General features: G+C 42.0%; 2 protein-coding genes across 4 annotated transcripts; both read left to right on the top strand.

Annotated features, from left to right (window-relative positions):
* The first annotated feature begins 20429 nt into the window (after window positions 1-20429).
* On the top strand, window positions 20430-21050 carry LOC148014829 (pentatricopeptide repeat-containing protein At4g18520, chloroplastic-like). The gene has a single exon (XM_087666063.1). The coding sequence runs from the start codon at window positions 20430-20432 to the stop codon at window positions 21048-21050; it is 621 nt and encodes a 206-aa protein (XP_087522189.1).
* A 27747-nt stretch (window positions 21051-48797) lies between these two features.
* LOC148014828 (wall-associated receptor kinase-like 6) lies at window positions 48798-52824 on the top strand. Of its 3 annotated transcripts, XM_087665519.1 has the most exons (4): window positions 48799-49612; window positions 49706-50008; window positions 50127-50327; window positions 50537-52821. In XM_087665519.1, exons 1-4 carry the CDS (start codon window positions 49024-49026, stop codon window positions 51658-51660), a joined length of 2217 nt encoding a protein of 738 aa, XP_087521645.1. In that variant the 5' UTR covers window positions 48799-49023; the 3' UTR covers window positions 51661-52821. The 3 variants fall into 3 exon arrangements, with proteins under 3 accessions (XP_087521646.1, XP_087521645.1, XP_087521644.1); XM_087665518.1 differs by having other exon boundaries at window positions 48800-50008; window positions 50537-52819; XM_087665520.1 differs by lacking the exon at window positions 50127-50327 and having other exon boundaries at window positions 48798-50008; window positions 50537-52824.
* The last annotated feature ends 19265 nt before the right edge of the window (window positions 52825-72089 follow it).

Below are 72089 nucleotides of genomic sequence, written 5' to 3'. Positions count from 1 at the left end.
ACAATAAAAGATCTAGGCTTGCAACAAGCCTACGCTAGCAATGGCTTATCCAACTGGCAAACCAAACCAGAATTAAGCCTTTGGGCATTTTCCGATATGTCAAGACAACCCTCATAGAAAGAGATTATTGGCTGACATATCTAGTAGTAAAACTGAATTCTTACACGACCTCATACCCGCCGCTACTGCTAGGAAGCCCTTGGCTTTTTGGAGCAAGATCAAGGACGGATTGGTTCAAAGGAACCCTAACCCTAGGCACAGGACCTAACAAAGTGGTGTTGAAGTTGTATTATGGATCGCAAAAAGGCAATGGATCCACATCCATCAAAGCGTTAACATACTCCTCCAACAAAGTAACAGATGGTACATCAGGAGACAAAGAAGTTGTCAAACAAATCTTTTCCAAGAAAATAGAGGCACAGTCTCTGATAGTGAGCACTGTAAGCCAACTCCCAAAAGAAGCAAAGACTTTGTCAATGGGTGAATACCTCCTATCTGAACTCAAATTGACTTCTAAAGTCACCTCTGACAGCGAGATAGAAGCATGGATATATTGTTTTCCCTATTACATGGCCGTAGCAGAAACAGAGATAGAGATAGACACAGAAGCAGAAGAAAAAGACATAACATTTAGTTTGTTCTTCTCTTACAGTGCCCCCACAAAGGTGAAAACAGAGTCTGAAGGGGACGAAGATAATAGTGTAGAAGAAGATCATGAAAGTGAGCTAGAAGATTCTATCCTATGCGCAGAAGGCAGAGATGAGGAAGAAGTTCCAGAAGCCTCAGAAGCAGAAAATCCCATGATGTTGGACAGAATGACTCTCGTACCCTTTGGACTCATTAATGAGTCACATAATAAGCAAAACCTCTATAAGAAATGGATTAAGAAGAATAATCGTTCCTTCAGTAGTGGCTCTTGTTGCCCTAATCCACCCCCTCTCACAATAAGATGATGATGATGTACCTTGCTAACAACCACCAGTTCGGCAGCTTAAACAGAACTTAGAAGGTTCCTGTCATGTGACGTTTTTGGATACATCCTCGAAAGAGGAGTTCTCAAGCCAAGAAGTAACTAATCCCCAAACCAAATTTGAAACCCCTCTAATACCCTTTCAGCTTCCAAGGAGCGAGCTAAGTCTCCACTGAAAGAAGAAGTTGGTTCGAGTGAATCATTAGAAGAGGAGACCGCTCCCTTGAAGGAGTCTGATCTCTACCCAGAAGCATTCCGTGGAACATTCATCCGCAAAGTGGAAGGAGAAAAGAAATTAACATTTGTGGATGTTGAAGGTACTGAACATCACCTGAAGGTGGGTATAAATTTTCCAAAAGAAGAACTATCTGTCTTGCATGATCTACAGAAGGAGAACTTGGACATGTTTGCTTGGTCCTACAAAGACCTGAAGGGGATTGATCCCACAATATACCAACACCACATCAACCTAGAGCTTGACGCTAAGCCTATCAGGAAAATACAAAGATGCATGAATCCAAATTACTCTACCCTAGTGAAAGCCAACTATTGAATCTCCTTGAAGCTGAGTTTATCTATCTAGTGGCCAATAGTGAATGGGTTTCGCCCATTGTGGTATTACCCAAGAAGAATGAAAAGCTGCAGATATGTGTGGACTTCCGAAAGTTGAATTCCAAGAGAAAAAAGGATCATTCCCCTATTCCTTTCACTGACCAACTATTGGACACAGTGATAGGCCATGAGCTCTATTCTCTCTTGGATGGATTCAATGGGTACAATCAAGTCTAGATTGTAAAAGAAGATCAATCCAAAATGACCTTCACAACCAAATGGGGAACCTATGCTTACAGACTAATGCCATTTGGGCTCTATAAAGCCCTTACTACCTTCCGATGAGTAATGATGGCCGCATTCCAAAACCATCTGCATAACTTCATTGAGATGTACCTAGATGACTTCTGTGTCTATAGCCTAATCCGTGAGCATTGGGGACACCTAGAGTCATGGGAGGTTCACTCATAGTAAAGAAGGCATGTCACCTGCATGCAAGGACTTCTAAAAAAACCCTATTTATGAAGCTTGTAAGACTAATATATCCCCTATTTAAGCTTATAAGATATATACGTGTATGACTTTTTATGTATCCCCTTTCTTAAATGTAAGTCTTCATAGAACATATACTAACTTTCTTTTTAAAAGTTAAAATTATCCTAAGCAATTAAAAGTATCAAAATGGTCATATCACAAAGTGATTTATGTAGTGGCACTATCCCCACCTTAAATTTAAGTTCAATATAAGAAATTAAGAGGCGTATATCTCTAATCTATACGTTTAAGTGTCCCCTTCCAAAAAACCCCCTCCCTCACTCACGTGATACCATACAACATCTATAGTGAACCCCCCGGGCCTAGAGTAGTGCTTTGACAGATGTTGAGAGTATGGAATTTCTCTCAATCCCGACAAATGCGTCTTTGGCATCTCATCAGGAGTTCTTTTAGGCCACATTGTCTCTGCATAAGGGATAGCAATAGATCCTGTAAAGATTGAGAAGATTGCAGTCTTAACAATGCCAACCAACCTCAAACAATTGAGGGGATTCCTTGGCTATGTGGGCTATTACAGAAGGTTCATTGCGCACTTTGCAACAAAGGTAGCCCCTTTGCATAAACTCCTTAGAAAAGATGCAGAGTTCATGTGGACCACTAACTGTGACGAGGCGTTGATCAACATCCTGAAGCAGTGTCTAATTGAAACACCCATTTTGCAACCTCCTGCTTGGACGAAGGAGTTTCATGTGCACAGTGATACATCGGTTAAAGCCCTAGGTGCAGTCTTATGCCAAAAGGGCCCCTTAAAGTTAGATCAATCTATTTATTATGCAAGTTGAAAAGTAATCGAAAGAGAATGAAACTACATAGTGACGGAGCTTAAGTGCCTAGCAATGGTGTTTTCCTTGGAGAAGTTTTGACACTACTTGTTGTTGATGCACTTAAAAGTCTAGGTGGACCATGAAGCCCTATCCTTCCTGATGAAAAAGGACAATGTGAAGGGAAGAATGATGAGATGGCTCCTTCTGTTTTAGGAGTTCAACTTTGAAGTGGTCACTGCTTGTTGTCGATGCACTTCAAATTCTAGGTGGACCATGAAGCCCTATCCTCCCTTATGAAAAAGGACGATGTGAAGGGAAGAATGATGAGATGGCTCCTTCTATTTTAGGAGTTCAACTTTGAAGTGGACACTACTTGTTGTCGATGCACTTCAAATTCTAGGTGGACCATGAAGCCCTATCCTTCCTGATGAAAAAGGACGATGTGAAGGGAAGAATGATGAGATGGCTCCTTCTGTTTTAGGAGTTCAACTTTGAAGTGGTCACCAAACCTGGTCGCTCCCATGTCCTGGCTGATCATCTGTCGTGAATCCCTCAGAGTGATAAAGAAGATCATGATGATCCATACCTTCTTGATGCTGCCTTGTTTCTAGTCGAAATTGTTACCCCATGGTATGCAAACATTGCCAACCTCTTAGCAACCCAATAATATCCCCCTGGTATCTCCAACCATGAGAAGAAGAATCTTCTGTTCAAATCAGTCCCCTACACCTTGTTAGGTGGTGCTCTATACAAGAATGGCAAGGACGAAGTATTGTGAAAATGTGTTGCAAGAGAAGAGATTGGAATAGTGTTGAAAGCATGCCATGACAAGCCTTGTGGCAGACACTTTGCAAGAGAAGCGACGGCCAAAAAGACCTTGCTTGCAGGATATTGGTGGCCGACCCTCCACAAGGATGCTAATGTCTATTTCAAACGTTGTGATGCTTGTCAGAGAATGGGAAAGCCAACCAAATCTAGCACCTTGCCACTGCAACAACCAATCCTTGCCCTAAAGCCATGTTGGGAATCAACTTCCTGGGCCCTATTGATCTGCCAACCAAACAGAAGTAGAACAGATACGTCGTGGTTTGTATGGACTATGTGACAAAGTGGTCTGAAGCCAAAACCTCTAGCAATAGTGTGGCCCCATTCTTGTGCGAGAACATCATCACCCGTTTTGACAAAGATACTCACTTTCTTAACAAGATTATGGAAGAATTGACAAAGCTATACTAGATCTAAGTCTACACCCTATTACCCCAAAGCCAACGGCCAAGTTAAAGTTACCAATCGTATCTTTTGTTCAATTCTAATAAGAATGATTGATGCACATCATAATGATTGGGATGATCAACTTACAGAGGCTCTCTGGGCGTACAAAACCTCCTATAAAGCTGCTACAGGACAAACCTCTTTCCAGTTGATGTATGGTATAGAAGCCCTCTTTCTTGTTGAACTCAAGCTACCCTATTTGCACGTGGCTATCAAAGAACGCTTGGGAGATGACGAGTCCATGCAACGCCATCTCTTGCACCTGGAATTTCTAGACGAGACTCACAAGATGGCCTTACAGTGCATGGAAGCCACGCAAGCTCGTAGAAAGGCCTATCATGACAGCTTCATCAAGTAGAAGAAGTTCAAGGAAGGTGACTTAGTCCTAGCCTATGATTCGCAATTTGGCAAGTTTTCAGGCAAGCTTCAATAACAATGGATGGGTCCCTATAAGGTACTTGCCATAAATCCTAATGGCTCTATCCAATCCAAACAGTCAATGCTTCGGATGATCCCTTCATGATTAATGGCTATCGCCTCAAGATGTATTACCCTCCCTAGGGATCTTGACAATCAAATAGCTCCCTCATTCCTTGCATGACGATCAATATGGATTTACCTAATGCTCTTGATAATCCTCTTGCTAATCCTGATGATATGGCTTTGTTCAGTTAGCCCCTCATAGCCACCTTCCACCCCAACATGGCTTCCTTTTTGTTTGATGCATTAGAGGTGGTGAGAATGGTCCTGATACATGGCGTTCCTGCCATTCTCCTTTTTCAAAAGGAAAAAAAAAACATATGTCGGTCATGGGAGAAAAGGAATTCGCTCCCTATCATGCCGACCTATTCTGTGAGAAAAGGTGGAACACCCTCGGGAGTAGGGAATTTTTAAAAAAAACAAAACAAAACAAAACTGTTATGGGAGAAAAGGAAGAAATTCCCTATCATAATAGGTCTCATTCCAAGAAAAGGTGGCACACACCCATGGACAAGAAGTTGGATATGGAAAAGGTGGTAACACCCCGCAGTCCAGGACAGCTGATATATGAACACATGCAGCCGAGTTCCAAAGCCACCTCCCTTGGTTCCCTAATCATGTAACCCCATTAGTGCTTCTGACTCCTCCAACATACGATATTTCCAATATGCAATCTAAGTACCAGACTTGTTGGCTACCTCCCTAGGTACGCCTCTTCATCAAACCAATCCATATTGACATCATCAATCAGACAAAGCCTATCTTCATCGACAAACCTAGAGTGATATGAGCTTTCATCCTAACCGGATAGGGATGTGAGTATGGGCTGCCCTTTGTATTCATCAACAAAGTGTGAGATAGAGGGTGGGGTGAGTGACCAGTCCTTGCCCTTTATATCCAATAGAGAGGTGCGATGTGTGAATGGAGCATTGTACGCATAGGATGGGCCTCTCAATGCACAAAGCACAAAATTGTTTCTATGCATGGCACTATAAGGCTCCCTGGCCTTCCTTTTTGCACCGTATGCCGGCACAAGGTAGGATGCACAATTGCACCATCAATTGTGCACAAGGCATACAACCTTCACACAATGGGATGTGAGGAACTTAGCTGCCCTCCTATTATCATTAACAGAGTGTGAGATGGAGGGGGGACTGAGCGTGATTGATTAACCTTTCATCAACTGCGAGGTAAGGATTGAGGGACGTTCGACATTTGGAGACAAGTACGTTCTTGTTTCCTTATGTACACATGCGACAAGCCTCCTCTGCCATCACTCTACACCTCATTCTCTTTGGTGCATTGCACAATAAGGCTCCCTGGACTTCCTTCTTGCACCTACGCTAAATGGGTTGGGACACACTGATGCACAATCAACTATGCACATTAGCATACTCCCTCTGAACCATTCCCTTTGTCGATTTCTAAACTCAATATGAGCTACGAGTTTCAATCATTATTCTTTGAGTGACGTATGCCATGGGGTGAGCGACTGATCTATCATTTCAATATGAGTGACCGTCGAGATTAAGTGTTGTATACCTCACCATCGACAACCTCACCAATCTTTCAATAATAAAGCTACCTCCCTTGGTACTGCTATGTGGTCCTTGCCATGTTGGATGAGTGTGACATGGTGATCTGTGGTATCTCTTGCCACGGATAATCACCACTCTTCACGAGTCAGCGCGATCGTTTCCCTCGATCATCTGCAAATCGGGCCAAGTTTTTCTAACCCTACCCCTTTTGATTTCACGAGTCAGTCATATTTTAAGTGTAGGGATGTACATGTATGGGTTATGATCCCGTGTTAGGACCCTATTGCATCGATAATCTAATTTATTAAGGTCTTAAGTGTGAGGACGCGTCCCTGCGCGTCCGCTTTGCATATCCTCATGGACACATCCCTCTCGGATGATTTCAGCCTACCAAGTCTTGGTCCTACCCCCTTCCCCACCCACCCATTCTCTTTTCAACCCAACTTGGGGTTGTTCCTTGTCCATTTGTCTTTTTTTTTCTTTGTTTTTGTTGCTTTTTCATGTGAATGTATTCTACATTCACCAAATTTAAAATATGACCTTATAACCCTTTTTGTTCCTTCAAACTAGCTACTTTTTCTTTTTACAGCCCCCTGTTCCAAGCCACGGACCATGAGTTATTAATTTTTAAAGAATTTTCTGTACATTTAATGTGTTTTCATGTGAACGTGCCTTTTTTGCTTCGAAATAGCGCTTTGATGTGATAGCCCTAACCTACCTCTTCCTCAAGACATTTTTTCTTTTTACTATCCATCATTCCGATGTATGGTTTGTTCGTTTTTAATGTTTCCGTCTTTTTGAGAATTTTCATGTACATTTTTTACCGTTTTTTCATATAAACATGCCTTATCCACCTTGGAATTTAATTTTGATTAAATAACCTTGTCTGGCTTGGTCCCTTGCACGACTTTTCTTTTTCCCCCATCCTTATCTAGTCTACTCATTTTATTTTATTAATTTTTTCATGTGCTTTCGTGCTCCTTTTTCTTCTTTTTTCCATGTGAACGCCCCTTAACGCCATCGAAACTGTGTTTTGACCCTGACAAACATGTCCCACAAGCTTCCCTTGCCATTTTTTATTTTTGTTGCCCTCTGTTCCGATGCATGGATTTTTCCGTATTAATTTTTGACTCTGTTTTCATTGGTATTTTTACCATTTTTTCCATGTGAACATGCTGTAGCGTCCCCAGAACTGCATTCGACCTCAACTATCCTGTCTCACATCTTCCTAGGACATTTTTTGTGTTCACCTTGCCAGGTTCCAACTACTAGATTTCTTTGTATTAATTTTTATTTTTAATTTTGGGGTTTTTTTTTGTTTTTTCCATGTGACGTCCTATCCCTCTCAAAACTGTGTTCTCATCTAATAGGCTTATCCGGCACGTCATTCTGCACACTTTTACCTTTTTCTACATTTCATTTCAGTGCTCAAATTTTTTCAGAATTAATTTTTTTTTTGAATTTATGTTCTGATATTACGCGTGTTTGTGCACGCACATTCCTGAATCCGGCTTCTCAGGCACGTTGACGCGTTTGCCCCGCTGTTGATGCCAGGAGGCATATTTCACGGTGGATTCCGTGCCACGGTGGATTCCGTGAGGTTTTATGGTGAACTCTGTAAACTTTGTTGACGGGGCTCATACACAAAGTGGATTCTTTGTGCGAGAAGTTGATGGGGACACCTATCCTTTTCGGGCGTTTCATTAATTTAGTGTGTACATGGGTGATTCCATAGCGGGTGATTCCGCAAAATACATATTAAATTAATAAACGTTTATGAGTTTAGAGTGCGCACTCGTGATAAATTAAGGTTAGGATTGATTTCTAACAAGTTGATTTATTTATGTAGCTGAAGACTGCTACGTATTCACTTTTGTCGGTTTAATTATATTATTTTAATAATGATTGTGAATACTTCAGTTGATGTGTAGAGATAGTAGCAGTGGTGGAGGAAAGCATTAGAGGATAGCGTGTATTCGAGTTATCACTTATATTTTGATGGGCGCATACTTTAGGCATGGCGCCTATATTTTGTCGCGCCTATTTATTAAGGCGTTGGATATTTATTTATTATTTTGTATGCGCATGGGCGCACGATTATGATATTTGTATTTGGACATTGTATTGGGTATGCCTGACTCTTTGGGCACCCGCCCAAGGCACCCGCCCATTAGCTTTATTTCTATTTTGTGCTAAAGCAAACTCAAAAGCCAAAAGCATGCTATTTTGTAATTTGGGCTATTATTTGAGCTTGAAGATGATTAATACATAAAATACATGCTTTGTGGAGCGCTCATACAAGGCATGGGGGGAGATTGCACCCTTCTACCTTGAGTTTTGTGCAAAAAGTAGAGTTCTTTTGTTCTTGGGGACCTTCCGGCACTCACTACGCGAGCATATAGCATCCGATCTGTGCACCAGTGGTATTAGAGCGAAGTTGAGATCGAGAGCTTCCAATCGCTACCCATCTTGCGCGAAGGCGGAGCTCCGGGAACAATCGAGCTCTACAGTCAGTCTCATCGCGAACGGTCGATACGGGTGGATTCATGGCGGTCAAGAACCTCTGTCTACAGCCTCTGATCGTGAAGGACCGGCCTGAGGAAGCGGAGGACCACTCCTACATCTCTTCTATCAAGTCGTTTTTTTTTTTCCACAGTTTACAGATAAGCTTCCATAATCATCAAGGTTTAAGCTTAAGTTAAAAGCTTAAGTAAGCTTAAAAGGCTTACTTAAGCCTATAAATTCAACAATTTTTGAAGGCGGCAACATCCCGAATTTTACGGCGCTGAAAAACACCCCCCCCCTAAAATTCGTCGTTTGTAATTACCACTATTCTTATGATGCCTAAGAGTCTGGAGGGGAAGGCTCTTTCTTTGCCATATCATTGGGAGTCCTTCCCTACTTCCCATCAACTATTCTCCAACAATGATATTTTAACGATATTACAGAAGCAGACTCCCGATGTTTTGGATCCAAAGAAGGTTATTACCACGTCAAGGGTCAGTGTCTCTATGATTTCCAATTCCCTATGGAAACAGTTGTGCCAAATTCTTCAAGATAGGTTTATGAGTGCCAAAACCTTGTCTCATTACCTCTCCAAGGAGTTGTTCATAGCTTCTCATATGGTCCTGAAGAAAGGTATTACCATTGATTGGAGTACATATCTCCTGGCAAAGATGGATCAACATTTCATTAGAGCTACTAGAGAAAATGTGACTAATGTCACATTTGGATTGTACCTTTATGTATTCCTAATGCATGTTGCCCTTGCAAAGGAAGTCCCTTTCCTCCTCCTCATGAAGATGATGATGTGATCATTAAGGATGATAATTCTCCCCAACCTCTAGTCATTCAGAGAAAGAACTTGAAACGAGATGTTGAATCAGTTCCAGTTCCTACTCCTCCAGTTTCAGTTATAATTCTTGCTCAATCTTGCAGCACACTGCCTGTCTTTCTTCAAATGCCAAATCTTTTTAGGCCCATAGTGATGGCATGATGGACATTTCTATTCCTTATGTGCAATGCTTGGTAACAGGAGATGCCATTCCTTTTTTTGTGCAAGGCCCATCCAAAGTTCAATTGAACTTTCAATTTACTGCATGTATCCAAAAGCTTTCTTCTTCTTTTTATGAAGAAGTTCAGTAGTATAAGGAGGATCTATATAAAGCTAATACTGAGTTAGCTTCTACTTAAGAGAAATTTTTTACCTCTATATACAAATGGAGTAGCAAACTAAGGTCATGGATACACAGAAAGATGAAATCTCTACTTTGACAACTCAGTTGACCGAAACTTAGTCCCAAGTTGTTACTGTAACAGAGGAGAGGGATAGATTACAGAAGGAGGTTGAAGAGATGAAGGTTGTGATAGCTGCCCAAACCGAGAAGATAAAATCAACTACAGCTGTCCTAGGCCAGAGCAATGCTCAGATTCAGCAACTTAAGGATCAATTGGCTCAGTCTCGCTCTTCTTCACAGAGTCTTGTGTAGCCAGTTCCTTCTTTGTCCCCTGCATACTTAGCAATTCTTCAAAGACAAGCTACATTATGCCCTTTGTTCCAGGCTAAGCTGGAAAGACTTCAGTCTCAAATGGATTTGATGTGATCTTCATTTGAGCAATTTTAGGAATATGTTCCTCAAGATCACTCCTTTTTCATGCATTATCAGCAATAAAAGTTGGCCTTCTACATTAAGCTTTCAATGATGGATTTACCTCTCCTAGAGGATGGATGGAGTGGGGCTTGGTCTTCTGACTTGTTGACTAAAGTAGTCCGATGTCGTATTGCTGCACATTCGAGGTGTGAAAACCACCCAAAAGTTGTGTGTGTGGGATTTGATACTTTGTACGTATTTAGTTATTGTGATTATACTTTTGTTCTACGTGGAAGAGGGTTTGGAGCAAGAGGAATTAATCAATAATGCTCTGGTTGACATGTATGTCAAATGCGGAAGTTTAAAACGAAGTGCATAAAGTCTTCAAGGGCTTGCTGGAAAGAAATTAAGTATCATGGAATGCTTTAATGACAGGATATATTCAAAATGGAGGTTCAGGTTGAATGGTTTCTGCAATGAGGTGGAATTGGTGAACTGCTTCCTGAGAATGAGCAAGCTTCTTGCAATCTCATGAGAGATAAGGGACTGATAGACTTGATCTCCCATGGATTTGTACTGTGACATGAGAAGATCGAGTTCCTTGGTTTCCCCGTGAGAGCTTTCTAAATGATTATCAAGTAATGATCAGAGATTGGGCACATAAGAGGGGAATTGCAATCCTGAGCCTTGCCTTCCGAGCCAAGGTGATGATACTGGCAGACATCAAACGTGTTGCCTTCAAAGTCCCCTAATTGCTTGGCCAGGGACTATTTCTGGGATGGCCACATCATTGCTCATAGTAGAAGCACCTCATTATCAGTTAAGTTTCTGCACCGATGCCTGCCTTGATGAAACTCAAAAGCTCAAACGGCTCAATCTTGTTGTCAGACAGGAGCTGCCTTTGCATTTTTCTGAATTACAGCTTTTACAAGAATCAAGAGGTCAGGACTCAGTACTCCATCAGCAGTTTGTCTGTGCCAAACCAATAATTCATGATGCACTGATCCACAGACATGTCGCCTCTAATACAGACAATGCTGCAGAGCTTCCTCATGTGGAAGACTTCTTGTGTATTTAACAAGACTGCAAGAAACAGAGGAATCTTGCTCTTTCAAGGCAAGTGTATGTGCATGCTTGCCATATGGGGCTTCAGCTCCTCAGTGTACTTGGGAACTATATCCTTCAAATGTTTGTAGACTGCATGAGTATATGTGATGCTGAGAAACTGTTCAACCAACTGATGGACTCCAATGAGTACTCTTGGGCATCTCGAATGCAGGCACATATGGAGTGCGGAAATTCCCAATGCGCCTTCTATTTGTATCAGAAAATGCAAGAGGATCATCTCCCAGTGAGTGGCGTCACCTATGTCTTTCTCCTCAGGGCTTGTGGTAGGATTAAGGACCTTGAAAGTGGAAAAAGGTTACATACTGAGATTGCCAAAGATGGTTATGAAGTAGATACTAGCATCGGCAATGCTTTGGTGGCTATGTATGTCAAATGTGGGTCATTTGCAGAAGGATGGGAGTTGTTCAATGAGCTACAAGAACAAGATGTAGTCTCATGGACTGCATTAATTGCCGGATATACTGAGCAGGGGCTTGCTGAAGAAGCTCTGAACTGTCTCACACAAGTTCAGGCTGAAGGACTGCCTGCAGATGCTGTTATGTTTGGTCTTTGCTTGAAAACATGTGGTACCACAGGCAATAGAGAAAGGGGCCGCTTTCCTGGGAGAGAGAAAATCCAAATTGGGGGGGCACAGAAAATTTCGGAAGGGGGCTGGAAGTTTTTTTTTCTCCGTGATCGAAAAGGTGATTAAGCGGAAGAGGAGAAAAAGCAGAAAAAAAACAGGCGAAGAAAAGGAAAAAGCATCGTCTGGACTCGCAGGGGGGATCGTCGTTTTCTCTGGAAAAAACGGAAGAGGAAGTCATCAACTGGAGGGAGAAGGTTGTCCAGCTTCGAATAAGCGCCATGGACGTCTGCTTACTGACCTGAAACCGTGGAAATGCCTATGTCTTCATCTCACGTCCCCATACCAGTCATCAGTGCTTTGTAGGGGAGTTGCGCTGAAGAGCTTCAGAGGCCGGGCAATACCTTTGCTTCTAACAAATTCTTCCTGTCCCTCGAAGGAGGTCGCCGAATCAAGCATGTGCTTCAAGCAAAGATCAGATGGCTCATATTTTTGCTTCCCTCCTTTGGGTGTTCATAAAATAATAGAACTTTGGGAAAAGAAGGTTGGATTGAAGGAATGCTTTGCTAGAAATGTGGCCATAGACTGAGGCCCAGCAAAGAAGTATTAACAGTGGAACAATAGGATTCAGGAACAGGAGCATCATATTGCCTGATTGTAAAAATTAGTAAGAGAAAGGTCTTTGCAGGAGCAGAATATGCTAAGAGAGGAGCACTAAAGGTTAACAGAAAGCCCACAATATGCAGATTCTTCTGTGGCTAATGCTATACTTTGAAGATTAGAGCTTTGTGCAACTACTTTAGCTCAGGTGGACAAGCTATGGGAGAGGAATGTAATGCTGGAGCATACTCTGGTCTTCCCGAACAGCACTTTCAATATGTAAAACTTGTTAAACCAAGCCTGAATTTAAATGGGTGATCTAGAGCCAGTGGACTGAACAGATTGGAATTCATCTTGAATTTTGTAAACATCTTGACAGTAATACAATTGCTACTTCATTTTTGCTTATTCACATGCTTGATCTTCTATCTTGAAAATAATCAAGGACTTCTGAAGTCGCGACATTGCTTTCGAAACCCTTCGACATCTTTGGTGAACTCGATGTGAAAGCATCGCAGAAATTTCAGGATGGGAGATACTTCAGCATCTATTTCAGCCTCTTCTACAATTCCAGCTACGTCCTCTACTTCAGCTCCATCAATGACTGCTGCGTCAAGTACTTCAGCAGGTTTTGCAGAATATGTCCATGTATATGCAGCTCCAAAATCAGCAGACACAATTGTATATGCAGCAGCAGCAACAATTGCATCAATAGCAGTTGTCTCAGCAAAGGCAACTATATTCGGAGCAGGAGAATGCAAACAGCGCGACTAAGGTGATTGAAGCAGTTGAGAATGAGAAGAAGCTATTTGATGGCCGTAATGTTTCAGCATATTTGAAGACATATGAGATCAAGATGGGGTTTTTTGGAGTTCCAGCTGGACTTATGAGTAAGTACTTCCTTCGTCTTGTCACACCCGCCTTGAGGGCAAAAGTGACTGATCTTTTTATTCAAAATTCGCATTGGCAAGATTTTAAGAAGGCCTTGAAAGAAGAGTATTTCCTTGAGGACTTTGGGATGGCTACATGGTGGTCATTCCGAGAGTGGGTCTACATGCCAAACAAAGGTCTAGCTGCTTCAGAGTTGATTCGAGAATTTGAAGAGAGGTATAATCAGCTTGATGCCATTGAACAAAGAGCATTGGATGTTGAGAAAGTTGAGTTTTCTTGCAAGCTGCAGATCCTGCTCTTCAGGAAGAATTGGGAGAACTTCTTGAGGATCGCATGAAGCCTATGGGTCTTAAAACAGATTGGCAGGATGCCCAGGATGCAGTCTCGACTTTGACCAAGAGGAGGATATGGAAGACCCACCTACATAATGGTTTTATGACACCGACACCGTCTTCTGCTCCTATACCTGCTTCTATCCCTGTTATTTCTTCTCCTCCTCAGCCAGTTTCTTGGCCTATGCCAGTGCCTACTGTTTCCACTCCACCTATTCCTCCTGTTCCACGACCGATGCCAGCACCTTCTGCTCCAAAACCATCCGCTCCATCGGTGCCTACCTCTCTTGATGACATCATCAAAGGCATAACGGATTTGACACTGGAGCCAGTTAAAGCGGAGTTGGTGGGAAAATTGAAAGAGCAGTTTGCTTCGACTGCGCCTACTATTTCTTCTAGTGCTCCTACTGCACCTAGGAGTGCTCCTAGTGCACCTAGGAGAGATCGGAGATGTATTTGGTGCAATAGTACGGACCATCAGCATTGCAGGGATTGTGAATCTTTTCAGGATGCAAGGAGGAAGAATTTGGTATTTTGGGGACAAGATGGTAAGATTTGGTTGACTGAGATAGGAGCTCCACTTGCTACCAACTTTGGTAAAGCTGGAATGAAGAAGTTAGTGGATGACATGGCTGCGCGTACTTCTTATTGACAACTAGAGGTGATGCTTCTGCATATGGAGTCCAAATTGAGAAGGGATCAGAGACTCAGTCAGCACTATGGACTTATGCTATGGAGACTGCAAACAAGGGGAAAATTCAGCAAACTGTTTTGACTAGTGCAGGCTCTAGCATCAGATCTGAGACAGGTTGGGATTCGCCTATTGATAGGTACTCTATTTATGCTTATTTGGCTAAGTCTCAGGGAGCAGAAGTACTTGTTGAGGAGAAGCGTAACAGGGATGAAGAAAATCCAAGTGCAGCTAAAAAGACTAGAGGGGGTGAGTTTGTTACTCCACCTACTGCAGGACCGTCTTTGAGACCAGGGCCAGAACGACAGATGGAAGATGCTCAAAAGAGAGAAAAGAGGCAAGAGCCTAGAGAGAGAAAGCAGCCAGGGTTTAGATTGATGTCCGATATTGAGACATCTATAGACATGAAGAAAATATTTAATGACAAGATTCTTGGCAGTGAGGTGACTTTCACTATTTCTGAGGTTTTGGGCATCTCGAAAAGAGAGTTTCAAGATCAGTTTCAGGAGGTCCTGAAGAGGAAAAGACATGCGTTGCCTACTACTGATACACAGGGAGTTTGGATTGGGGAGTTGGATGAGGATGAGAATGAGGTTATGGTTGAGAATGCTTCTTCTTTTTTCGCAGGTAGAGAAGAGGGTTCAGCCTATGCATTATGCCGAAACTGATGAACCTGTCTTGATACCGCGTAGTCACTTTTCGCGGAGTCATTGGGCTTGGGCAACTACAGAGACGATGGTAAAGATTGGAGAGAAACAGGTGCCTTATGTTGCTTTGGTGGATCATGGTTCAGAGATTAATCTCATAGTTCGTGGAGTTTATGAAAGTAACAGATGGCCTGTGGATGTAGAGCATGGGTGGCGTATGAGAGCCGCCAATAACACTGCAGGTGATTTGTATGATGCCTGTCCCAGTGTTAGGGTTTCTATTAGAGATGTAGAGGAGGATTTCCATTTCTTTGTGTAGGATTCATGCTCTTATCCTATAATTCTTGGGCAGCCATTCATCACAGAGATGCGCATGGAAACAAAGGTAATGGATGATGGATCTGCTTATGCACGGATTCGCAGTAAAGATGGCATGAGAGCAGTTCAGTTTATGACTCTGTGTGTGAACCATGTTAGAAACAGGGATACTCTCAGAGATGCACCTTTGCCCACTGTGAGGGATTCGGGTTTTCATTAGGTACCGCCGTTTCGCGAGACGACAGTGGTATAGAGCAGAGGAGATTGGAGTTCTCGCCTCCTGGCAGCAGTGTTTTCTCCTCTGGTTTTGTTGGGATTTCAACAAACAGTTCGATGAGCTATTAGAAGATTTCTAGGTTGTCTAGAGCTGCTAGGCAGTACATATGCAGGAAGGAGAAAAATTTGAAAAATGTAGGAATTTTAGAGGATGATGAGCACATAGATGGGATGTATGACAGTATGATTTGTACAGATACGATGGAAGAGATGGAAGATATGTTGAAAATTGATATGCACAGTTGTCACAGTAATGTACTAGTGCAATCCTTGGACATGTTTCATGAAATTGCAGATTTTGTGTCACAAATTGAGTCAGAGGCTGAGGTGACTCAGCAAAAAGTGTTGAGTGCTGAAGAAATTCAGCAAACAGAGTTTCCGGCTGATTATGATCAGCTTACAGAGACACAGAGGGCTGAAAACTTTCAGCCAACAGAGTTTATTGCTGAAATATTTCAGCATCCAGAGTTTAGGGCTGTTTCTATGCAGTCCATAGAGCAAAGGGCTGAGGATATTCAGCCATTGGAGTGCAGAATTGCTGATTTACAGCAAGATTTGAGTAATGCAGAAGAGCATAATGAAGCCAGGGTTGACACGAAATACAAGACTGTGGATAAGAAGGTGAAGCCGGTAGCTGTACCGCTTCCACCTGACAGTGATCAACAAATAGAGAGGGCTACCAAACAGCCAATTTTGAGGAATCCAGAGCATATTGGTCATAAATTTTCAGCAGAGACTCTTGCTAAACTGAAAATTGAAAATGGTGATTTCTTGCTACCCACAGAGGAGCAATGCTTTCAAGAGATGCTTGAGCGACATGGAAGGGGATTTGCTTTTTTCCCGCATGAGATTAGATGTGTGAATCCTGATATTGTTGCTCCTATGGTGATTTTTACTATTCCTCATATTCCATGGAACCTCCCACCTATTCCAGTGCCTAAGGCACACCTACCAAAGCCGATTGATTTATTGAATGAGAAAATCAGGATGGGAATTCTTGAGCCTTCATCTGCACCATACTCAAACAGGTGGTTTACAGTTCCAAAGAAGAATGATACTCTCCGATTTATACAGGACATGCAGCCAGTAAACAGAGTTACTATTAGGAATGTTGGTATAGGTCCAGTTGTGGATGAGTTTGCAGAAGCATTTGCTGGACGTGCCATCTATTCTTTAGGTGATTTGTATTCAGGATATGATCAGTTTCAGCTGGCTTTGGAAAGCAGGGACATAACCACCATGAGAACTCCTATTGGGCTTGTCAGGATGTGTACCTTGCCTCAAGGTGCCACTAATTCTGTTGCGCATATGATGAATGCCATGCATAAGGTTCTTCGTGATTATATACCTCAGCTTACTATGCCTTTCTTGGATGATGTGCCCATTAAGGGTTGTGCAGAAGAAGAGAAAAATGAGAGTCTAAATGAGCAGGGATGCAGATACTTTGTGGCTGATCATATTTCAACTTGTGAGAAGATATTGGCCAGATTAAAAGAAGTGAACTTGACACTATCAAGGCAAAAATATGTTTTTGGAGTGAATGAGGTTGTCATTGTTGGACATATGTGTGGGTATTATGGCAGGAAACCCTCACCTGATAAGGTGAATGCTATAGGCAAGATTGCGGAGTATTGTTCTACCACTTCAGAGGTACGGAGATTCATTGGAGCTTGTGTGTTTTATATGATTTGGATACCTCATTTTGCACACATAGCAGATTGTTTATATCAGCTGCTTCGAAAGGGGCAGAAATTCTATTGGGATGAGAGCCACACTAGAGCCATGCGGAAATTGAAGAAGTTATTGCAGAATGCTCCTACTCTTAGGAAAGCAGATTATAATTGCGGAAGGCCTATTGTATTGACAGTTGACACTAGTCCAATTGGCATAGGTTGGACTGTGGGTCAAGATGATGCAGATGGAAATAGGTATGCTATTCGATTTGGGGCGAAAGTCCTAAACGAGAGACAGAGGAGATATCCGCAAATCAAGAGGGAGTTATTGGGGATTGTTACGGCTCTCAAATGTGACAAGGAGTACTTTATTAGAGCTTCAGTTGTGGTAGAGACAGATTGCTTGCCATTGATTGGTATGATTATGAGTTGCTCTACTCCGGATATAGCTATGCTGAGATGGATTGCATACATCAAGTCATTAAATCCGAAATTTAAACACATAGCAAGGAAGGATAATCCAGTGGCAGATATGCTGTCTAGAGCCAGATATGATGAGGAGGAGATGCTATTTGCAGAAGAGGATGATGCAGAAATTTCAGCCACTATGGTTGATCATGTTTGCCATGTCTATGATATTGCGACTTTCATAGAAGAACTCTATGTTGGAGATTGGTTGCAAATTGGCAAGTACCTTAGTACACTAAGCAAAAGAGATGAATGGACAGATGAAGAGTTCAAGAAGATCAGAAGGAAAGCTTATGGTTATTTTCTCAAGGACGGATTTCTTTGCAAGCATCCAAAGAAAAGAGGCGGATTACCTTTGCGGGTTGTCTGCGATAGAGGGACACAGTTACAGGTGATGAGGGAGTTTCATGAGAGTCCTTGGGCTGGTCATAGAGGAGTGTGGGCTACTTATGAGAAAATCAAGGAGAAATATTGGTGGAAAGGCATGTATAGAGATGTTTCTCATTTTGTTGAGACTTGCAAAGACTGCCAGATGTATTCAGTAGTGCGTCATCGAGATGAGCTTCATCCGACCTATCCGTTATGCATTCATTATAAGTGGGTAGTTGACTTGGTTACTATGCCTATGAGTCTATGGTAGAAAAAGTATATTGTTTTGGCTAGAGAGGATCTTACCAATCATGTTGAAGGCAGATCTTTGAGAACAAAGACCACTAGTGCAGTGTGTAAGTTCTTATTGGAAGAAATTTTCTGCAGGTATGGTTGTGTGGGTAAGATCACTGCGGATCGCGGTGAATTGGATGCAGATGAAGCTAGGGAGTTTTTCTCTCAGCTAGGAATCAAGTTGGCTCTAACCACAACATACAATCCAGAGGGAAATGGGAAGAGTGAAAGAGGGCATCCGCCGATAGTGAAAGCATTAGCCAAAGCATGCGGAGGACGGATTGGAGAATGGCCGAGACTTCTACCATTTGCTTTGTGGGCTGATCGTACGACTCACAGTGTTACCACAGGATATATGCCCGCAGAGTTGATGTATGGTCAAAAACCTGTTATGCCGACTGAGACTTGTGCTTTGACTTGGTCAGTTTTACCTTGGCAGGAGGATATGACTAGAGAGGAGCTCTTAGCTCTTCGGATTCGACAGTTGGAGAGAAGACCAGAGGATATTCAGCTAGCTATTGACAGGTTGAAGGTTGCTAGACTAAGAAATAAGGATAGGTTTGATAGTAGGCATCGCTTGCGGCCTAGAGCAATAGAAGAGGGAGATTGGGTATTAGTCTTTGATAGCAGCCTTGAAAATCAGCATACTGCACTTCAAAGATGGTGAAAAGATGGTTTGGGCCGTACATAGTCAGACATGTTTTTGATAATGCAACATATGAGTTGACAGAATTGGATGGGACAGTGCTTAGAGTGCCTATTGCTGGAAAAAGAATCAAGATTTTCAAGAAAAGAGATGATGAAGATTATGCATTGGAAGAATTTGCAAGGGAAGAGCAACAAGAAGAAACTCCAATGGAAGAGACAGATGATATGATAGATAATCTTGTTGATATACCGGAAATGCATAATGAAGAGATTGATTTGTTTGTGGATCTTGATGATAATGATCATGGGTAGTTGGCCCATCCGGAGGATGCGCACGATTAGAGGGGGTGGATGTCGTATTGCTGCGCATTCGAGGTGTGAAAACCACCCAAAAGTTGTGTGCGTGGGATTTGATACTTTGTACATATTTAGTTGTTGTGATTATACTTTTGTTCTACGTGGAAAAGGGTTTGGAGCAAGAGGAATTAATCAATAATGCTCTGGTTAACATGTATGTCAAATGTGGAAGTTTAAAACGAAATGCATAAAGTCTTCAAGGGCTTGCTGGAAAGAAATTAAGTGTCATGGAATGCTTTAATGACATGATATATTCAAAATGGAGGTTCAGGTTGAATGGTTTCTGCAATGAGGTGGAATTGGTGAACTGCTTCCTGAGAATGAGCAAGCTTCTTGCAATCTCATGAGAGTTAAGGGACTGATAGACTTGATCTCCCATGGATTTGTACTGTGACATGAGAAGATCGAGTTCCTTGGTTTCCCCGTGAGAGCTTTCTAAATGATTATCAAGTAATGATCAGAGATTGGGCACATAAGAGGGGAATTGCAATCCTGAGCCTTGCCTTCCGAGCCAAGGTGATGATACTGGCAGACATCAAACGTGTTGCCTTCAAAGTCCCCTAATTGCTTGCCTAGGGACTATTTCTGGGATGGCCACATCATTGCTCACAGTAGAAGCACCTCATTATCAGTTAAGTTTCTGCACCGATGCCTGCCTTGATGAAACTCAAAAGCTCAAACGGCTCAATCTTGTTGTCAGACAGGAGCTGCCTTTGCATTTTTCTGAATTACAGCTTTTACAAGAATCAAGAGGTCAGGACTCAGTACTCCATCAGCAGTTTGTCTGTGCCAAACCAATAATTCATGATGCACTGATCCACAGACATGTCGCCTCTAATACAGACAATGCTGCAGAGCTTCCTCATGTGGAAGACTTCTTGTGTATTTAACAAGATTGCAAGAAACAGAGGAATCTTGCTCTTTCAAGGCAAGTGTATGTGCATGCTTGCCATATGGGGCTTCAGCTCCTCAGTGTACTTGGGAACTATATCCTTCAAATGTTTGTAGACTGCATGAGTATATGTGATGCTGAGAAACTGTTCAACCAACTGATGGACTCCAATGAGTACTCTTGGGCATCTCGAATGCAGGCACATATGGAGTGCGGCAATTCCCAATGCGCCTTCTATCTGTATCAGAAAATGCAAGAGGATCATCTCCCAGTGAGTGGCGTCACCTATGTCTTTCTCCTCAGGGCTTGTGGTAGGATTAAGGACCTTGAAAGTGGAAAAAGGTTACATACTGAGATTGCCAAAGATGGTTATGAAGTAGATACTAGCATCGGCAATGCTTTGGTGGCTATGTATGTCAAATGTGGGTCATTTGCAGAAGGATGGGAGTTGTTCAATGAGCTACAAGAACAAGATGTAGTCTCATGGACTGCATTAATTGCCGGATATACTGAGCAGGGGCTTGCTGAAGAAGCTCTGAACTGTCTCACACAAGTGCAGGCTGAAGGACTGCCTGCAGATGCTATTATGTTTGGTCTTTGCTTGAAAACATGTGGTACCACAGGCAATAGAGAAAGGGGCCGCTTTCCTGGGAGAGAGAAAAGCCAAATTGGGGGGGCGTAGAAAATTTCGGAAGGGGGCTGGAAGTTTTTTTTTCTCCGTGATCGAAAAGGTGATTAAGCGGAAGAGGAGAAAAAGCAGAAAAAAAACAGGCGAAGAAAAGGAAAAAGCATTGTCTGGACTCGCAGGGGGGATCGTCGTTTGCTCTGGAAAAAATGGAAGAGGAAGTCATCAACTGGAGGGAGAAGGTTGTCCAGCTTCGAATAAGCGCCATGGACGTCTGCTTGCTGACCTGAAACCGTGGAAATGCCTATGTCTTCATCTCACGTCCCCATACCAGTCATCAGTGCTTTGTAGGGGAGTTGCGTTGAAGAGCTTCAGAGGCCGGGCAATACCTTTGCTTCTAACAAATTCTTCCTGTCCCTCGAAGGAGGTCGCCGAATCAAGCATGTGCTTCAAGCAAAGATCAGATGGCTCATATTTTTGCTTCCCTCCTTTGGGTGTTCATAAAAGAATAGAACTTTGGGAAAAGAAGGTTGGATTGAAGGAATGCTTTGCTGGAAATGTGGCCACAGACTGAGGCCCAGCAAAGAAGTATTAACAATGGAACAATAGGATTCAGGAACATGAGCATCATATTGCCTGATTGTAAAAATTAGTAAGAGAAAGGTCTTTGCAGGAGCAGAATATGCTAAGAGAGGAGCGCTAAAGGTTAACAGAAAGCCCACAATATGCAGATTCTTCTGTGGCTAATGCTATACTTTGAAGATTAGAGCTTTGTGCAACTACTTTAGCTCAGGTGGACAAGCTATGGGAGAGGAATGTAATGCTGGAGCATACTCTGGTCTTCCCGAACAGCACTTTCAATATGTAAAACTTGTTAAACCAAGCCTGAATTTAAACGGGTGATCTAGAGCCAGTGGATTGAAAGATTGGAATTCATCTTGAATTTTGTAAACATCTTGACAGTAATACAATTGCTACTTCGTTTTTGCTTATTCACATGCTTGATCTTCTATCTTGAAAATAATCAAGGACTTCTGAAGTCGCGACATTGCTTTCGAAACCCTTCGACACCGAATGGTTTTTAAAGACTCTATGACTTTAGATACCATGCTTATGTCTTATATGTATTCAAGAGGTGATTTGCTGATTCCAGACGATGAAGATTTAGCTTGGTATGTTGGGGATGTGGTACTACAAGCTGCTTTGTAATGAGATGTTTCAGTGTTATTCCTCCAAAGTGGCTAATTGTCTTGAGAGTTTGTGGCATACCATGATTGACTCTGTCATTTTGAATCAACGCCAAATCAAAGCTTCATCTTATACGTAAAACATTAACTAACTAAGGGTAGATATTTTAGCCCATCTTTCCAAGCAACCCCCATTTGACTCCTCCTTCTTTTAAGCTTATCATCATAGATCTGCCTTAGGTCCATCAGTACCTTGTCTATCTCATTATCAATAGATGGCCCATAGGTATGACACTTATCTTTTCCTTTTTCAATCTAGCCCCTAGATCGTTTTACCCCTTCTTTTCCAACCTCAAGATGCTCCTCAAATTTGTATCTTTGCACATTGTTCTTTCATTGAAGATTGTGTCTTTTTTCCTCCTCCGTCTTGTCTTTCCCCATCCACAGTGTTTCTCTCCACTTTTTCTACCTATCTATTAACACCTTTCTTAACAGATTCTCCTAAATTTTTAGCTAATCCCTCTTTAGCTCATTCCTCATTTTACGATTTTGCCTACCCATCCCTTCATCCTCTTTTACTAGTTCCTCTTCCATCTCCTACCACTTCTATTCCCCATCCCCCGCAGTTGGTTAGTGAGTATGTAGGGTTTGATCAAAAGATTCCTAGAAGATAGGGGTGGAGTTCAGCTGATTCTCTTACTAGACCTCAAATTAATTGTCCATTGATTCTAGGGGAGTGGATGACTGCTAGTCAACCATATCAGAAGTATCTACATTTTGCTCAATAACATTCTCAGTTTTAGTAGTGAGATTAATGGCTCACTTTACTTGGTACCTAGCGTATATTCACAGGCATTCACATAATGATCTGAAGGCCATTCCAAAGTTGTGCATGAATGTAAATGTGAACATTGATTTCCAAGAAGTCAATGTATTTTATTTTCATGCTCTTTGTTTACCTAGCAGATATCTTGTCTTGTTGTGGAGAGGATGTGTTGCCTTCAATTTTTTCAAAATCCTCCTAAAACTTTTGTGGATAAATCCTTATCCAGGGACCGTTTTTGCAATCACCAAGCCTTTAAGAGGGATCATCTTCATTGATACCTATGGATGTATCTTTCATGATTGTCTTGGAAATCTTTTGTTACTTCTATGTATATATGAAAGTTGTTTTCGAATTTTGACAAGTCGATCTCTCATGATCACTAAATAGATCAATATGTAGGGTAAATCATCTAAAAGAAATTGTGAACATGTCCATGGCATTTTACTCAAGTTTAGGAAGGGAACATAGCAAGTTCTCTTCAAGAGGTCGTGGTATGGATCATGGTAATGGTAACCACTAAGACTGGTTAAATCAAGAGTTTAGTTATATTCACATTTTGGGAGGCCATGGTAATTCTAGATGCAAGGGAACCTGTAGAGGAAGAGGTGGATGGTGGAACATAGGTCCTAATAATCATAGTATTATTTGTCATTATTGTGGAAGAACATATCAAATTACAACCCATTGTTATGATAAAAAGGATGATATCTACACTAGTAAATTATGGCAATGAAATTATGCATAGTCTTTCAGACAAAATGATGATAAAAATGAGCATTTATCTATCATGCAATATATGATAAATGTTGTTACAAGAAAGGGGACATGTGATTATGTATGGTATGTTGATTCACATGCATCTAATCATATGACCAGCCATGTAGAATGGTTTGGAGAAATGCAATATTTACAGAGTCTAGGTTACGTAAAGATGAGTGACCATTCATGCCACTTGATCTCAGACATTGGAAAAGTCCCTTTGTCCTTACATGATGGTTAATAAAGTGTTTCTTTGATATTTTAGGTGTGGCATCCATCACACATAATGTAGTATATGTTGGTGAAATAGAAAAGCAAGGTTGTAAGTTAGCTTTAATGCAAAGGGCTATTCTATTGAAGGCTTTAATAATAAGTACAAGTTGATTGCAAAAGGAAGTAGAGTTGGCTATATGTTTATCCTAGATGTTGAATTCCTACGTTAAATGTTGCTATGTATGCTAAAGGCAAAGGTGTCATTGCAAAAATTGAAATATGGCACAAACATATTGGACGTGAAAATCTACAAATGCTAAACTTAACGCAATCCAAAGGGTTGCCTGCCTATATATAGAGTTGTAGAATTACATAAAGTTTCTATAGCATGTCTATTTAGGAAGTAGGCAAGGCAATTGTTTTTTCATATTAGATATATAAGGGAGAATATACTTAATGTTGTGGACACAAATATTTAGGCGCCTACCCTAAATGCATCTCTTAGTGCAATAAGTATTCTATTACATTCATTAATGATTGCTCTAGGAAATTCTGGGTATACTTCATGAAGGAAAAGAGTGAAGTGTTTGAGCACTTCAAAAATTTTAAGGTTGTTGAAACAAAAACATGCTTGAAAGTTAAGTGCTAGAGGTTAGATGGAGGGGGAGAATACCTCTCTAATGAATTCATTGACTTTTTGAGGTCTCATGGGATAAAGTGACAATTTGCATGTAGTTATACCCAACAACAAAATGGGGTTGTAGAAAGAAACAACAAACATATTGTAGAAGTTGCATGGGCATTGAATGTGTTGAAAAGAATATATCCAAGTTTTTCTAATTTGAGGATGTTCATATTGCTATCTACATTATGAATAGGTATTTCTGAGTTGCAATTCATGGTATGACTCTTGAAAAATGTTTTATAGTAAGAAACCTGATGTATTACACTTGAAAGTGTTTGCTTGTATTGAATATATTCATGTGCCTAATGTGTTAAGAAAGAAATTAGACTAAAATGCTAAAAATTATATTTTTATTGGATATTCTACTGAGAAAAAAATGTATCATTGTTATAACCTAGTTAATGGTCAGTTTTAGGTGAGCAGGGATGTTATTTTTTATGAGATGAGCATTTGATATGCATCTAGTGAAGCTACATTAGATGGTGTTGATGGTCATGATAGCCATGTATAGATAGAGAAGTAGGAATCATAGACTCTTGGTGGACCAAAGACATAATCTAGTAGTAGATCAATAGTCAATCCTTGGTCTGGGAGACTGAGCAGCCCCATATCTTTAGGTGCATCTACTAGTATTGCAAGTAATGACAAAGGAAAGAAGAAAGTGACAGATGGCAATAATGCATCTACTAGTAATGCAATTCTTGATGGAGACTCTAGTGTCTCTCAGAGATTTCAAATGATGAGCTTAGTACTCCTTCAATCAATACATTAGACACATAAAGAGCATATGGTAATGTAAAGGTTCCATTGAGTGATTGAGTGATACACAACTCTAGTGGGTGAGATAACCTGCTAGTAGAAGATTTAGTTTTGAGGGTCATGCATATCACCATTATGCTTATATGATAAAGGTAGTTGAGGATATTGAGGCCACTTGTTTGACGAGGCTGTTGGTCATGCTCATTGGGATGCAGCAGTGGATGAGAATATGGATGCATTAGAGCCCAACAGGAGTTGGGATGTAGTATCATTTCCCAAGGGCAAGAAATCTATTAGTTGTAAGTGGTTCTATAAAATAAAACATAATACAAATGGTTCTATTAGTAGGTATAAGGCCATGCTAGTTACAAAAGGCTATGCATAAATATATAGCATAGATTATGAAAAGACATTTAGACTAGTTGCTAGGATAGAAACTGTCAAACATGTGATTGCTTTGGCAACAACCAAAGATTGGAGTTTATAACAAGTGGATGTAAAGAATCCCTTTTTATTGTGGTGATTTACAAAAAGAGGTGTATATGGAGTAGCCAATAAATTATGAGGATTTAATAGCATCCAAAATATGTATGTAGGTTAAAGAAGGCGCCTTATGGGCTGAAACAAGCACCTAGACCATGGCTTGATAAGATCGCAGAGTATCTTGTCAACAATGGCTTTTATGTTTTTGATGTAGATCACTCATTTAATGTGAGAAAGGGTGATGTAAATTTGATCGTCATAGTCATCTATATAGATAACTTGATTATCACATGTGATGGCAGAAATGGGATTGCTAATGTCAAGGGCCTTTTGAAACAAAAGTTTGAGATGAAGGATTTGGGTGAGCTGAGATACTTTCTTGGTATTGAGATGATTAGATGTGAAGATGATGGTATATGGCCGTCCCAAAGGAAGTATGGCTTGGATATATTATCCAAGTATGATATCATATCATGTAAAACTATTTCAACACCATTGGGGGAAAAGGTAAAGTTGAGTGTTGATGTTGGGGATGTGATAGAAGACCCTACTATGTTCAGAAAGATAGTAGGGAGTTTGATCTATAGGACCATCGCAAGGCCAAAATTGAGTTATGCTATTGGACTTTTGAGTCAATTTATGCATGTACCTAGGAAACCTCATTTGGATATAGTCAAATGCATATTGAGTTACGTAAAGTCCACCTTACATTATAGATTTTTTATGAGGTAGGTAAGGATATACAAGTGTTTGGGTACACATGCAAATTGGGCTAGTAGCAAGTCTGATAAAAGGTCTATTAACAGATTCATATTTTCCCTTGGTAGTGCAACAATTACTTGGAGCATGAAAGAGCAACCAATAGTTGCTTCATTGAGTACAAAGGCTAAGTATAGAGATGCTACTATGGTAGCATGTGAAGTGGTATGACCATAAAAGTTATTGGGTGATTTGGATGTGCAGGGAGATGATCCAATTGTCATTCATTGTAATAACATGAGTAGTATACAATTGGCTAGGAACCTAGTATTCTATGCTAGGAAAAAACACATTGAGCTACATTATCATTTTTTAAGAAAGAAGATAATTGCAAGTGAGATTGACTTGGTATATATTAACACGTAGGATTAGGTAGCTGACATTTTCACGAAGGCATTGGGTGTAAAGAAGCTTCAAGGCTTTTGAAGTTTACTTGGATTTGTAGAGATACAGTTGAGCTAGAGTGGGAGTGGTGAGACACCAAGCTCAACACGTGCCGACATTGATGATGGACTGCCTAGTTAGATGGGTCTACACATCTACACTTAGCATGTTGGTAGTTTCCTTTCTATTGTATCTTATCTATACTTTGTGTACACTACATTTGTGTGAAAAAGAAGGAAGAAAAACCAACAAGAAAATGTTTTAGCCTCTATCTCTCTTCTTGTGCTCTTGAGTGGGCTTCCTCTTATGTGTATGTGTGTTCAATGCAGCAGCTCAAGCAAGCCCCCCCCACCACGTGATTTGTGACAAATCACAATAGCATCTAGGATGGAATTATGATGTGGCAACCTCAACATGAGTAGAGATGGTGTAGATCCCATGATCCATATCTTGAATCACTATACCTTTGATCTTCAAAATCAAACCACGGTGATGGATTCCAAGCCCAACATGATCTAAGATAAGGACATGCCTTGGATCAAAGACCTTAGGAAAATTATTAGCCAAAAGTAAAGATAAGGGTCCATGTGTGATGATAAGACTCATTGGTTGCCATTAGAGATTTCATGCATGTAGAGAAATTCATACAAAGGTTGTCTTTGGATCCATGTAGATAAGCAACAATGATTCAAACAAGGGCAAGAGTTGCAATATCGATTACATGAAAAGTTGTCATCAAATTGATGTCATGGTGAATTTTAGGTTGACAAGATAGAAGATTTATTGAAGAGCCATTTCCATAAAAAATTGGGACTCAACCAAAGCTAATGTGTGTTTGAGACCTTCAACAATGGCCACTAGGATCAAAGACCTTCAAAGCCCACATAGGTAGCCTACATAGGTTGCATGGATACCATTCATCTCATCAATGGCACCCAAAGCACCACTAGGCTAGCAAAGACTTTGAAGAAAGAACCATCCAATTGAAAGAAGCCATGGCAAGGAGATTGGTTTTCTTGTCCACAGGTTACAGGTTTTATATCAATTGGTGAAATCATGAATGTAGTGGCCTCTTGCCAAGGCCTCTTGCCAAGCTCCACAAATATAATGAAACCTATAAGCCTCTAGGATGTCTCCATATTTGGGAGGGAAAATCCTCACAGCAAAAATACCTGGGAATATTTTTTTAAGCCATCAATGCCCATGCAACTTCTACTATATATACATTTTTTTCCTTTCTACAACCCTATTTTGGTATAGGGTATACTTGCATGAAAACTATCACTTTATCCTATGGGACTTCAAAAAATCACTAAACTTATTAGAGAGGTATTCTCCCCCTCCATTTGACCTCAAGCACTTAAGCTTCAAGCCTATTTCTATTTCAATAGTAGCCTTGAAAGTTTGCAAGTGATCAAACACTTCACTCTTTTCTTTCATAAAATATATCCAAAACTTTCAAAAACATGCAACAAAATACTTGTTGAAACTAAGAGATATATTTTGTGTAGGTCTCCAAATATATTATGTAAAATGTTAAGTATGTTCATGCTCACATGTAATAAAACAGTTTTTGTACCCTTTGGCTTAGGGGAGAACACCTTAATTGGGACTAGAGTATAAAAGGCAAGAGTGTGCCATTGTAATAATCTTTTAGCACATTTATAAGCGTTCTCAATTTCTTAAAACTTGAGGGTTCTTGCCTTCCCCATCAACATTGAGAGTCAATACTCAATGCCCACCATAGCAAGAGATGGATTTCTTGAAGTATCCTCTCATCTATGATGCTCATTCTACCTTTGATATCATTTAGCTATAACTTCATTATGTTGTAGATTTAATAAATTCCCGTCTATGGCATGGCTATGGCCATTTGATTCAGTTGTTGTGTCTTGGATTTCTTGTTATTTTAGTTTTATCTAAGCTAAGCTCATTTCAATGGAATCATTGCCTTGAATTTTATTCTTTGCAATGTCATTTTCAAGCTTAAATTTGGTTACTAGTACTATCCAAGGGTAATTGGAGTCTAAGATTTGGTTATAGGACTTGGTATTGTTTAAATGGTAATTAGTCTATGTTTTCTACAGTTAGTCTTTACTATTTTTGGAGCTCTTGGAGAAGATTTGAAGAAGAAATGGAGGGATCTTGGACATTTTGGTAGCTCCTAGACAAGAAGTGGCCCATTTTGAAGATTCTTGGACTAACCGAGGCTAATATAGTCTAGAAAAAGCTTAAACTACATTACTTTTTGCTAATCAAGGATTTCTCTCTTCTCCCTCAGCCTCCTGTCCCAAGCTTTCATAGATGAAATCTTGCTAAGATCTTTCTCCCATGTCAATATATTCTTCCACTGAGTGCACCACTTCATTCTTTACTTCATTTGGAGCATTTGGAGTAGCTTATTGACCAAACATAGAGCAATTCAGCCACCATGAGAGAAGAGCAATAAATTTAGCATAATTCTTGACGTAATTTTTGGGCTACATCAGACTATAATCTTTGGCTTTTACTGTAACGTGCATGCCTATCGGTTGTCCAGGCGCACATGTCTGCTTTGGCTTGGGTATCTCTACGTAAAGTAGGATGTCCAGGACCCCCCGATGCTAGAATGCTATCAGGAGACCTTGACCACTAAGAACCCAAGTTTCAGGTTGATCCTAGTGGGTTCGGCCACGAACGTTCCATTGCGAGGTGGACTCGGGAAACCCTAGGCGACAAACCCCATGACATTCCATGGGAGTGCTAGGCGGCGTCGCTTAGACTCGTCTCTCGATGGACCGCTAAAAACATGCCTGGACATCCGATAGGTGGGCACGTTACAGTTGTGAGGAGGTGGTCAAAGTCTTGCCAGCAGGACTGAATTAAAGTAATGGGGCGAAAAAATGTCATGGCTATCAAAAATAGGGATTTTCTGAACTTTCCATGACGTATTGTTTCCTGAGAATCCATTCCCCAAATCCATATTACTATTATGTCCTTGTAGCTGAATCCAATAGGGAATTATTAACCTAGCATTGATGTATCTCTTGAAAAGAAAATCATCCCAGCCAATCTCTATCTATTCCCGAATAATTGTACTTGAGGCTTACGCTTCTTTATGGATAAACAAGAATTCTATGATTATTTGATTTGTCACACAGTAGTGAAAAATAAGTTGCACACTGATTTAAGTTGTGCACCTTGGTCGCATTGATTTAAGTTGCAGCAGTCTCCTGTGGTCTTTTGTCATTCCCTCAGGGAATATACCTTCAGTAAGGTAATTAAGCATCTGTTCATACCAATCATCTGACTTGGTTGCCTGAATCTGAAATAAATCTACATCAGGTAAATCATCTGGTATCCCTTCAGGAGGTTCTCCTAACTCCAATCTGCTTAAATAATCAGCAATCAAATGTTCTCTTCCAAGTCTATGCACAATGGAATAATCAAATTCCTATAATAGCAGAATCCATCTAGCCAATCTTCCTATTGGTTGTGGTTTGTTGACCAAATAGATCAATGCCTAATGATCCACATGAATTATGATTGAATTGCCCAATAAATAATGTCCGAACTTTTTCAGTGCAAATATAACTCCTAAGCACTCCCTTTCAGTAACAGAATAATTTCTTTCTGATCATGTCATGACCTTGCTTGCATAATATATTGGTCTAAACCAGCCTTTCTGTTTTTCTTGCAGTAACACAGCTCCCACTACAATATCAAGGGCATCTCCAAACACATGGAATGGTAAACTCCAATAAGGAGGCTGCATTATTGGTGCTACTTGTAACATCTTCTTCAGTAATCTGAATGCTTTTTGCTGTTCTTCTGTCCAGACATACTTCACATCCTTCTTGGTCAACTTGGTCAATGGAACACAGACATGAGACAAATATTTCAGAAATTTGTTATGCCACTTGATCTGTCCAACAAATCTGCTCAATTCCTTCAAATTAACTGGTGCCTTGGCCTTTTGAATAGCTACCACTTTCTTGGGATCAACCTGCATTCCTTCTTCTGAAATGATATGCCCCAATAAAATCCCTCTTTTAACAGCAAAAGCACATTTGGCTAGATTAAGACTCAACCTAGCCATTCTGCATCTTTCAAAGCATAATCTGAGTTGATTAAGGTGATCCACAGCCTTCCCAAACACACTAAAATCATCTAGAAAGACTCTCATGAACCTTGTCAAGTATGGAGCAAAGACTTCATGTATCCATTTTTGAAATGTAGGTGGAGCATTTTTAAAGCCAAATACCATTACATTACTGGCATATTCCCCACTCTGTAAAAAAATTAGTCTTCTCTCTGTCTTCTTCTGCCATCAATATCTGATTATAACCACTGAATCCATCCAAGAAACGATACATCTGATGACCTGCAACTGCATCCAACAGAGTATCCTGAAATGGTAATGGGAAAGGATCAGTTATAGTGGCTGCATTTAGTTTCCTATAGTCGACACATATTCTAAGTTTTCCATTTTTCTTTGCCACCACCACTATAGGTGATAACCATGTCACCTTATCCAAAGGATAAATAAATCCCACTTTCAAAAGTTTATCCAGCTCCTCCTTGACAGCCTTTACATAATTTGGATTCATCCTGTATCTCTGTGAAATAACAGGAACTGCATCTTTTTTTAGGTTGATCCTATGCATACAAAACCTAGGATCCACTTCCTTCATATCACATGAACACTGACTTTGACCATCTGAGGATCCTCTACAGAACCTAAATTAAGATCTTGTAAATAATCTTCTTGGACCCTGGCAGTTTTAGCCATCTGTTCCTCAAAAGCCTTTTCAGCCTGAATGATCTGCTGAATATGCATCTTTTCTTCCTGTTCAGACAACTTTCTGTTTATGTCTTCCTCTTCTGAATCTTCCTGTTTACTTTCACTCTGTTGTTGTGAAGCTTCAGGTTTCTTTTGCCCCTTATAATGTTCCAAAATTCTGACCACATCTATATCAAAAATAGGTACAATTGATTCATTAACTTTAAGGAAAGAATCTTCTTCATCATCATCAACTTCCTTCACCATATTAATACCCTGTGCACAAGGCTCTGGCTTCTTTGGGCTAAATTGCACTAGGTACCATATTCATGTGCACTTTCTTCTTCCCCTTCCTGATTATAATTTTTGCTCTTCTCATTGCTACTTTTGTGCTCTAGTCACCACACCAATCATGGGATCACCCTTAAAGGTCACCCTACGGGGTATGAATTTAGACCTAACTTCATTCTCTTGCCTTGTTATTTCTACTTCAACTAAATTTGCGGATGAGGTTGAGGGTTTGTTAAAAATTTTCTTACCCTTGTCATTAGATTGATTATTTTCTCGCTTAGGGCAATCCTCTTCGTGATGTCCTTCGCCACTACACTTCCTGCATAGAGGAGTATAGTCCTGATTTGTACGTGCATTTGGACAATACGTAGCTATGTGACTTTCCTATTGGCATCGAAAGCTTCTTTAGAATATCAGTGGGTGTTTTCCACCTTCTGAATCTTGCCAAAAATGTTGTTTATAATGCTTGTGTATCAGCAAAATGCGCTACACCATACTGTATAAACCAGTTCATAGCCTTACCCTCCAATGTGGTAGCAAATTGCTGCTTTTTCACATCATCTCCATACAATACTCCTAGTCCACTTGCTTCCCCATTATTATTGCAATAATGATAGTTCTAACTAGTCCTTGACAAATGATTTAATAATCTGTATGCACATGAGATGGTGTAACTAGAAGTATTGAAACCATAATAGGTGCTCTAAAGCTTTAAGATTATCAAAGAAATTTTAGGATTAAATTGTGTAGGTTTTCTTTGTTTACATTTTAAAAATTGGTCCATGCTCTCTGTGTATAGAGATGTAAGAAATAGTTCTATATGTAGGCATATAAGTGCTAATTGTCTAGGGAAGTCCCAAAGTAATTAACTACCAAAAACTTTTTGAAGTATGGGATCAACCGTAATGTAACTTGTTGCATGGAAGAGATTTAACAGGGTAATGCATATAGAGTCTTATATAAAGGTGTACTAACTAAAATCTCTTTTCATCCTAATTAATAGCTTTCTTTAGCAATATGCTCCATGGAGAGAGAGAGAGAGCATATCCCTCATTACTCCAAAAATATTTTGTGGACTGATTTACCTCAGTTTAGGACTGTTTTCCACAGTCCACAGGCAGCCACAAATAGTGTTACATCAACACTTTATTATCAGACATTAAACAGTGCGGGTTATGCATATTGAGCTTTTGGATACTTGAGATTGGGATCTCCTTGTGGATGATGTATGGTTGATATGCCTTGGTCCGTGTAGATGTACTTGGGCTGATTTGGATTTGTTTTCACTGAGTGGACACCGACTTGTGTCAGGTCTTGGCAGTGGTATGTACATTTTGTATTCACTGAGCAGACACCGACTTGTGTCAAGTCTTGGCAATGGTATGTACATTTTGCCCTATTGATTGGGGGATGTACTGACTTTACTGATGGACTTTGTCTGACATGCTTGGGTGTTGTCTCATGTTAGTTTGACTGTTACATGCTTGTTGATGCTTGCTTGATGCTGGTTTTGCATTGACAGTTAGTGGTTGACTTGGAATACTGTTTTTTGCCTACTGTTAGCTCTCATTACAGCAAGCATATATCTCCGGACTGTGATGTATTTTTCATGTTGAATCATCTCGGTTTGATGTACTTTTGATGGCACTTGGTGGGCAGCATCATTAAATACTCATTTCTCACCATTTTGCCTTGATTTTGGTGGTTTTTTGGTCATTTTTTGCAATATCCAGCAAGCAGTTTTGAACTGTCTGCACTGTTTCAACTTGAAGTATGGCATCTTCTTCCACTGATAGTGCTATCTTCAACATCGCTAAGCTTGATGGTACGAATTATGCCTATTGGAAGAGCCAAGTTTGGCAGGTATTGGTGCATAAATTGCACATAAAGCCACTAAGGTTGAGTAGAGAGCAGCCTGAAACTATGACTAATGATGAATGGATGGAGCTTGATGAGTTATGCAAGTCCACCCTCATCTTGTCTCTCACTGAACAGGTGCATTACAATGTGGTTGACGAAGCACAAAGTGCTTGGCAGCTTTAGGATAAGATTAAGAACCTTTATGACGAGCAAAGTCTTGCAAGTCAAATGTATTGGCTGAAACAACTTATGGATCTCCGCATGAAAGAGAATGTGACCATGTTAGCTCATCTGACCCAGTTTCATGCTATTCTTAAGAACTTAGTTTCGCAGGGCATTGATTTCAAAGAGGATGTCACTCCATTGTTCTTGCTTGGAACTCTTAATGCATCTTGGGATGTATTCCGCACTGCCTTATGTGCTTCTACCACTACTCTGAAGTTATTTGATGTTGAGAGCTCTCTTCTGCAAGAAGAGATAAACCATAAGAATTTGTATGCCTCTCGTGTGTCTCATGCTTTGACAGTTAGAGGCGGACATGATGGAAATGGAAAGAATGATCGTGGTAATGGCCGTGGATGGGATTCGCAGAAATCTCAGTCCAAGTCGCGTGGCAAGTCGCGCAGTAAGTCTCGTGGGAGAAATGCCAATCTGACTTGTCATCATTGTGGGAAGAAAGGCCACATAAGGCTACAGTGTCATGAATTGCGCAAAGCAAGGGAAAAGAGAAAGTGCAGGAAAAGTCTTTTGATCGCAGCATATTACTTGCTAAGTCAAGTGTTAAAATTGAAGAGTGCAATGTTATGCAGCCCGAGGATAGTGATGGGGATTATATCCTTTTAGCAGCTTCATCTAGTGCTTCGTAGATGACAGAGATACAATCTATGTATGCACAGTGTTGGCTCTTGGACTCAGGTGCGTCCTTTCATGTGACACCTTGCTGGCGAGAGTGGTTCCATTCACACCATTTGGTTTCAGATTCTGTACGCTTGGGTGATGACAGGTCTCTTGAGATTGTCGGTATTGGTGATGTTAGGCTGCAGTTTCCTTTTGGCAGCAGTTTTGTTATGCACGATGTGCATCATGTACCTGCATTGACATGCAGTCTCATGTCCGCTGGATAGCTTGATGATGCAGGATATCATGTATCTTTTGGAGACTCTGTATGGAAGATTACTCATGGCATGCTTGTGCTTGTGAAAGGTGCCAAGGATGGTAGCCTCTACCCCTTAGTTGTTTCTAGATCTAGAGTTAATCATGCTTTGTCTGTGGGGTCTTTACCTCATGTATCTCTTTGGCATGCTCATTTGGGGCACATGTCCATTAAGGGAATGAAAATGCTTTCTGGTTTGTAGTACTTACCAGCCCTTGACTATTCTCATTTTGATTCTTGTGATTATTGTCTTTATAGCAGGTAGACTAGGTCTACGCATAAGAAGTCTGGTATGTCACGCCTGAGTGAGCCCTTAGCTTTGGTTCATTCTGATGTCTGTGGGCCCATACCCTCTCAGTCTATGGGTGGTGCAAAGTATTTTGTTACTTTCATAGATGATTTTTCACATAAAGTATGGGATTATCCCATAAAGTAGGAGTTAGATGTCTTGGCAGTTTTGCAGAGTTGGCTTGCTTTGGTAGAAAACCAGTTTGGGCATAGGATGAAATGCCTTAGGACGACAGATAATGGGGATGAATATGTATCACATGCTTTTGAGTAGTTATGTGATGAGAGGGGTATTAAGCATCAGTTGATCGCCCCTTACCCCCCTTCCCAGAATGGTATGGCTGAGCGAATGAATAGGACCATCCAAGAAAGGATTCGCAATATGCTGAGCCATGCATGCCTACCCCCAACACTTTTGGGCTGAGGCAGTTATGACTATCGTGCATATCATTAATAGATCGCCCTGTAGTGCCATTGATTTTCAGGTTGCAGAGGAGGTATGGACAGGAAAGCCTCCCTCTTATGTGCATTTACGTGTCTTTAGATGTGAGGCATTTTGCCATGTGTCCAAGGACAAGCGTAACAAGCTGGATCCTAAGAGTGTTAAATGCATATTCCTTGGCTATGGAGATGCAAGAGAGATGGGTTACCGTCTATGGGATCCGCTCCTATACAGGCAACTAGACAGCCTGCAGCAGCAATAGGTACTCATGGCCAGGGTGTTGGACAGAATGTTGAGCAGGTAGCAGAGCGTGCAGTGCGGTGTTCTACTAGAGATAGACGCCCCCCTGACATATTTCAGCCCTCGATGCATTATGTCTTGGTTACATATGTAGGAGAGCCTTTCACTTATGATGAGGCTATGCGTAGGGGTGACAGTCACTCCTAGGAGAGGGCTATGCTGTCTGAGATAGACTCCTTGCATAAGAATGAGACTTGGGATTTGGTTTCCTTACCTAGTGGAAAGAAGGCTCTGCCATGCAAATGGGTGTACAAGTTGAAGAGAACCCCTGGACACCCCAAGATGGCTTATAAGGCAAGACTTATTGCTAAGGGTTTTAAACAGGAGCACGGAGTTGACTTTGATGAAGTTTTTTCTCCTGTGGTTAAGATGACCACTCTTTGCTTGGTTTTGGCCTTAGTCATGCAACTTGATCAAATAAATGTCAAGATGGCATTTTTACATGGGAATTTGCATGATGAGATTTTCATGGAGTAGCCTAAGGGCTTTGTAGAGCCTAGCAAGGAGCACCTAGTGTGCAGGTTGAAGAAAAGTCTTTATGGCTTGAAGTAGGCACCTAGGGAATGGTACCATAAGTTCGATGCTTTTATGTAGTCACAGGGCTATAGCCGTAGTGCTATGGATCCGTGCTTGTACACGAAGAAAGCCCGTGATGGATCTTTGCTTATTTTGGTACTCTATGTGGATGACATGCTATTAACAGGGAAAGCTCATGATGAGCTAGATGGTCTTAAGGCTCAACTCAAGAAGAGCTTTGAGATGAAAGATCTGGGGCAGGCCTCTCACATACTTGGTATGTGCATTGGACGGGACAGGCATCAAGGACTCCTCTACTTGTCACAAAGGGAATACATTCATAAAGTCCTTGAGCGCTTTCACATGCAGGACATGAAGCCTATTGGCTGTCCATTGCCTTCTTATGTGAAGGCATCACAGGCTGATTGTCCGGAGACATATGAGTAGAGGGCCGAGATAGCCAAGATTCCTATGCATCTGCAGTGGGGGCAATCTTATGTATGCCATAATAGCCACTCATCTAGATATTGCCTTTGCAGTTGGTGTTGTGGCCTACACCTAGTAAGAAGTATTGGGATGCTGTGAAGGGTATCATGAGGCACCTGAAGGGTACTGCAGATATGTGCTTTTGCTATGGGAGCTAGGATACAAGAGTCATGGGGTACACTGACTTTGATTATGCAGGACATGCAAATAGTAGGAAGTCCACTTCTGGCTATGTGTTCACCTATGCTGGAGGTGCTGCGTCTTGGATGTCTAGGGTGCAGAAGTGTACGGCTCTTTCCACCATTGAGGCTGAGTATGTTGCAGCCATTGAGGCTTGCAAGGAGGCCATATGGTCAAGTTGTTTGGTTCATGATCTTGGTATCGATGCTATCCTTACACTGTATTCAGATTCTATGAGTGTTATTCAGTTAGCCAAGAATCCGGTCTTCCATATACAAAGAAAAAACACATTGAGGTGAGGTATCACTTCATACGTGGGGCCGTTGAGGACAAGTCTGTTGACCTTGTCAAGATCTTGACTGACCAGAATCCTGCAGATCTTCTCACCAAAAGCCTCTCTACAGAGCGCTTTGCTTCCTCAGGAGATTGATGGGCATGGGATGAGATGACGTCTTTCCTCATCTTATTGTATATGTGTACATGTTGTACTGTCTTTGCTTTTTCTTTTTCACTCCTCACTGGGACAGATTCACCTTTAAGTGGGAGGTTGTTGGGGATAAAGGCATATCCGTCTAGCCGCCCATGTATTCCTATACTAATAGTACCCGCGTCTGCACACTGCAGGCGGTGGCTGCGCGTCACCATCACTTTATTCTTTATTCTTTTAGTGACAGATGAATAAAGGGAAGGCCAGTCACACATTGTGACTCTTGGAGTTCCCACATTGTGAGTCTCTCTCTCTCTCTTACTCTTGCTCTCCCGCCATAGCTCTCTCGTGCAAGCTTCGATCCTTCTAACCTTTCAGGAGTATTGGAAAATATAATTTTCCCAAATCAAGCTCAAAACTTGGAAAAAAAGAGTCAAACAAATTTGGAAACGGACTCCTTCAAGGAGGCTAAACTTCTAGCTATAGGAGCTTTATGCAATAGATTCACCACTAAGGAGCGGTTGGCTAAATCCAAGGTTATCTCTCCATTGTGCCCTCTATGTAATAGAGAATAAGAAATTGTGTCTCATCCCATGTGGTCATGCCTAGAAGTTAGACCCTTTTATAAGGAGTTAAAGCAATGGGTTGAGAAATCAGGTTTTCACGGAGCCATCTTTGCCCAGCTAATCTTGTGTGGTCCTCAAGGCAAACTCAATGAAGCATCTCTTGCCTTATGGAATGTTATACATGCTGTTAGAATCTAGTTCATACGGAGATGTAGGAATAACAAGCTTTTTGGAATGGTGGGTAGGTACTAGTCATTGGGATGTAGGTAAATGTAAGCAAGAGGTTCTGTCTATCTTTGAGGGGTTAGGGAGGAAAAACAAACTGTTTAAGGTCTTTTTGAAAGCTATGAAGGCACATAGCTAGTTGAGCTATGAATCGTCATCACCTACTATCAGTGGTTTGATGTAAATACTATTACTTTAATACAATATAAACATCATCATAAATAATATACACATGTCAATAGTGATAAAATATCATTTTCATGTACCAAATCACTCACTTAGCAAATATATGAATCATGACATTTGCATCTTTCCAACCATTAATGATTTATTGACTAAAGATATGAAATATATTAAATTCTCAACCATCTACCTAGCATAATGTAGCCAATGTTGTACATATACACATGCAACAAGGTACTATAATGCAACAAATAATTAAGATAAAAACTGCAATAATTACATCCACTTATTTTCAATCCAAATTAGATTATATTAATCATCTTAACAAATCTCCTTTGTGAAATTAAAGCCTTAGGTCCCCAAGTCAAACCTAGGTATGCCACCAATGATAGAATCTAGAGACCCCTTGTAATGTAATTATCTATCTCCCAACTCAAATGTGTTCCCCTCCCTCGCCCAACCAACCAAGTTTACACGCACGTGCGCACGCGCGCGCGCGCACACACACACACACACACACACACATGCACATCTTGAGCTCCCAAAGAAAAAGTTGTAAGCCTATTATGATATTTAATTTTCATGAAAGTAAGATATTAATAAAACTTATTTCATGGATATTATTATTATTATTATTATTGATTCATTGTGCAATAGTGACTTATTGTATGTCAATGTTATGATATTTGTCAAATTTGTCTTATGATATTCTTATTATTTTGTATTTTCCACATAATGATGACTATATTTTCCATGTATGCATGTAGCATTGATCGCATTGTGATAGATGGATATGTTTGGACTTAATGTGTTTAGTGTTTTTGGTGAGCATATTATAGTAGTCGTAGTAATGCCATTGCAACTCCATTGCAATGCATTTTGTATTTACTAGTGGAGCACATTTGGTATGTGGATTATTTATTTTTATGCTAATTGTGTGTGCTTTATTATCAGTGTGCTTATGCATGGAATTATTCATTATTGTTACAATCTTTGTATTATCGCCCTATGGCAATAAAAATATTTTTGTAAGGTTAAATATGTGGTTTATGCCTTAGCAATAATCAGATAGGCCTTAAAAATTATTATGAAAGCATAGTCTTTTAAATATGGAAAGAAAAAAAGCAAAATCATACTTTCTAAAATTTTTTAGCACAAAAAGAAAAGAAATACAATTCATTAAATCAAATTCTCTAGCTATGTATGTTTGTCTCTCTTAATCCCTTGCTCTTGTGATTTCTTAATTTGTGGTTGATTATGGTTGAAGTATAGTGAATGTGGATAACAAAGCGCCCCCCCCCCCCCCCCCCCCCCCCTCCCCCCTGTAAGGGCTTTGTAGCTATACCATGCCGTTGCTACCGATTGCACCTATATAGGGAGTAGTAGTGACTCAAAGCCCTGCCTTGTTTCCACTCTACGTGTGATTCCCTATACCCAGTGGTGAACCCTCTTATGTGCGGCGTCACGAGGGTGTAGTCCTGGGATGTGTCTATGTTGTCCCGCTTTTGGATTGAATAATACAAGAGTATACCTTGAGCTCATATCATGTTACCTTTCTGTGCCGTGTTGAGTGCGTAACGAGTGCAGGTTTATCACACTTGGTATCAGAGAAACTCTTGCTCGGAGTGAAGGAGTGCTCACGGAAGCAGGAGGAAAGATCCAGTGCCCCGAAGAGATAGAAGTCGAAACGACCCACAGCGTGACGCCCCACGTCGTGTCACCCCACGTCGCGACGCCCCACGTCGCGTCGACCCACGTCGCATCGCCCCACGTCGCGGCGCCCCCACCCCGACGCGTCGCCTCGGCGTGACGCCCCAATCTCGACATCCCACCGTCCGAAGACGTGACGCGGCTTCCCCGCGGCACGACCCACACCACCACCAACGAAACGCGGCTTCCCCGCGTCGACACCACCACCAACCACATGGAGGAAGAAAGGGAGAACGTCACCCTCCCGACATTAGAGGAGAGGAAGAAGAGTAGGGGACAAGAATGGAGAGTGGCCCAAGAGGAGAAGGTGGCCGGACTAGAAAGACAAATAGATGGTATGTCAGGCATGCTAGAATCAATATGGAGGAACATGCAGATGAAAGAGGAAGAGGAAGAAAGGAGAAAGAAACTAGAAGTAGAGCAGGGCTATAGAGAATGGGTGAGTCAACAACAAGAAGAGGAGAGGAGACACCGAATGCAAGAGGAGATGGATAGAATGGGTAGAGGGGAGTCATCTAGGAGGGCGCAAGATACAAGGAAGGAGAAGGAGAAAGTAGTAGAATTAGGAAGCAAAAAGAAAGACAAGAAGAAGGAGAAGAAGCACCATCGCAAAGAAGAGGAAGATAGCAGTAGCTCAGAAGATGATTATGGAAAATTCAAGATGCCCCAACCCGCCAAGTATAAGGGAGAGAGAGATGGGTTGGTTCTGAAGAAATGGATCGCAGAGGTGGATAGGTACTTAAAGTATTCAAGAATCACCGAAGACAAGAAGGCGGAAGTGGCAGCCATTTACTTGGAGGAGGACGCTGCCAGTTGGTACCTGTTAGAACAGGAGCAGGGCCACACAATCTGTTCATGGGAAGAACTCCAGGAAGAACTGAGGGACTACTTTATTCCAAAGCTGGAGAAATTCAAAGTAAGAGATGAATGGAGGAACCTCAAGCAAGCACAGGGAAAGATGAAAGAATATGTCAGCAAATATAGGCAAATCATGCTGCAGCTACCAAACATGGATACCGACACTAAGCTACATGGATTTTTGTTTGGAATGCAAGAATGGGCTAGAAGAGATGTGGAGAGACAGGAGCCAACAAGCTTAGCAGAAGCCATGAGAATGGCCGAACGACTGGTGGACCTGGAAGGCAGAAGAACAGCACAAGGGAATCAAAACAGGTTCAACAACAACTTCAACAACACCTTCAATAACAGCAACTCCTGGAACCAAAGGCCCAATGCTCCTAGAGGGGCATTCACAGATACAAGGAGTCAAAACACCACTAACACCACGGCCGTATCCCAAACCGCATTAGTACCAAGAGGAGCAGCAGGGAGATGGGGAAACAATCACTACAGGCCAACCCCCAGCACATCATATGGACCCGCAGGATCAAACACATCATGGTGGAGACCCCCAGGCCCTTCCACTGGCATCAGATGCTTCAAATGCGGGGGTCCACACTACCAAAACAGATGCCCAATAGAAGACACAGCTTCATCGAGTGGATCAAGGGTGAATGCAGCTTGTGCATATGGAGGAGAAGAACCACAACCACCACGTATCCAGGAAATTCCAAATGGGAGTGAAGAGAGCATGGACCACCCAAGGGTAGGGTCAGTTAGTGCCCGACCCCAATGCATGGCAGCCAGAGTAGCGGCAGTCCACCATCTATACATCAAAGGTCGAGTGGGCGAAGGAAACCAACCTATCATGGTGGACACAGGAGCAACCCACAACTTCATGACACCACAGTGTGCAGCAAAGCATGGATTGAAACTATCCAAAGCCCCAGAAGGATTAACAGTAACATTCGCACAAGGAGAAGCCAAGGAGGTAAAACAAGTCTTTGCAGTCCAAGTGGAAGCCGACAAGTGGAAAGCGAAACTCAACTTCCTAGTAATCCCCATGGATGATTTTGAAGTGATACTAGGCTTAGAATTCTATGACAAGTATGTCATTGCAATGTTCGGTAAGGGTGTGAATGAAATGATGCTAGATATGCAAGGAGAAGGCGTCAGAGTACCCTGCGAAAGAATGCAGCTACCTGGTAGGACCCCAATCAAGGTGCAAATGAAGGAGAACAAGCCAGGAGTATCATGCCAAACAGTAAAACCAGCTGCAAACCAACCAAAGGGCCAGACCCAAAAAGCACCGATCCAAGGGACCGTCATCAGGCCACGTATCATGACATGCAGTGCAAAGCAAGTCGAGAAATCAGTCAAACAAGGAGATATGGTCTACCTATGTATGATCCGACCTATAGAAGAAGAAGAAGATGGCAAGAAACTGAAACAACAGAAGAGGAACACAGAAGTGGCAGAAATACTTGAAGAATTCAAAGATGTAATGCCAGCCGAATTACCCAAGGGCCTGCCACCCAGACGAGATGTGGATCACAAGATTGAGTTGATTCCAGGGTCTTCTCCACCGGCCCGAGCTCCCTATCGCATGAACCACACTGAGCTCATGGAATTGAAGAAGCAACTACATGAACTAGAAGAACAAGGATTCATCCGCCCTAGCAAATCCCCCTTTGGTGCTCCAGTGTTGTTTGTAAAGAAGAAGGATGGGGGACTTAGACTCTGTGTAGATTATAGGGCTCTTAACAAAATCACCATAAAGAACAAATACCCTATGCCCCTAGTGGAAGATCTCTTAGATAGACTGCATGGGGCCAAGCACTTTAGTCGGATTGACCTTAGATCAGGATACCACCAAATCCGCATAGCCGAAGAAGATATCCCAAAAACAGCCTTCCGCACCCGATATGGTAGTTTTGAGTGGTTAGTATTAGGGTTCGGCCTAAGCAATGGGCCAGGCACATTTTGTGGCCTCATGGATGGAATTTTTAGACCGGAGATAGATATCTTTGTCATTATCTACATAGATGACCTCCTAGTCTACAGCAAGACCTTAGAAGAGCACAAGCAACACTTACGCCAAGTTTTTGAGAAGTTGAGGCAACATCAGTTATACGCCAAGCCGGAAAAATGTGAATTTGTAGTGAAAGAATTGGAGTTCCTAGGCTTTATTGTAGGAGCAGATGGAATCAAAGTGGACCCTAAGAAAGTGGAAGCTGTCCAAAAATGGCCTGTACTGAAAACTGTAAGAGAAGTGCGGGAATTCCTAGGCTTTACAGTATTTTGTCGAAGATTCATCAAAGATTACAGCCTCATCACTGCCTCCCTCTCCCACCTCACCAAAGACGACCACTCGTTTACATGGGGGAATGCGCAACAGGAAGCCTTTGAGCAGATGAAGAAGTGCATGAGCCAAACTCTCGTCCTAAGGGTACCGAACTTCACCAAACCCTTTGAAATCTCTATAGATGCATCTGACTACGGCATAGGGGGTGTACTGGTCCAAGAGGGGCACCCCATTGCATATGAGTCCAAGAAATTTACGGATGCTGAAACAAGGTGGAGCACACATGAGAAGGAAATGTTGGCAGTCATCCACTGCCTTAGAAAATGGAAGCACTATGTTCAAGACAAGCATACAATAGTCTTCACCGACAACATCTCCCTCAAATACTTCCAATCCCAACCCAAGTTATCAGCAAAGCAAGCCCGTTGGCTAGACTTCCTAGCCGAATTTGACTTGGAAATTAAGCACAAGCCCGGCTCTACTAACAAAATAGCAGATGCCTTGAGCCGGAAAGCTGACCTGAAAGCTGTCAGTGTTGTCAGCAGCAACTTCATAGAACTTGTCAAAGAGGCCCTAGAACAAGATCAAGACATGCACAAAATAATCAAAGATGTGGAAGCAGAGAAGACCCCCCATGGAATGTACACTTTAGAAGAGGGTATTCTATTTTTAGGCAAAAGATTGTATATCCCCAACAATGTGGAATTAAAGAAACTCATCCTACATGAGATACATGACGGCAAGATTGGAGGCCACAAAGGGCAAAGCAAAACCTTGGAGGCCCTTAGGAAGTAGTTCTTTTGGCCGAACATGAAGGAAGAAGTGATAGACTACATCAAAACTTGCCCCACTTGCCAAATGGTCAAAGCACCCAGATCAAGACCAGCTGGACTACTACAACCGTTACCAGTACCCAACCGCCCATGGGATGTCATCAGCATGGACTTCATTGTGGAACTACCGGAATCCCATGGGTACACAATCATCTTTGTAGTGGTGGACTATTTTTCCAAACAGGCCCACTTCATCCCGGCCGAACCACCACTGAATGCCAAGGAGGTAGCACGCCTCTTCTTCACACATGTATTCAAATTGCACGGATTACCACTGGCCATTGTATCAGACAGAGATGGAAGATTCATGAGCGACATGTGGAAAGAACTCTTCAAGACTCTGGAAACCCAACTGAGATTCTCATCATCCTTCCACCCGGAGACAGATGGACAGACAGAACGAGTCAACCAAGGCATCGAAGATTACCTCCGCAGCTATGCTAGAGTGGATCAGAAAGATTGGGCCTTGTACCTTGATGTCTTGGAATTTCACTATAATAGCTCCATCCACTCGGCTACAGGGTACACCCCCTTTGAGTTAGCTATAGGAAAAGAAGTCATCACACCACTGGCCTTAGCATCCGGAGCGGCCAAAGCGGAGGATCAAGATGCAGAAGAATTCTTGAAGAAATGGAGAGATCACAATGCAGCAGCTAAGCAAAGTCTCGAGCGGAGCAAGATAACAATGATAGAGCAAGCAAACAAGAAGAGAAAGGATGTACTATTCGCCAAAGGAGACATGGTCCTAGTGAGCTCTAAGAATATGTCCCTTCCCAAGAACATGACCCCAAAGTTCAATCACCGCTACTATGGACCCTACCGAATCACTCAAGTGCTGAACGAAGTCACTTACAAGCTGGACCTGCCAGACAGTGTTTGTGTTCATAATGCATTTCATGCTCGTCTTCTGCGCAGGTTCTATCCCGACAACCAATGGGGACGGCGCGTACCAATGCTCCATTCCAATGGTCCCTTCGAAGTCGAAGCATTCCTCCGACGCCGGGAACAGAGAGGCTTCCTCGAATACCTCACCAAGTGGCGCGGGCGTCCACTCAAGGAGGCCACTTGATCTCAGAAGCGGAGGCCCGTGAACGCGGAAAAGATGCCTTCGCCCTTTGGCTCGAGGAGAACCCCCTGTTCCTTCTACCGACCCTTGAGCCACCTCAACACTCCAATAAATAATGCGGCTCTCAATCATAGACCTCGAATGTGCCTCCACTCCTCAAATGTAATCGAGTCGAGGGTGGACTCACATGGTAGCAATCGTCACAAATAACTCCATCAAAACAGAAAAAGCCCCAATGTCTTAGTGCGACAGACACTGGCCAGTCTGATAGTATAGACTGTGTTAAGACCCCGCGGTCCCTTTAGACCGGCAGACACTGACCAGCTTGCTAGGAAAAGCTGCGTTAAGACCCCGGATGAGTCAAATAACAAACACTACCCTTAGATTGCTGAGGTCAGCAATCCAGTAAGCGGGGGTGAGTGTAAGGGCTTTGTAGCTATACCATGCCGTTGCTACCGATTGCACCTATATAGGGAGTAGTAGTGACTCAAAGCCCTGCCTTGTTTCCACTCTACGTGTGATTCCCTATACCCAGTGGTGAACCCTCTTATGTGCGGCGTCACGAGGGTGTAGTCCTGGGATGTATCTATGTTGTCCCGCTTTTGGATTGAATAATACAAGAGTATACCTTGAGCTCATATCGTGTTACCTTTCTGTGCCGTGTTGAGTGCGTAACGAGTGCAGGTTTATCACACCCCCCCCCCCCCCCCCCCCCACCCCCCTTGACATAGAGAGAGAGAGAGAGAGAGAGAGAGAGAGAGAGAGAGAGAGAGAGAGAGAGAGAGAGAGAGAGAGAGAGAGAGAGTATCCCCCACCACTACTCCAAAAATCATCTCCCCTTAAAACCTTGTCATGAAAATTCCAACCCTAACTTTAACTATAATAACCAAAACACGCTCGTCACTTAGTGGCACCCCATCCACTCTTCAAAACATTGGCCCCCCTCCCTAGTGACTTATTGCATGTATATATGTGTAGCATTGGTGACATTGTGTTAGATGAATAGGCTAAGAAGTACTATGTATTGAATTTTTGGTGAGCAAATTATGGTAGCGGAGTAATGCAATTGCAATGATTTTTGAATGTATCAAAGGAGTGCCTTTGGTGCCCAAATTATTTATTTTGATATCATTGGTGCAATATTTATTTTTTAGTGTGCTTATACATGGGATTATTCACTATTGCTGTGAGGTAATTTTATTATGGCCTTATGTTAAGATATTTATCCTTTTAAGTTTAGAAATATGGTTTAGGACTTAGAAATTATTAGAAAAAACATCTCTTTCAAAAAAGGAAAGTAAACAATCTCAAAATGATACTTTTTAAAATTTTTGAGCACAAAAGGCAAAGAAATACAAATCATAAAATACATGCATGAGAGACTCGTGCTCACTCATATATGGGGGAAATTGTACCCATTATATGATTGTGAATAATTGCCTTTCTTATTGTCTTGCTCTCTAGTGATTTCTTACTTTGTGTTTAATTATTATTGAAGTACTATGAAGGTGGATGACAAAGTCCTCTCCAAATTTATATATATAAGATATATATGAGAGAGAGAGAGAGAGAGAGAGAGAGAGAGAGAGAGAGAGAGAGAGAGAGAGAGAGAGAGAGAGAGAGAGAGAGAGAGAGAGAGAGAGAGAGAGAGAGAGAGAGGGAGGGAGGGAGGGAGGGAGGGAGGGAGGGAGGGAGGGAGGGAGGGAGGGAGGGAGGGAGAGAGAGAGAGAGAGAGAGAGAGAGAGAGAGAGAGAGAGAGAGAGAGAGAGAGAGAGAGAGAGAGTGTGTGTGTGTGTGTGTGTGCACATGTAGATGTGCGTGTGTGTACCCCCCACCATTTCAAAAAACTCTTGCCCCCTAGAACCTTTCCCTAAAAACTCCAACCCTATGTCTGAATCCATTGTTTGAGAAACACTCACTCCCTCACAAGTACCCCATTCCACACCCACAAAAAGTGGTTGTGCTCCCCCCAATCTTGCAAAACCTAACCCCTCCATGAAATAAAAACCTTTGGCATCCCCAAGTGAAACCTTGGCCACACCAACAATAATAAAATCTTAGATCCTCTTGTGAAATTGTAACCATCCCCCAAATTTTATGCCAAAAATCATTTTCTTCCAAGCACCAACCGTGATAGTATTCCTTTGCCCTTCTTAAGTCAATATATCTACCTATAGGGGCTCTCATTTTCATATGCTTTGTTGGGATTATCTAGTACTAGAGTGGACCAAGTGGCTACATTTGTTGCTGAAGACTAGTATATACCCCTTAATGGGTGCCTCCCAAGTGCTGCAAGCAAGGATGTGTCCTGGTGTCTAATTTCCAACCCCCAAGCATTGGGAACACATGACAATGGTACAAGGATTTCATTCTACTTGGGGCTATTTTAGTGAAAAAATGCTTAGGATTTACTTGTTGAGTTAATGATTATAGATTACCTCATGCAAAGATGTTTATTATGATGGGCATGCTTATCTATTGACTATTATTGTTGACGCCTTCTCTCCATTGCTACTGGCAAGCCAAGTTGTAATTTTGGTACTAATAGGTCTATGTGTAACTTCCACATTATACTTGGAAGTACAACTATCTAGGTCATGGGATCTCACCTGAAACACAACCAATATGGCATAGGGAATCTAATGATCCTTAAACTCCCCTATTTGGCAATCTGGAATGCATCCTTTTCCATGTCACTAATGATGTAGATAAGGTTCAAAGGTTGAGTTGGTTAGATATACCACCAACACATGACAAGAACACGGTATTTCATTAGATATGGCAACATAGATGACAACCAGGTTATGCCTCGGACACTTGCAATATGCATTGGTTGCAAAGTTCTAACTTTCTTCTTGTGTATGGATACAAGTAATAGGTGCACCCTCTCCATATGAGTTTACATACCAAGTTCTACCAAAAGCTTTTTTGATTGTTCTTGAAGTTTGGAGGTCTTGAATCTTGGCCGTGCTAATATATTATTTGTATGTCTCGACATTGCATTATGAGATGACGATGATATATTTTAACCCATCTTAAACTTGTATCTTGGAATGTATGGATCTATCTTAGTCCTGTGCAAATTTTTGCTATTGCTTTGTTACAACAAGCACACACTTCTGGAACTTCCAAAGAAAAAAGTCTTAAGCTCTTGTTCACATTTGAGAGAGAGAGAGAGAGAGAGAGAGAGAGAGAGAGAGAGAAAGAGAGCTTGCTTGTGTGTGTGTGAGAGGTAAATTCGTACCTAGTGGACATACGAATCGGAAGAGTGATTATAAAAAAGATTAGAGGGCGGCAATTTTGGTTTTTGCTTGCAAGCATTACTTGCGGAGCTGCTAACGCTTTGGTAACTTCCTTTTGTTGCTGGTTAAGCGAATTCCCAGTCCAATGTAGATGCCGACATCGCCCGGGAGGTCCATCACATCACTCTCGGAAAGAACAGCACATGGCTAGATGCCCTGCTCAGTCTGATTTGGACTTGGGACATCGACACCACTCAGTCCTGATCCAATCCATGGGACCCCGAACACCATCGTCAAGCCATGACCGTCGATATCCCCTTCTTCTTCTCCTTCTCCTTCTCCTTCTCCTTGCTGATCATTTTCTTGATCGGGGATTTGAGCTCGCTAGCCTTCATCGCCTCCCATGCCGCCTGCAATTACACCGCACAGACCTGCGGCGGCATCGCCATACCCTACCCCTTCGGCATGACAGACGAATGCGGGCTTCCCGACTACCGCATCTCCTGCACGAATAGCTCGTCGGGGCAGGTTTTCCCAAGCATTATACCAGATGAACTTTTGCCTCTGCAGGTTCTGAGCTTCTCCACCGATTATCTCATCGTGAACTCTACGGATCTGAGAAGCATCGCATGTGGCAATCCTTTCAACGACACTGCCATCGAGGACTTCAAAACCCTCGGATTGAGACTTCAGAAGGGTATTGCCATCTCGTCTGATAATGCTTTTCTGGTGGTTGGATGTGATGTCGAAGGAATCTTCCGCCTGTTGCCGCCGCTCTCCATTGACTATATGCCAACACCGGACTTCTCTACCACCTGCTCGGAGCCCTGCACCTCCCTAGGTACACACGAAGAAATCAGAAATACCAGCTGCATAGTGCAGTTCCCAGGTACTGGCAGCAAAGCCCTAGAGTTTGAATCACTCTATGCATCATGGATGTCGACAGATAAAGCAAACGAGATTGTGTGTGGCTATTCAACAGTTTATCATGAAGGCTATTCACTTGCGGCAATTCCACCACCACCATCATCATCTTCTGTTGACCTCGATCAACGGTACACTGCATTGAAGTTCTCTTGGGGCCTTACGATCGACAGTCCAGGCTACAACTGTAGCAATCTTTCCGCTTATCCTGGTTATGCCTGTGCAGAGCACTCAGATTGTATAGATGTGCCCGACATTGAGCTAACATCAGATGCACATCCAAAACTCTCTGATGGTTATGCTTGTAAATGTGCTCAAGGATACCGTGGAGATGGCTACAGAAATGGAACCCAGTGTCAAGGTTTGTTCAATAACCATGTCACAGCATGAAGCACACATCCTGTCTGAGTGTTATTGTGTGGAATTTGGGATTTGAGTTTGTCTTCACAGATACTCAGCTAAAATAGTGATTTGTGTAGACATAGATGAATGCTTGGAAGGCCTGGATAACTGCATCAAAGATCCAAGATTTCGTGTTTGCATCAACACACCTGGAAGCTTTGTTTGTGGCTGCTTGGCTGGTTCTAAAGGAAATGGTGTGGACATTCACAGTCCATTTGGCACCGGCTGCACAGTAGAGCTTCCAAGGAGGTTGACCAAAACTGTGTACATCTTAACAGGTAAACATTGTGCATTGGTAGATGAGCTCTCTGTTGAGCATTGCGTAATGATGCTGTATAGCCTCTGCATGGAAGGGTGTTTATGACTGGCTGTGAAGGTGCCTCATTTACAATAATTGAGCTACTACAGATCATATCCATGTGTGTGAGGCAGAAGAAATTGCGGATGTGTGTAAGTTCTTACATCATCTGCTGTCTCGTTTACACAGGTGCTTTAGGATCTGCCTTTGGAGTGGCTTCCCTTTGCCTTCTTCTTGCCTGGTGTTGGGTCTCCTACAAATCTAAGCAGAAAAAAGCAATGTACTTCAAAGTGAATGGTGGCTTCATGCTCCAGAAGTACATAGTCTCTTCCTCTACATTAGGCAGGAACGTACCAAGGCTGTTCTCAGAGGAAGAGCTTAGAAAAGCCACTCAAAACTTTGCAGGCCATCTGAAATTAGGTAGTGGTGGTCATGGCATTGTCTACAAAGGTCATTTGAAGGATGGCACAATAGCAGCCATCAAAAAGTGTTTCCATTACAACCAAGATTCAGCTAATCAGTTCATCAATGAGATCATTATCCTCTCCCAAGTCAATCACACGAACATTGTCCGTGTACTGGGCTGTTGCTTGGAGACGCAATCCCCCCTTCTGGTATACGAGTATGTGTCTAATGGCACTCTTTATGATCATTTGCACCATGATGTGCAGCTAAATGCTACTCAACCAGATGTTAAGCAGCCACCTCAACGTGATTTTGTATGTCTGGGATGGGAGAGCAGGCTAAGAATAGCAGTTGAATGTGCGGAAGCACTAGCATATCTCCACTCATCTCTTTCTACCCCAGTTTTGCATGGGGACATCAAATCCTCCAACATTCTATTAGATAGAACCCTCACTCCAAAGTTATGTGATTTTGGCATTTCTCGCTTGATCCCAGGCAATCAGACTCATGTGTCTACCCTCTTCCGAGGCACCTTAGGTTATGTTGACCCTGAATATTTTAAGGTACACCACCTTAATGACAAGAGTGACGTCTACAGCTTTGGGGTGCTCTTGTTGGAACTAGTTACAGCACTAAAACCTATGAACTCAGAGGTTCAAGCAACTGAGCAATCACGACATCTGGACCTGAGCACCCTCTGCATTAGTGCCCTGCAGTCGGGTGATCTCTCCAAAGTCATAGATCATAGACTGGAAGCCCGTGAGAACTCCTCCATGATGCTGTCAATTTCCCGGGTTATGACTCTAGCATCCTCTAGTGTTCAGGCAGAAGCGAGCAAGAGGCCAACAATGAGGGAACTTCTCCAAAGTCTCATATGGATCAAGGCATTGTGGCATCAAGATGTGTAAACACGTGGCATCTGTCGATGACGATGCTCCCCGGTAACACTGAAAGAAGCTAATGTGAAAGCACCATGGTTATGACTCAAGGAACAGAAATTGGAAGATCATGATGTCATCTGGATACCCTTGTGCAAATTATCTCCCTTGCCACCGGTTCATGCAAGTGTGCACAACTTGACGTGAATGTGCACACACATGCATCCGTTGCTGTAGTTAAAATAGGTACATGCTCGTGGTCGTGATAACTCTGATTTTTGCATGAGTTTGTACATGGTAGAGAGGCTAAAACCATGACTGTAGCCTTAACACAAGCATTGCTATAGTCAAAAAACATATGTGCTATTGGTCGACAACTTTGATTTATTTATGAGCTTTTAGGCGCTAAAAGATATTTTAATATATTAAAGAATATTGGTGGCTACAAAAATAGAGAACATTAGGCAGAAGTTTGCAGCACAACTGCCAGTTCCCTTTTACTAATTCTTCCAAACATGCAAGACTGACTGAGAAACCATTTCACTTTAGATAGTATGTCTTTCCATTTAACATCAATATCTAGGCCTGCAAACACTCTACTAGTTCTAGCTTCCCATGAAGATTCCATAGTGAAAACTCTAGCAACATGCATGCCAAGCAGCATAGCACCTTTTGCAATGTGATATTGGTCAAAAATCACAAACAAAACATCTTCTTGATCTTCTTTCCTTTGGCGTAGATTGTGGAATCTGTTGCCAAACACATCCGTCCCAAAAGATGTGGCGAAGTGTCTTTTCTTGACCATCATTTGTTGACCCTATCAACTTCAGAACTTTGCTGGCATCCAATATTGAAGGATTTCTTCAGAACATAAGTTTTCAGTACTGAAATACTGCTTTGCAATAATGGCATTCTACTTGTTTCCGTAATTTGCAACCTAGTGAATTTCCATGCTAGTTTGCAAGTTGGAGTGAGATCGTGTATTTTTATGGTTTCCTTAAAAGATAGCAGACCATCTCTTGGCTTATACCAATGACTAACTTTAAATACACCTTTCTTTGCAAGTGTTTTCCCTCTTCTGGGTCAGAATAAATGTGATGGAGGGAATTACGCTCCAAGACTAGAAAACATTCTCATTGCTATCAAAACCATGATGTCCTTGTGCTTGCATGATAGGCCATGGTTCTTGATGTTCCCAGCATTCTCCAAGAAGCTTCATTTTGGCTTTCTTTGATTCAACTGCTATGTCAAGTGATATGAGGTCCCTCTTATCCTCCTCTTTCTGAAGGCATGAAATAGCAATTGGTGACATATATCTTCCCTTGGCTTCTTTCCTCCATAGAAATTTGCCCATCAAGCTATGCCAAACTTTCTATAAAGTGGAATTCCAAGAGGAGAGGAAGATAAAACCTCAGGGCTGGGAAGATAAAGGTCTTCAAGATCTTTAATCTAACATCAAAGGGCCAGGATGTAGTATTCGAGTTGTTGATTTTCTTAATCACTTGACCCTTCCAACACAAACCAGTGAGAAACTCCTTTGTAACAATAATCAAGGAGGATTTGTTCATGTTGATTTTTAGCCAGGTTGGCTTTTCCTACCAGGTCAAAACCTGGAGAGCTTTGTCAACATTGGATTTAGCTACTTTTAGTATCCTAAAGAGGTCATCCGCATAGCCCTAGTTGATAAGATGCCTATCTTTGTACTTTAGCTCTTGGATTTCTTCATCCTTTGCCAGTGAATCCAATAGATAGCAGAGAGGATGTGTACCCAACGTGAAAAGCATTGGACTAAGACGGAAACCTTGTTTGACCCCTCTCTGTATGGCAGTAAGTGAGCCATTAATTGAGATCCTCGCGTAAGCATCACTACCAAGCATGAACGGAAGGTCTGCAACCCTTCTGTCAAAACAGCATAATCTAAGGTACTTCCAGCTTATTGTCTATCAAAACCCATGTACAACATTGTCTATCAAAGATCTCCCCTTTCAAAAACCATATTGACATCTGTTGACCACTTTTTGCATGATTGGAGCCATCCTTAAGACCATGGCTTCAGTAAAAAAAATTGTAAGCAATGCCTAATAGAGAAATTGGCCTCTAGTGGGAAGGCTCTAAGCACTGAATTTGCTTGGGTAGCAATGCAATTAGACATTCTTTCCATGAGGCAGGTAATTGACCCTTACTCTAGCATTCATTGATCATGATTGTCATAATCCCTTTCAGATTGTCCCAGAATTCAATAGCCATTTCATCAGTGATACCATCGTATCCTGGCAATTTTCTTTGGCCCAGAGATGCCAAAGCCTTGGTGATTTCCTCACTTGAAAATTCCATTGGCAAGTACTCATTTATGTCAGGATTGATGACCTTGTCAACAAAGTGAATGAAGCTTTGGTTGCTGTACCTGAGTTGTAAGTGCCAGCAAACCTTCTTTCATCTTCGTCCTTTTCAAACCTCTGATGAACAGAGGATCCAGAATTAACCTTATGTTAAACTATAGATTGATCTTTTCTGGTTCCCTGAGCAGAGCTGCGTGATTTATAGATTGCGCCCTCTTCACAAGCTGGACTTCATCATCACCCAATTTCCTGGGCCAGACATACATCCACATTTCCACCAGCACTTTCTCTGCCCAGGTTAACACAAATTCAGCACAGAGCCTAGCAAATGGTTAGACAAAAGGACAAAAGGCAATTATGATCAACTCTCAATTCCATGACTGCAGGCATCCAGATTCCATCCTCCGAACCATACCATCTATCGAGCTTGGCCCAATAGCCAGGGGAGCTCAAAGAGTTATATGTGAGCCACCTTCTTTCCCCACCAACAAAGTCATGCACATCAACTAGTCCGAGATGGTTTTCAACATTCGCCCACTTCTCTAATTCACCTCCATGGATTAGAGAGGCCTTGGTGGAGGCATCTTGTGTTGAGCTAAAATATGCATTACTTGCTGATTAGCCTCTTAAATAGCCCCAAAACACACTAAAAATGCTCTTTTAGAGTAAAACCCTAAAACGAGGAGCGGTTTGACAGAGTTCAATGGAAACCCTAAAACGAGGAGCGGTTCGAGAAAGTGTAGTGGAAACCCTAATTTTTGGGGCGCCTTTCCACATCTATAAATAGACAGGCTACCCCCGTTCAGCAATCATCCTTGTTTTGCAGGTTACACCAGCCCACACACCCTTTGCTGCTGTTGGTGCCCAGTTTCCAGCCTGCAACCTGTCTCCATCTGCTGTCCAGCCATCATCGACTGCACCCACATCATCTTCAGCCTGTCCATTGCTGTAGGCGACTGCTCCAAACTGTCCCAGACTGCTGTTCAGCCTGCTGTCCATTATCTCCAGGGTCAGCCAGCCTGCGTTTTCAGCATTGTAGGCCCTGACACTCTCAGACACTGTTTCAGCCTGCTGTTTACAGCAGACTATGCACAGTTTCCAGCCCTCAATCGGTGGTACACTGCTGCGTTTACCTGTTTCCGACCTCCAGACTGCTGCGTTTTGGTGACCAGCCTACTGCCATTCACTATTCAGCACTCCTACACTCCGACTGGTGGTCACAGACTTGGGATCCGTCTTTGATGGACGTCACACTCCGACATTGCTCTGCCCTTGAGCACATTGTACACTCTTACATTCATTTACAACATTCATTCACTTCAGAGTTGTGTTCTCTCTCTCCCTTCTTCTGTTTGAGTTTTGAGTTTTGCATTTAGGATTTGAGTTTTGCCCTCTGTGTCTGTGTCTGTGTCTTTGAGTTTCTGACTTGGTTGTACACTCCGTGTGTCCTCAGTGCAAACCCTAGCACTCTTCTTTACATGGTATCAGAGTCGGTGCTCTTGTAAAGAGTATCCTGCAGATATTGTTGAGAGCTAATCTTTGTGCAAGGCACACAATACGACTTGTAACCGAATCACAATGTCCTAGACACCTTCTTCTCCAGTTCCTATGATGTCTTATCAGGCTTTTCCATCATTGGAGGCCCTGAGATGGCATTATGGACTCCGTGAGGAGGACGGCACTCCACCTTCACCAGATTTCACTAACATGACAGAGGAGAACTTTGAGGAGTATTATCACAACAAGTATGGTGATGTTTATATCTCTCCTATCAGTTTTGCTACCACATCCGGACCGGTTGGTGAGGCTGGCCACCTCTTCGATCATGGAGGACATACGGCATTCGAAACGTCTGACGATTCATCTTCATCATCTCCGCCAGGTCCAATGTCAGGTTTGTACAATTCTTTTGTGTTGCGTGAATCAAAACCCTCACCTGTTTCTTCTTTTGAAGTACAAGATCTGGATGGCTTTGCGTATGTGAACTTCAATAGAGGGGGCTTACGAAGCAGACGAAATTCAGGTACATCTACAACTTCTGTTTCATTTGAGCATATTACACACACTTCTCACTTTTCTTCCATCCCACCCTCTTCTATATCACACCTCTCATCATCTTTCCAAAACCTTGGATTACACTCCACATCTGCATCACACACCCTAGGGGTTGGATCTTCCATCTCCACTCCCAACACCTTTTCCTTCTCCATCCCATTCTCTGTCAGGATTGTGGGAGAGAAGGAAGGAGTCTCACTTGTAGCTTTCTCGCTTGCACAATGGGGGAATACACACAAAGGTGGAGGCTGAAAATAGTTTTCCTCTTCTTAGTTGTGTAAGCCAAAAAGAACTCTAGTACATAGAAATAGAAGAACCCTATATATGGGTCTCAAAACCAAACTCAACTAACTAAGGTGGCATACTAACTGAGCCACGAACTAGAGTAGATAATGATAGCTGTCATCTAGCTATTATTCATGGGCAGTGTACCAACCGCATCTGCAACTGACAAGTCGGTGACATAAATGCACAACGGTCACCCTGGCATATCACGAGTGGAGCTCGATATCTCAACACTCCCCCTCGAGCTCAATCCCAATTCCTATACACCAAGCAGGTCTCTGAACTTGCGCAGCTTCTCTGCGCCCAATGCCTTCGTGAATATGTCAGCTACCTGATCCTCTGTGCTGACATAAACTAGATCAATAAGACCTAGTAAAACCCTCTTCTGCATATAGTGATAATGCACCTCAATGTGCTTTGTTCTAGCATGATAGACTGGGTTATTTGCCAAGTGTATACTATTCATGTTGTCACAATAAATGACAACTGGCCCATCTGTAGGCTGATGCATATCATAAAGTAGCTTATGCAACCAAGCTACTTCACATGCAGCCATTGCTGCACCCCTGTACTCAACCTCTGTGCTCGACAAGGCAACTGTAGGTTGTTTCTTGCTGCTCCAAGTGACTGCAGCACTCCCAAAAGAGAACACATATCCACTGGTAGATCGTTTATCAGAAATACTACCAGCTTAATCAGCATCAGTGTATCCATGCAACTGTATCTGAACCCCAGTCTCATAAAATAGTCCATACTGCAATGTGGACTTCACATACCTGAGTATGCGTCTAGCCACATCTAAATGCGGTTTCCTTGGAGCCAGTAGAAACTGACTTACCAATCCAACAGCATAGCTCAAATCTGGCCTGGTAATAGTCATATAAATCAAACTTCCTACTATGCGTCTGTACATAGTAGGGTCTTCCAGAAGCTCACCTGCATCTGCGCTCAGCTTCACATTCTGCTCCAAAGGAACTGAAATAGGCTTACAGCCTGTCATCCCATATTTGGACAGCATGTCCAATCCATACTGCCTCTGCAAGAGCCGTATCCCACTTGGTGATCTAATCACCTCAATGCCCAAGAAATAACGCAGCTCTCCCAAATCCTTCATCTCAAACTTCTGCTTCAATAGCATTTTCACATGAAGGATATCTTCATCACTGTCACCTGTCATAATCAAATCATCAACATAAATGACAAGTAGCATAATACATTTCTTTGTTTTTCTCACATAAAGTGAGAAATCTGCCTTGGAAATCTGAAAGCCAATAGTGACAAGATACTGTCCTATCTTGTCAGACTATGCTCTAGGTGCTTGCTTCAAGCCATACAAGGTTTTCTTCAACCTACAAATAAACTCAGGATGAACAGCATGCACATAACCTGGTGGCTGCTCCATATAGACCTCTTCTTGCAAATCACCATGCAAGAAGGCATTCTTTACATTCATCTGATGTAAACCATCCCTTTGATGCAGCCATAGTAATGACTGCTCTTACGGTTGCCATCCTTGCAACCGGACTGAATGTTTCTTCATAATCAATGCCATATGTTTGTGCATACCCCTTGACTACTAATCTTGCCTTGTATCTATTCACAGAACCATCTGCATTGTGTTTCACCTTATAAACCCACTTACAACCAATTGCATTCTTATCTTTAGGCAAAGGTACCAATTCCCATGTAGCATTTGCTTCCAAGGCATCCATTTTTTCATCCATGGCTTTCTCCCATTTTTCTTTTCCCATGGCTTGCTCAAAAGAAGTGGGTTCTGGTTCCTGTATCACTTTGATCATATATGCATAGTGAATGGCTGTAAATCCATCATATTTCAGCCTATCCACAGGATACCTAACTCTGGTAGACCTGCGCAAAGTAGGTTCACTCCCAGGTGCTCTCAAAACATCCATGGTCTTCCTTACTCCAGGTGTAACAATAGAAGGAATACCCAACTCATCATCAATGCTCTGTTTTGAGCCACTGGATTCACCATCCACATAAGAGTGGCGTGCATTCACATCAAACATGGGCTGATCTACCTTCTCTTTTCCTTTTCGTGATACCTGTATACCACTATTTGCATTGCTTTGAGAAGATTCTCCTGATCTCAATCTGCCTGTCCATGGCGAAGAATGTGAACCACTCCTAGAGGATACTCCAGGTCCACTAATATCTTGTGACTGTTGCTGTGAATTCTGTGCAGCATTACCATTTTGTGCATCTACATTATCAATCACATTTACTGGTTTATACCAGCTACTCATCTCATAAAAAACAACATCTCTGCTCACTGTAAATTTACGAGTAGAAGGGTTATAGCATCTATACCCTTTTTGCTGCAGAGAGTAACCAATAAAGATGCACTTCTCAGCTTTTGGATCCAACTTGGATCTCAACTCATCTGGCACATGAACATAGGCAATGCAACAAAAAATTTTCAAATGAGAAATATCCGGTTTCCTACCAGTATACCTCTCCTCTGGAGTTATCCCATGTATTGCTGCAGTGGGAGTCCTGTTCATTATGTAGACTGCTGTAGCAACTGCTTCAGCCCAGTAAAAATCTGGCAAGTCTTTTTCATTGAGCATGGCACGAGATACCTCTCCAATATGCCTGTTTTTCCTTTCTGCAATTCCATTTTGTTGTGGGGTATGACTGCATGAATATTGCTGCTTTATGCCATGCTCCTGCAATAACCTTGCAAACTCATTTGAGAGGTACTCTCTCTCTCCATCTGACCTTAGGCATTTTATTTGCAGGCCTGTTTCTTTTTCAACCATAGCTTTAAGAGTTTTGAAATGCCCAAAAACTTCACTTTTCTTTTTCATGAAATACACCCAAACTTTTCTGCTATAGTCATCAATAAAAGTGACAAAATAATTACAGCCTCCAAGAGATGCAGCTTTAGTAGTCCACACATCAGAGTGGATTAATTCCAATGGCTTCTTACTCTCTTGAACATGTCTAGGAAATGGTTTCCTTGCTTGTTTTCCAAATTGACAGGCTTCACATACCTTATGCATTTCTGCAACCTTGAATTTAGGCAATCCTGCAACAATATTTTGGGCCTGCATTGATTTAAGTCACTGTACATTAACATGACCAATGCGTTTATGCCAGATATCAATATCTGCAACTACACCGGTCCCATGTGCAAACATTCCTGCACTCAATTCAGGTATGTCTGCATCCAACGTAAACATTCTGCCCCTCTTATTTCCTTTTGCTATCAAGCGATCTTTATTTTTCATATCCTCAACAAAGCATCCATGAGGATTAAATCTGACCTGCAAGCCCTGCTCAACCATTTGACCAACAGAAACCAGATTCTTGGTGATATTCGGGACATGAAATACATCGGACATGTATTTCTTTTTCCCATTCTGCATAGACAAAGGAAATTTTTCAATCTGCACAATAGGATGTGCAGTATCATCACCAGTCTCCACAAATCCTGGTTTTTCCATTTTCCTTGCATCCTCCATCCATTCTGCATGACCTGTCATGTGGTTTGATGCACCTGAGTCAACATACCATACATCGTTGCTTTCTTCTGCACTTGTCACAGAATTGTTCATGTGTTGCACCATAAACAAATGCTCATTTTTGTCATTACCCTGTCTACTAGAAGATGCATAATTCCCTTGTTGCAGTTTTCCATTCATGATGTCATTATGCTTTTTATAGCAGTCTTTAGCCATATGACCCATTTTACCACAGTAGTAGCATTCAACATTACTGTTTGCATTTTGGCATCTTTGCCATCCACCATGACCTCTTTGGCTCCCCCTGCCTCTAGAGTTACCACGTCCTCCTCCATAGGACTGGTTTTCTTGAGTTTGCTGCATATTCTGATTTCTACCACGGCCTCCAGATCGGCCTCCTCTACCTCTGTCTCTACCTCTTCTAGCATTTGAATAGAAGACAGCTTCTTTTGAAGTTCCTCCTGAAGAAGATGCACCACCATTTCTCTGCTCCTCAGAAATTAGAAGAGCAATCAACTCCTCAAAATCAGAAAATCTTTCACGGACGGAAATGGATGCTCGGAACTGTGCATAATCCTTTCCTAGATCATTCAAGGTCACGGAAACTAAATTATCATCTTCCATTGGCGACCCAATGGAAGCAAGTGCATCTGCGATCTTCTTCACCTTCATGTAGTAGTCATTGATGCTCATACTTTCTCTTTGCACATTGAGCAACTCTTGCTTGAGCTGCATTTTCCTGGCTTGCGTATTTGTGCTATACATTTTTGATAGAGTATCCCATGCCTCCTTTGGCGTACTTGCATCCTGAATATGCACAATCGTAGAGTCTGAAATACTGATAGACAGCCAATATATAACTTTTCTGGCTCTCTCATGCCATGCTTTAAATGCCTGCATTTGCTGTTGATTGGGAATATCAGGAAGAACTGGTTCTTCTTCATTTCTTGCAACAAATTCCCAATATCCTTTTCCCATAAGGAAATTTGTCATTCTAAACTTCCATGCTTGGAAGTTGTTCTTGTCAAGCTTTTCAGTGACAATCTGTGAAAGAGAATCAAACGCCATTACAGAATACTGCAAAAAATTCTGTCACTGCAAAAAACACAGCTTCAGCCTCACAGGGCATATACTGCCCTCTTGCCACACCGCGAAGGGCGTCTCAATCTGAGACAATGCACTCCTGCACTTTTCGGCTGTGCTACTTGCAGAGACTTGCTCCCAAACCATAAAAATGAAAGCAACACTGGTCCTCTTACCAGAACACCGCGAACTTGGTCTGCTTTCTTGAGCTCCTTACCACGAACAAGGCTCTGATACCATATCAGGATTGTGGGAGAGAAGGAAGGAGTCTCACTTGTAGCTTTCTCACTTGCACAACGGGGGAATACACACAAAGGTGGAGGCTGAAAACAGTTTTCCTCTTCTTAGTTGTGTAAGCCAAAAAGAACTCTAGTACATAGAAATAGAAGAACCCTATATATGGGTCTTAAAACCAAACTCAACTAACTAAGGTGGCATACTAACTGAGCCACGAACTAGAGTAGATAAGGATAGCTGTCATCTAGCTATTATTCATGGGCGGTGTACCAACCGCATCTGCAACTGACAAGTCGGTGACATAAATGCACAACGGTCACCCTGGCATATCACGAGTGGAGCTCGATATCTCAACATTCTCTACCTCTTTGCACCATGGTACTTCGTTAGGGGGAATGCCACCCTTTAACACAATGTCTCTCACCTTTCATTAAACGAGCACACCCATCACTCCTGGGTCGACTGTGATGGGCATCCCCCTCACTATCCCCAGCTTCACATTTCCCATGACCACTCATACACAGGGGTTTCCATCCTCAGCTTATGGTGCGTCTTCACACTCTCCTTGGGTTAAACCTCATGTCGCTACCATGCCCATGCCTAGTCAGCCCATCCCTACCTATGGATCCACCTTGCACACTACCTGCATGCTTGGTGGGCAATCTGGGGCCCATTCCCAAGTGTACTCCACTTCCCCATCCTACCCCCACTAGACTTTTTCACACTATCCATCTCCGAGCACTACCACTCCTGTTGCAACGGCCAAGAATGCCTTCATGGATAAGACACATTTTAACGGGTCAAATTTCACTACTTGGTCGAATTTCATGCAACAAGTACTTGAGTCTCAGGGTCTTTGAGACCTCGTCATTGGTCTAGAGCCTATGCCGGGCCCTCGATTAGCTCACCTTGACTACATCCATCAATGGAGAGTCCACAATGCTACAGCCAATGTTGAGTTGATGCAATGATTGTTTCTTGAGTTTCACTCTCAGTTGCAGCACTTCCCGCTCATGTTAGAGTGTGGGAGTCACCTTCTCGATCACTATGCAGCTCGTGATCGTACTCGGCGCATCAATCTCGACTTTGAGCTTCACGAGCTCTCTCTTAAGGAAGGGAATGATCTGAAAGTCAAGTTGGTTGACTATAGGCAGTTACTTGCCGAGTTTGCCACTACTGGCTCTCCAAAGTCAGATGACGATCAGGTTACATTCTTCTTGAATAAGTTGCCTGCAAAATACTTCAATTTCATTCAACACATCATCTCCCAATCTTGATTTCCAATCTTCTACGAGTTTGAGTGCCAGTTCTTGTATTACGCAAGGCTGCATGATCAAGTCCACAAGAAATCCTCATCATAGCCTTATTCAGAGCAGAGGGGGTTGGTTGCTTCTTCTTCGGGAGGGAAAACCACTAGTGGCAAGAACTCGGTAGATGTGAAGGCAAGCCAATCAAAGGGTGACTCCTCTTCCTACGATGGAACCAAAGAATCAAGATCTATTTGGCAGCAACTCCCTAAGAAAAACCAGTTTTGCACACACTGCCAAAGAGCAGGCCATGTGGATGAGGAGTGTCGCTCCAAGGCCCAAGGTCTTCCACCTAAAAAGCCTCAGCAGACCGTTGCGACTTCACAGTCCAGTAGGGCTACGCCTTCTGTTGCTGCCCCATCTGCTCCTCCAGCCCCCACAGCGCTGCTGGACATGTGGCACCCGGACAGGCTCAGTGACCATCCTTCTCTACTTCTGAAGGATTGGTTGATTGGTCTGCAAGTTCCGATCACGTTGCACTTCATGCATCTATCTCACCTTCCTCCCCACCTCGTCAGGCGTTCTCTTGGCAAAGCCCTGCTACCTGGACGTACGCGATGGTGGCCACCTTCTTAGACTAGCATGTCTCTAGGTCCTTTCAAATACCCTAGGTTAGTCTAGCATTCATTTTTCACATTCTTAGAGTCGATCCCATAGGATTTTTGTCTCTACGTTTTAAGACTTCCATTGCATTTACTCACACATACATACACCTTTGCATCTTTGCACTTATTCCTTCAGTTAGCTTTTCATTTTAGTTTAGTTTTGTTTTTGGAGCATCTCACTACTGACCTCTATGATTGCAAACTTTGATCTCCTTTGCAGGTTTTGTTTTTAGTGTAGATCTAACATGCAGGTTTGCCCAGTCCTACTTGGGCTGGATACTTGGGATATGTGCCATTCCTTCACGGTTTCATCATCCTTGGAGTTTTGCTCTTCTACCAGCATGAAGGCTTCCCCTCCCAAGGCAGATCGTGCAGCATCTCTCTTGATGCTATCATGGCGGTGACTTCTACCTAGCTCTTTCGGCAGCTGGGATGCTTCCTCCTCCTCTTCATTCCTTATGGTTCTCAACACCACACGAAGACCGACATTAGGCTCCTCTTCCTTCTTCGGCATCTACATCCAGGCTGAGAGGGGGATCCTATCCTTCTTGGTATTCTACAGGCTTCAGCACTTTGTCTTCGACATCGGCTTCTTCCCCCTGTTGTACCTTACCCTTTGCATTGCATGATTTCATCATCTTTGTACTAGGGCGCTTGGGCAAGTAAACAATTTTCCCATGAGGGACATTGTCCAAGTGGCACCTGCTGCATGAGCATTCTTCAACATGTAGCATACTTTGCATCTCATTGTGTAGAGCACCACTTGAGTGGATCCTAAGCTGTTTCCACCGATGGCTGTCGTTACCACACAACCATCCTTCTTCATCACATGGATATCTCATCACCTACTTTTCCTCGTCATCGACACCCTGAGTGGATGGGTTAGCTTGTACTGTTTTGTGATGTGTTGGGTGTACCCTCCCTACTCCCGTCTTCTAGGTCACTATTCCTCAATCGGCCGCATCCCATAAAATTTACCACACTTATTAAAAAAAAAAAGTAACACACAAAAGTTTCATGTAGTTCCATCCGCCTTTGTAGGGCTTGGTAGGCCACTAGTGGGTAGGCGACGTGCACCCTTTGTCCGATGCCCTGTCCTCTCTAGGGTGACTACTTGGATTCCCTTAGTAAGATAACCATCACCTTTATAGTATTGGTAGGCCACTGGGCAGTCGACGTGTACTCTTTGTCCGATGACTTGACTACTTTGGGGTGGGACGTCTTGGGGTGCATCAACATCACAATGGCTAGCCTCACCTTTCGGCTCAATTTTGGGCCTGAGAGGGGGTGTTGAGCTAAAATATGCATTACTTTGCTGATTAGCCTCTTAAACAGCCCCAAAACACACTAAAAATGCTCTTTTAGAGTAAAACCCTAAAACGAGGGGCGGTTCGAGAGAGTTCAGAAAATGAGGAGCGGTTCAAGAAAGTTTAGTGAAAACCCTAATTTTTGGGGCGCCCTTCCACATCTATGAATAGACAGGCTACCCCCATTCAGCAATCATCCTTGTTTTGCAGGTTACACCAGCCCACACACCCTCTGCTACTGTTGGTGCCCAGTTTCCAGTATGCAGCCCACCTCCATCTGTTGTCCAGTCATCATCGACTGCATCCACATCATCTTCAGCTTGTCCATTGCTGTAGGTGACAGCTCTCAGGTGCTGGCGACTGCTCCAAACTGTCCCAGACTGCTGTTCAGCCTGCTGTCCATCATCTCCAGGTTAGCCAGTCAGTGTTTTCAACATTGTAGGCCCTGACACTCTCAGACACTATTTCAGCCTGCTGTTTACAACAGATTGTGCACAGTTTCCAGCCCCTGATTTGATGGTACACTGCTGCGTTTTGGCGACCAACCTATTGCCATTCACTATTCAGCACTCCTACACTCCGACTGGTGGTTACATACCTGGGATCCATCTTCGGTGGACGTCACACTCTGACATTGCTCTGCCCTTGAGCACACTGTACACTCTTACATTCATTTACAACATTCATTCACTTCAGAGTTGTGTTCTCTCTCTCCCTTCTTCTGTTTGAGTTTTGAGTTTTGATTTAGGGTTTGAGTTTTGAGTTTTGTGTTTAGGGTTTGAGTTTTGCACTCTGTGTCTGTGTCTGTCTTTGAGTTTGTGTCGTGGTCGTACACTCTGTGTGTCCTCAGTGCAAACCCTAGCACTCTTCTTTACATCTTGGCCTTGTAATACCATATTAAAATCACCACCAAGTAAGATTTTGTTACAGTGTATATCTGAAAGCATGTAACTCCATTGTTACTTCTCAGTTGAGGATCATTATTATACCCACAAATATTGATGGTATTTAGAACATCATCTTCCCATTCAAGTAAGATTTTGTTACAGTGTATATCTGAAAGCATGTAACTCCATTGTTACTTCCTCAGTTGAGGATCATTATTATACCCACAAATATTGATGGTATTTAGAACATCATCTTCCCATTCAAGTAATACTTTTGCAGTAGTCTACCATCTTGAGCATTGAAGACTAACTTAGGATTCCTATTCACCACCTACAAGCCCACCAATAAAGCAATAATAATCCATGTATTTAAAATAACTACCACTTACTTGATGTATTTTATGCACTTGCACTAGAATCATGTCTGCTTATTGTGAATACACCCATCTCCAAAATAGGGCCTTCTTTGCATCCCCATTTTTCCGATGATCCATGCCCTCTTTCTTCCATGTTTCTTTGCAAGATCCTTGCCAATATTTCAGAAATAACTTTTGGGTTAGCCTTGACTTGTTAGTGGTACTTCTTACTGGAATCCATAGGAGAGTTGGTTGCATTAAATGTTTCCCCTAGAGGAAGAGCCGACTTAGTGTTTCTTGAATCTTCAGCATCCCTTTGCCTTTTGTGAGATATCATAGTGGTAGCAGTTGCATCCACGAGCTCTTCATTGTCATCCACTTCTTCCTCCATATGCACATCGTTATTTTCTACGTGATGGAGGATATCTTCTACACTATGCTTGCCAATGATATTCTAGGCAAGCTCCCATGCAAATAGGTGCATGGGAAGCCACATGGCTCCATCCAACGTGGATTTAATGTAAGACTATGCGAGATTAATTGACCACTAATCCTTTGTTACAAATTGTCTCACAACTCCTCTTAAAAAATCCTTCTCGATAATGTCTTATGTATTTATGAGTTTTTGCATAGTAGAGATGCTAAAAAGATGGCTGCTACTTTGTATTGCATGATTGACCCCTTTGTCATCATATATGAAATCTTTTATCATGGAAAAAGTTTCCACTTTTCTTCAAGGCTAGAAGGTATTATTCAGTAGTATTTAGGTGTTCTAAAAGTTTCAAAGTCTCTAGTAGCTGTCTTCCTCTTTTAGGGTTTTTACCGTTCCAAGTGAGTATAAGACATCAACCAAGCCAAGAAACCTTGGGGCTTTGATAGAACACACAACGAGGAAGCTAGGGTATAGTCTAAGTGTATATGAGAGCCTATTACCCCACCTTAGCAAAGATTATTTCTCATCTCATAATGCAATACATGTGCATTGATCCAAAAGTTATTGTTTTGAGTTGAAAAAAGTGGATGTTTATTAGCATGGCATTGCTATTTGATATAGGTCCAATCAAACATTATAATAGCACCTTAAGATTACGAACATGAAGTTCATGTCATATGACATCATTGCCCTTGATATGTATATTTAGTTTAAGCCATTGATCAATATTCAATTTGCACTAATTTGGTTCGAGTAATGTGGACTTGTCACACAATTGCCCCCATTATCCTAGTTGCAAGTAGATGAGTCACATGGTTGGTTTAAAGCAAGGTAAGAAACCCCATGATCAAGTGTAACTCCCAATATTTATATACTGGCATATGTACATATGTGCATGCTACATATAGGTGCATATGTATGTGGGTGGGTAGGGGCATTCATGTGTTTCAACTCCTTGGGGGGGGAGGGGGGTTTATAGTCTCCGAGCTTGTCCATGCTTAGATATATTCTACTTGCAAAATTCCATGGAGTAGAGGTTATAACATGCATGGTCAACACACTTCAACTATTGCAAGTTGTGTATTTAGAGAGTCGATGGAGTACCCTCTAAAAATAAGGGCACTCCATGAACTTATTGGAGTTCACAAAGATTGTCAATTGGAGATTGGTCCATAAGACCTCTCTCCTTTTTACATTCTCTCTCTTCCTTTTTGCAATGTCTCTCTTTGTATTGTATTATGTCTTTGCAACTTGTATGTGGCCATGTAGATTTGATGTCCTTACAACATACCCCCAAGTCCATATAGGTGTAATCGATATCCAAGCATAATAGCCAGAAGAATGATAATGGGTGTACTCAGAATTGACACAAATGGACACTGATATCACTTTCAACAATCAACACCCAGATTGTAGAGTGAGACATAATCATAGCACAGAGATCAAACACCAAAGATACTCAAGACTCAATCCAAAAGATATTGATGAAGTAAGAATAAATACAAAAATTAGGGACCAGAATGGTTACAACATAGATTTTGGGAACAAAAGGTACTAAACAATTGCAGGATACAAGACCAAGACAATACTATTGCCCAACGCAATGATTGTTGATAGTACAATATAAGATTTGTCATTAGAGAGCACTTGGATGCCAGTCAAGAAAGACTAGTAGCAGGGACTCGGGAAGGATATGGCATGGAGTAAGAGGACCCTTTAATACTTGACCTCTAGGGCTATGTGTATGCTTGAACAACAACAACAACAACAACAACAACAACAACAACAACAACAACAACAACAACAACAATAGCAGCAACAGCAACAACAGCAGCAGCAACAGCAACAACAGCAACATCAACAGCAACAACAACAACAACAGCAACAACAACAACAACAACAATAGCAATAGAAACAGCAACAGCAACAACAACATTAACAACAACAACAACAACAACAACAACAACAACAACAACAACAACAACAACAACAACAACAATAGTGGTTCACTCACTTCCTTTATATTGGCTGCTACCTATGGCACATTCTTAGAGAAAGAGTGTGTAAGAGTCATGTTGGAGTTCCTCAATGATCTCTAGGATGAGTGAGATCATGCCATTCGAGGTCTCTATTCTTACTACTCGAGACTGGAGGAAGACATTTTCCTACTCTAGCTATTGCGCTCTTGGATTGACATTAGTAGCAAAGGCGAGTTGTGCGTGCTAGAAAGGCTCATACATTTGGCGATATCGAGGGCGTTGTCCTTTTGTTGGAGTTGCTCGAAGAGGGCGATATTGGCCTCCTTGAGGCAATACACCTGCACTGCCGGGTCCTATTTGCTGGTGGCATTGCCTAGTCAAGAACCCATTGGTGAAGTTTAATGACTGGTGGGCCATTTCCAAGCTGAACTTAGGTGGAATGATAACAAGCTACTGGGACAAGTTGGTAGAGAGGGGTGTGGCCACAAGGGATGTGTTGTTAGGACTAGTGAGGGAAGAAATGGGGATGGGGGCTTGGTGTCATATGTGGTCTCCTCCTCCCTTGGGTGCTTTTGGCCTTTGAATTGAGGAGGGAAAGTTTGGTGGAGAGGCTAGTAGCATAGCTAGATTTCTTGGGGCACTGGGGACGGTGGGGCTCCTCTAGTATGGGACCTTATTCGACAAGTTGCTTAGTAGTAGGACTAGGTGGCTGATAGTCCTTCTTAAGGAATTGGTCTTTGTGACTCTGGAGGGCGGACTTCTCCTCCTTTTTGGGCACCTTGGTTCTCTCCATGGTGTCCTTAGCAAGGTTGGGGGTGGGCTCTACTATAGCTTCTGTCTCAGGATGAGACTAGGAGATGTTTGCTGCTTTTGAGGAAAGCTAGCAAGAAAATTGACCAAGGCAGGTGGGAGAAAGAAAAGGGTGAAGTGTTGGCCACACATCACATTGATGGTTTTGACGGTGGAGTGCTTGTGGGAGACGATTTTCTCCTTGATGAAGAGGCGATCCAAAAGTACATCCGCCCAAGCAATAGGAGTATCAAGAGAGGAGACGAAAAGAGCAACTACATTTCTTGAGATGTTGAACGCCTTGACGTGCAAGTAGAGGGTCTTAAGCATGAATCTAAGGGTGTCTAGGTTGCTTTTGTGGTCATCGACCATGTTAGTCAACCAGTACTCCTTGTTGATGATGGGGCCCAAGATTGCTTCCATGGTGGTGATGGGAAAGGATGGTGGGTCTTGTTCAACATGGGTGGGCAAGCAAAGTATCCTTTGTACTCTCTTTGTGGAGAGCTTGTATGTGTTGCCCTAGCTTTGGATGGTGGAGCCATTGATAAGCTCCTCCAAGATGGATTGTGTGTCAGGGTCCTCAAGGTAGAGCTCCATGGGAGGTTGGCAAACTAGGTTAGATGCAAGAACTCGATCCATACTTGAGTATTGATAAGCACATAGGGTTGATTGGTGTAACCTCCTTAGTGGCAAGCTGGAAGGATGCCATGGTAAAGAGAGGAAAAGAGTGCAAGAGATAGAAAGGGCGAGAAGTGGAGAAGAAGAGATGTGCACAAGTGTTGGGCGCAAATTAAGGGTATTAAAGGAATAGATTCTTTCTTAAGGGATGGTGTGATTAATGCGAAAGGGCAGTGACCAATGCATGGGCACCACGTCAACAAATCAGAAAATAACCAAACATGATTAGGATGGGTTTTTCAAGATAGTAAGGCACCATCGATTGCATTTAACCACATATTCAAGAATTTGGGCATTTTTATAAAGTTTTGGAATTCCTAATGTGATTAATATTTTGGACATATGGTCAAATCTTATCCCCTTGAATGTGAAATTTTCCCTAGATACTATATAAGCAATCCCCACAAGTTCCACTTTCAAATATGGGGTTAAGATTTAGCCACTTGGTCAAATCTTTACTCCTTATTTGAAAGTGGAACTTGGGGAGATTCCCAAATTCTCTAATATGGTATTATTTGTTAATGAGTGGTTTTCATAAATGAGCCCTATGTTAGCACAGGTGGGGACTTTCTGAAAGCCATTTGATTTGCAAGTGGGCAGTCAGTGGAGAAGGAATATTGGAATTTGATGGTGAAGTGGAAACAAGGGAATCTAGTGTGATTAGAAATAGGCAGTGGAGGCCTTTAGCATGACAGTGCTAGAGCCAGAATTTGTTGATAGACTTTGAGAGCAACTTGCCCTATAAATCTGCCAGATAGAATGAATTAGCACTAGAATCATGAAAGACCTAGAAAGGACTACTCCATTGGAATTTGAGCTTGCCAAGAAGTTTTCCCATTCGGGCCATAAAGACTGTCCTTTTAGAATAGTGGTTTTGTTGGAACTTGGTGCTTCTACCAAATGCTTAGACCTTGGACATATATGGATCATGTCTTCTTATAGTTGGGCAATGGCTTCCATCTGAAATGGAAGTGATTATTTCAAAATGAGTTGGTCCTTCACCGCAAGTCAAAAACTATTGACTACAAATTGCAAGGGAGTAATGGCTTCTAGGCCGAATGCTAGTTTGTATCGAGTCATGCCACTTGTAAATTGGAAGATAGTACGGAAAACCCATAGTTATGTGGGAGGCTTTGGTGCACAGATCGGATGTCGTAAGCGCGCGTAGTGAGCGTCAGAAGGTCCCCAAGAACAAAAGAACTCTACTTTTTGCACACAAATCAATGTAGAAAGCTTGCACGACATGAACCAGAGACCAATTGGGTGCAATCTCCCCCCATGCCTTGTGTGAGCGCTCCACAAAGCATGTATTTCATATATTAATCATCTTCAAGCTCAAATAATAGCCCAAATTACAAAATAGCACGCTTTAGCTTTTGAGTTTGCTTTTGTGCCAAATAGAGAATGAAAGTTAACGGGCGCCCAAGAAGTCAGGCATACCGAAATACAATGTCCAAATACAAATATCTAAATCGTGCGCCCATGCGCATACAAAAATAATAAATAGATATCAAGTGCATACAAAAATAATAAATAGATATCAAGCACCTTGATAAATAAGTGCGACAAAATATAGGCGCCATACCTAAGACACGCGCCCATCAAAATATTGACGATAAATTTGAATACACACTATCCTCTAATGCTTTCCACTGCCACCGTTGCTATCTCTACACATCAACTGAAGCATTCACAATCGTTAGTAAAATAATACAATTAAACTGACAAAAGTGAATACCTAGCAGTCTTCAGCTACATAAATAAATTGGTTAGAAATCAATCCTAACCTTAATTTATCACGAGTGCGCACTCTAAACTCATAAACGTTTATTAATTTAAATATGTATTTTACAGAATCACCCGCTATGGAATCACCCATGTACACATAAAATTAACAAAACGTCTGAAAAGGATAGGCGTCCCCATCGACTTCTTGCACAAAGAATCCACTTTGTGTATGAGTCCCGGTAATAAAAGTTTACGGAATCCATAGTGGAATATGCCTCCTGGCATCATACCCCCGGGGTGGGATAGCAATTGTCCTCAATTGCTATTAGCTCAATGTGGAGCTAACAGAGTGGGAAAATCATTTAAGTCTCTAGCGTGCATCCATTGGGCCTCTTCAACAGGATGGTTTTTAAACTTGACCAAATATCTAGAATATCTACGGCTAGTTCTAGTAGTCATAAAGTCAGTATCTATAATAGTTTCAGGCTCAAGGATTTCAGTCTCATCATCTAACAAAGGTGGGTTTTCATAGACAGGGTGTACAAGTAATTGGCCTCTAAAGGGTCGTAGTAAACTGACATGGAATGTGTTGTGTATTTTCCAATATTGTGGTAGTTCTAGTTTAAATGCATTGTCATTGATTTTGTGTATGATCTTGAATGGTCCATAGAATCTAGGTGCTAATTTCACAACTGGGTGTTTATCTACACTTTGTAATCTACGTTTTTCTATTCGTAACCAAACATAATCATCAACTTTAAAGTTCATAGCTTGTCTTTTCTTATTTTCTTGTTTTGTATATGATTGCTGGGCTTTGGCAATCATGTCTTTAACTTCATAAAAAATAGTGACATGCATGTTAGCAATATCATCAGCAATCTGAATCTTGTTTGATAAAGATAC

This window comes from Lygodium microphyllum, chromosome 24, assembly GCF_053477565.2.
Source record: "Lygodium microphyllum isolate KBCC chromosome 24, Lygodium_microphyllum_v1.1.10, whole genome shotgun sequence".
In the NCBI taxonomy this organism is placed as follows: Eukaryota; Viridiplantae; Streptophyta; class Polypodiopsida; order Schizaeales; family Lygodiaceae; genus Lygodium; species Lygodium microphyllum.
Note: the sequence above shows the minus strand (reverse complement) of the source record. Positions and strands in the feature narration are given on the sequence as shown.

Coding starts and splice junctions, on each gene's coding strand:
- LOC148014829 (XM_087666063.1), top strand. CDS start 20,430: ATGGGGCTTCAGCTCCTCAGTGTACTTGGGAACTATATCCTTCAAATG.
- LOC148014828 (XM_087665518.1), top strand. CDS start 49,024: ATGACCGTCGATATCCCCTTCTTCTTCTCCTTCTCCTTCTCCTTCTCC. Junction 50,009..50,126: donor AAATGGAACCCAGTGTCAAG/GTTTGTTCAATA, acceptor TGATTTGTGTAG/ACATAGATGAATGCTTGGAA. Junction 50,328..50,536: donor AACTGTGTACATCTTAACAG/GTAAACATTGTG, acceptor TCGTTTACACAG/GTGCTTTAGGATCTGCCTTT.